At 33.2% G+C, this 72,089-nt stretch overlaps 1 protein-coding gene across 4 annotated transcripts; it reads right to left on the reverse strand.

Annotated features, from left to right (window-relative positions):
- Positions 1 to 29,874: 29,874 nt before the first annotated feature.
- LOC123203513 lies at positions 29,875 to 57,188 on the reverse strand. 4 transcript variants are annotated; one of them, XM_044619891.1, is made up of 14 exons: positions 56,783 to 57,188; positions 55,615 to 56,331; positions 54,657 to 54,863; positions 54,229 to 54,540; positions 51,746 to 51,870; positions 50,017 to 51,192; positions 49,406 to 49,547; positions 49,140 to 49,299; positions 48,835 to 48,998; positions 42,194 to 42,279; positions 36,445 to 36,544; positions 32,569 to 32,630; positions 30,973 to 31,132; positions 29,875 to 30,614 (listed from the first exon to the last, which is right to left on the reverse strand). In XM_044619891.1, the coding sequence occupies exons 1-14, from the start codon at positions 56,951 to 56,953 to the stop codon at positions 30,441 to 30,443; spliced, it is 3,756 nt and encodes a 1,251-aa protein (XP_044475826.1). In that variant the 5' UTR covers positions 56,954 to 57,188; the 3' UTR covers positions 29,875 to 30,440. The 4 variants fall into 4 exon arrangements, 2 of the variants coding, with proteins under 2 accessions (XP_044475826.1, XP_044475835.1); XM_044619900.1 differs by lacking the exon at positions 29,875 to 30,614 and adding an exon at positions 31,797 to 31,894 and having other exon boundaries at positions 31,012 to 31,132; XR_006499313.1 differs by lacking the exons at positions 29,875 to 30,614; positions 30,973 to 31,132 and having other exon boundaries at positions 32,589 to 32,630; positions 42,194 to 42,239.
- Positions 57,189 to 72,089: the final 14,901 nt, after the last annotated feature.

Raw genomic sequence — 72,089 nt, forward strand, 5'->3', positions numbered from 1 at the left:
TCACTCCGTTTAATTTAATATTTTACAGGTAAAGAGATGCAGCAAAGGTTCCCGGGGAGCACTAATGAGACATGAGGCTAAGGGAGGAAGACACCATATTTTTGTTGATATATATGTTTTGATGTATATGGAAATATATGCATATATATATATATATATATATATATATATATATATATATATATATATATATATATATATATATATATATATATATATATATATATATATAATATTATATATATATATATATATATATATATATATATATATATATATATATATATATATATATATATGGCTAGTTATGAAAATTGGTTATAAAGTTTCTGTGGGTGATAATCTTTATGATGGTTACTAATAAGTATTTATTTTATTTATTATGATTATGTGATAAAAATCCAGTCAATTGGTAAGAGTGGTTTGTGTGAATTGTTAATTGGGAGTGTTACAGGGCATAATTAAAAAGAGAAAATATTCCCCAGGCCCTCTAAAATAGGGGAACTCTTGCCGTTTTTCTATAAAACACCTAATGGTTAGGAGAGGTTACATTTTTGGTATCAAAGCGCGATTTTGGGCGCTTAAAGGAAGATATAATAGAATATGTGATAATATAATATAATATAATACAATATATCTATGTTTTTGCATTCTAATATTTCACAGGTGTCTCTCATGTCTCACAGATCAACTCCCGAGAATCGACTGCAGTAAGTTGTTTTCTTTACTTGTATTCAAATAATAGAATAATAAATTCCTTATGCAGTTTCTTAGATGAGGAGTACCACAAGACAAGGACGAGGACGGGGTCGTGGAAGGGGTATTCAGAGAGAGACGGGAGAACCATCTAACCCTGCCTCATCAGGTGGTTCAGGATTCGGGCTAGCAGAAATTAGAGATATAGTCCGTCAAGTGTTGACCGAGAGTCAAGATAGACCCACACTTGAAAATATAGCCAGAGATGTCATTCGAGATGAGATTAGAAGTGAGATTTGTGAGGAGGTTATAGAAGAAATCAGAAATGAAATGAGGAATGAAGGGAGAGGAGAAGTTGGAGCTTAAAGGTGACTTGAGCCCATTTATTCCTTACCTAGTCAACATACCCCTCCTGAATTTAAAGGTACTAAAGATCCTTTAGTGGCTGATGAGTGGATCAAACAGGTGGAAAATACCATGGATTTGTTTCCTATGACTAATAGAGAAAAAGTTCAGTATGCTAGTTTCTTGATGAGGGGAGAGGCCCGCGTATGGTGGGACCTAGTTAAAGAAACCAGAAATATGGATTTGATGACTTGACAAGACTTTAGAAGGGCATTTGAGGCCCAATACAGAACAGCTGATGTGGTAGCAGTCAAAGTTCAGGAGTTCATTTCTTTACAGTAGGGAGAAGGTTCAGTAAAGGATTATTCTACCCGTTTTGATGTCCTATCTAGTTTTGCTCCAAGTATGGTGAGTACACCTAATCTCCGACTGGACAGATTTTTTCAGGGCCTTAGACCGAAGATAGCCTTACATGTGCTAGCTAGACCACAACCTCCTCAAACTTATAAAGAGGCATTGGAGAGAGCATTGAGGTTGGAGGTATATGTTAATAAGCTACCCAAGAATGCACCTTCCATGTCAACACCTCCATCATTGACAGCACCTCAGATAGTGATGCTAAGTCGATCAGCTTTACCTACTTCATTGACTATTTCAGCACCTACTACAGCATCAGAGGGTAGTTCAATTGGCTCCAGTTTCATAAACAATAGGGGAAAAAGAAAATTTCAGTCAAAAGCAAGTAAAAAAGGAGAGAAAAGTGACAAGAAGCCTAGAAAAGAAAATATTCCCTAGTGTCAGATTTGTGGGAGACGTCATAGCGGGGAATGTTGGTACCAGTAGAAATAGGTGATTTGTTATAGATGCCGACAGCCAGGGCATATAGCAAAGGATTGCCAAAGTACCGAAGTGCCAGTCCAGATATAGCCACAGCAAAGCCTAATTCCGCCAGTGTAACCAAGGAGAGGTACTAATGTACGAGTCTATACAACTACCCATAGTCAAGTAGAGGCTAGCCCATCTGCAGTTACTGGTCAGCTCTTTTTCCACTTTGTTTCCTTATATGCATTGATTGATTCAGGAGCTACACACTCTTTTATTGCACCAGGGGTTATTGAAAGAGTAGGTTTAGTGTCTGTTAGATCTACCCATTCCATTAGAGTTGAGATGTCAGATGGTGGGAGTGTGATTACTGATAAGATGTTAAAAGACCAGAGGGTAGTGATACATGGGAAAGAGTTAAAGGTGGACTTGATTGTCTTTGATATGCCCAATTTTGATGTTATCCTAGGCATGGATTTCTTAGAAAGATATGGAGTCGAGATTGACTGTAGAAAGAAAAAGGCTCGATTCCAACTCTATAATGGAGATCACTTCAGTTTCAAAGAGGGCCATAAACCTAGTATGATGATCAGTAGTGTAAAAGCACAAAAATTATTGAAAAAGGGGTGTACGGGATATTTAGCTCATGTGGTATATGAATGTGATATTCAAAGATTAGGTGTTCAAGATGTCCCAATAGTATAAGATTTTCCAGATATTTTTTCTGATGAGCTACCAGGTTTACCTCCAGAGAGAGCGTTAGAGTTTAGTATAGAGTTAGAACCTAGCTCAGCCCCAATTTCAAAGGCCCCCTACCGGATGGCTCCAGCTGAATTACAAGAATTAAAGAAACAGCTGCAAGAACTTTTAGATAAGGGTTTTATTAGACCCAGTCACTCTCCTTGGGGAGCACCCATACTATTTGTCAAAAAGAAAGATGGGTCGCTTCGTATGTGTATAGATTACAGAGAGTTCAATAAATTGACAATGAAGAATAAATACCTGTTGCCTCGAATTGATGATTTATTTGATCAATTGAAAGGAGCTTCTGTGTTCTCCAAAATTGACTTGAGGTCGGGTTATCACCAAGTGAGGATTGCAAAGCAAGATATTCCAAAGACAGCTTTTCAGACCCGCTATGGGTACTACGAGTTTATGGTCATACCTTTTGGATTGACTAATGCTCCAGCAATCTTTATGGATTTAATGAATCGAGTATTTCATGATTGCCTTGACAAATTCTTGGTGGTATTTATTGATGATATCTTGATATACTCTAGATCAAAAGAAGAACATGTCGAACACTTGAGATTTGTGCTACAAAGATTGAGAGAAAAGAAATTGTATGCCAAATTCTCTAAGTGTGAATTCTGGTTAGATCGAGTAGTATTTTTGGGACATATGGTTACTAAGGAAGGTATAGTTGTAGACCCTAGTAAAGTGGAAACAATACTTAAATGGGCGAGGCCGAAGACTGTGAAAGAGATCAGAAGCTTTTTAGGGCTAGCCGACTATTACAGGAGATTTGTACAAGGTTTTGCCCGGTTGGCCAAACCACTTACAGCTGTTACTAGACAAGGAACTCTTTTTCTATGGATTGATGATTGTGAAAAGAGTTTCCAAAAGCTAAAAAGGCGGTTGACTACAATTCCTATTTTAGTATTACCAGAGGAGGGTGTAGACTATGATATTTATTGTGATGCCTCGCATAATGGCTTGGGAGTCGTGCTGATACAAAAAGGTAAGGTGATAGCGTATGCCTTTTGGCAGTTAAAAGATTAAGAAACACGTTACCCTACCCATGATTTAGAGTTAGCAGTAGTGGTTTTTGCTTTAAAAATTTGAAGGCATTATTTATATGGAGTTAAATGTAATATCTACTGTAACATCCGAATTCAGGTGTGTTTGTAAACTCCACTTCCAAAATTACCCTTAGAGTTGATTTTATAACTTGTTGTGTAAAGAAATTGCAAAAGAATTATAGAAAACTACTAAATGAGCAATACTTTTCAAAGGGGGTAAAATGGTCATTTTATAAAGATTCAAGGGACAAAGTGGGAAGTAAAATTGAATGGCACACTTGAAATTATATGGTGGTGCTAAGGGTTTTTGGTAATTGACTAAGGATAAAATAGTAATTTATGGAAATGGTTAAGGGCAAAATGGTCCAAAAGGCTTATAAAATATATATCCTATTCATTCTCTTCATCAATTGCCGAGAACTCCATTATTTTTTTAGCTAAAGCTTCCCTTAACCAAAATTCATCCAAAAACCTAGCTAAACCACCTAATTTCCAGTGCCTCCAGTTATAAAAAGTGTAGATCTATCAATTCTGATCAATTCTAAGGTAAGAAATTTAATTTTTAAGATATGTCAAGTTTAGGGTTTTGATGGATGATCATATTTTTGGTTGATTAAGGTTGCCAGAAAGAAGAAAAGAAGGTGAATAAGCTTAAATCATCTATTTAACAAATAAAAGGTAAGAATTTCATACTTTACATACTTGAAGTAAATTTAAGTTAGGTTATTTAAATAACCTTTACTTATATAAGTGTGTAAGGTATTAGAATTAAGGTGATTTATGCTTAAAAGGATAAAGAAATTCATTAGGATTAATGATGTAATTTTTGGCCATAAGGACAAAAAGGTAAATTTTAGCCAGAAGGGCAAAAATGTCATTTTATGTGATATAGGTTAATTTTGCTTAATTATGTGCATAATATGTGTAATAACCCTTATATTAAGCCTACATTGTATATTTTGAAATTAATTCAATGCATGAGATATATATAAATGCATGAGGAAATAATACAATATTTGATAAAGAGTGAAAAGAATAAGGGAAAATAATAAATGCGCATATTTCATATTATGGTTATATATGTATACATGAGGAATCATAGCATATGCATGATTTAGAAAAAATAAAGAAAGAGGAAAAATATTTTCTAAGTCATGCATGTTTTCAGAAAATGGAAAATAAGTATTTTTGGTTTATAATGACTCATATGATACAGGAAAGCAGAAAACATACTTAAAATCCTTACACGCGAGCTGTATTGTGTGGACAGTAAAGAAAATAATCGGTTGTACTGTGTGGACAACCAGCTGTACTGTGTGGACAGCAAAGAAAAATATTAGTTGTACTGTGTGGACAGCAAAAGAAAAATATCAGTTGTACTGTGTGGACAGCAAAAGAAAAATATCAGCTGTACTGTGTGGACAGCAAAAGAAAAATATCAGCTGTACTGTATGGACAGTAAAGAAAAATATTAGCTGTACTGTGTAGACAGCAAAGAAAAAAAATATGCGTGTAAGAGAGAGTTATACTTTGTATGGTGACTGCAAGTGCTATCATATGTAGTCTAGACCAGTCAATGAGAAAGAGAGAGAACCAAATTAGTAAATATTTTATGGAAGTCATTTGCATTAGAATTATGCATACAAGCCTGTGTGGCTGATAAAGAGTTGAGAAAGATGTACGATCAGAAAATAGAAATGTCATGGCATTCATACATGCATAAATCATAATGAGTGAATCATATCTATATAATAAGGAAAGGAATAAATGTGTGAAAGAAAAGAATGATGATACGTGTTAAATGCGTGTTCTGTGTCAATTATGTTGTTGTAAATAGTTCAGACACGCTGAGTATGGAAAAGATTAGTACTGGTATAAAATCCTTTGAGTATTGAGTATGATTTTCTTACTGAGCCATAGTCGCTCATTTCATTTAATTTAATATTTTACAGGTAAAGAAATGCAGCAAAGGTTCCCGGGGAGCACTAGTGAGACATGAGGCTAAGGGAGGAAGGCACCATAATTTTGTTGATTTAAATGTTATGATGTATATGGAATATATATATATATATATATATAATAACTAGTTTTGAAAATTGGTTATAAAGTTTCTGTGGGTGATAATTTTTTTTATGATAATTATTATTATGTACTTATTTTATTTATTATGATTAGTTGAAGAAAATCCAGTCGATTGTCAGGACTGGTTTGTGTGAATTACAAATTGGGAGTGTTACAGGGCATAATGAAAAAGAGAAAAATATTCTCCGGGCCCTCTAAAATAGAGGAACTCTTGCCATTTTTCTGTAACACACCTATTGGTTAGGAGAGGTTACATTTTTGGTATCAGAGCGCGATTTTGGGCGTTTAAAGGAAGATATAATATAATGTGTGGTAATATAATACAATATATCTATGGTTTTGCATTCTAATATTACATAGGTGCCCCTCATGTCTCACAGATCAGCTCCCGAGAATCGACTGCAGTAAGTTGTTTTCTTTACCTGTATTCAAATAATAGAATATTATGTAATTACACTTATGCAGTTATTAGATTAGGAGTACCACAAGATGAGGACGAGGACAGGGTCGTGGAAGGGGTATTCAGAGAGAGACGGGAGAACCGTCTAACCCTGCCCCATCAGTTGGTTCAGGATTTGGGCTAGCAGAAATAAGAGATATAGTTTCTCAGGTGTTGACTGAGAGTCAAGATAGACCCACACCTGAAAATATAGCCAGAGATGTCATCCGAGATGAGATTAGAAGTGAGATTCATGAGGAAGTCATAGAAGAAATCAGAAATGAAATAAGGAATGAAGGGAGAGGAGAAATTAGAGCTCAAAGGCGACTCGAGCCCATTTATTCCTTACCTAATCAGCATACCCCTCATGAATTTAAAGGTACTAAAGATCCTTTAATGGCTGATGACTGGATCAAGCAGGTGGAAAGTACTATGGATTTATTTCCTATGACTGATAAAGAAAAAGTTCGGTATGTCAATTTCTTGATGAGGGGAGAGGCCCGCATATGGTGGGACCTAGTTAAAGAAACCAGAAATGTGGATCTGATGACCTGGCAAGACTTTAGAAGGGCATTTGAGGCCCAATATAGAACAGCTGATGTGGTAGCAGTCAAAGTTCAAGAGTTCATTTCTTTGTAGCAGGGGGAAGGTTTAGTAAAGGATTATTCTACCCGTTTTGATGTCTTAGCCAGTTTTGCTCCAGGTATGGTAAGTACACCTAGTCTCCGGCTGGACAGATTTCTTCAGGGCCTTAGACCAGAGATAGCCTTGCATGTGCTAGCTGGACCTCAACCTCCTCAAACTTATGAAGAGGCATTGGAGAGAGCATTGAGGTTGGAGGTATATGTTAATAAGCTACCCAGGAATACACCTTCCATGTCAACACCTCTATCATTGACAATACCCCAAACAGTGATGCCAAGTCAATCAGCTTTACTTGTTTCATTGACTATTTCAGCGCCAGTTACAACATTAGGGGGTAGTTCAATTGGCTCCAGTTTTAGAAACAATAGGGGAAAAAGAAAATTCCAGTCAAAAGCAAGTAGAAAAGGCTGGAAGAGTGACAAGAAGCCTAGAAAATAAAATATTCCCCAATGTTAGATTTGTGGGAAATGTCATAGTGGGGAATGTTGGTACTAGCAGAAACAGGTGATTTGTTATAGATGCCGACAGCCAGGGCATATAGCAAAGGATTGCTAGAGTACCGAAGTGCCAGTTCAGATACAACCACCACAAAGCCTAATTCCGCCAGTGCAACCAGGGAGAGGTACTAATGCACGAGTCTATATAGCTACCCATAGTCAGGCAGAGGCTAGTCCATCTGCAGTTACTGGTCAGCTCTTTTTCCACTCTGTTTCTTTATATGCATTGATTGATTCAGGAGCTACACACTCCTTTATTACACCAGAGGTTATTGAAAGGGTAGGTTTAGTACCTATTATATCTACCCATTCCATTAGAATTGAGATGTCAGATGGTGGGAGTGTGATTACTGATAAGATGTTAAAAGACCAGAGGGTAGTGATACATGGGAGAGAGTTAAAGGTGGACTTGATTGTCTTTGATATGTCTGATTTTGATGTTATCTTGGGCATGGATTTCTTAGAAAGATATAGAGTTGAGATTGACTGTAGAAAGAAAAAGGCTCGATTTCAACTTGACAATGGGGATTACTTTAATTTCAGAGAGGGTCATCAGCCTAGTATAATGATCAGTAATGTAAAAGCACAAAAATTATTGAAAAAGGGGTGTACGGGATATTTAGCTCATGTGGTACATGAGCATGATGTTCAAAGATTAGGTGTTCAGGATGTCCCAATAGTACAAGATTTCCCAGATATTTTTCCTGATGAGCTACCAGGTTTACCTCCAGAGAGAGAATTGGAGTTTAGTATCGAGTTAGAACCTGGCTCAGCGCCAATTTCAAAAGCCCCTTACCGAATGGCTCTAGCTGAATTACAAGAATTAAAGAAACAGTTACAAGAACTTTTAGATAAGGGTTTTATTAGACCTAGCCACTCTCCTTGGGGAGCACCCATACTATTTGTCAAAAAGAAAGATGGGTCGCTCCGTATGTGCATAGATTACAGGGAGTTGAATAAACTGACGGTAAAGAATAAATACCCGTTGCCTCGAATTGATGATTTATTTGATCAATTGAAAGGAGCTTCTGTGTTCTCCAAAATTGACTTGAGGTCAGGTTATCACCAGGTGAGGATTGCAGAGCAAGATATTCCAAAGACAGCTTTTCGGACTCGCTACGGCACTACGAGTTTGTGGTAATGCCCTTTGGATTGACTAATGCTCCAGCAATCTTTATGGATTTAATGAATCGAGTATTTCATGATTGCCTTGACAAATTTCTGGTGGTATTTATTGATGATATCTTGATATACTCTAGATCAGAAGAAGAACATGTCGAACACTTGAGATTTGTGCTACAAAGATTGAGAGAAAAGAAATTGTATGTCAAATTCTCTAAGTGTGAATTCTGGTTGGATCGAGTAGTATTTTTGGGACACGTGGTTACTAAAGAAGGCATAGCTGTAGACCCCAGTAAAGTGAAAACAATACTTGAATGGGCGAGGCCAAAGACTGTGAAAGAGATCAGAAGCTTTTTAGCGCTAGCGGGCTATTACAGAAGATTTGTACAAGGTTTTGCTTGATTGGCCAAGCCACTTACAGCTCTTACCAGACAAAGAACTCCTTTTATATGGACTGATGCTTGTGAAAAAAGTTTCCAAAAGCTAAAAAAGCGGTTGACTACAGCTCCTATTTTAGTATTGCCAGAGGAAGGTGTAGATTATGATATTTATTGTGATGCCTCACATAATGGCTTGGGAGCCGTGCTGATGCAAAGGGGTAAGGTGATAGCGTATGCCTCTCGGCAGTTAAAAGATTATGAAACACGCTACCCTACCCATGATTTAGAGTTAGCAGCAGTGGTTTTTGCTTTAAAAATTTGGAGGCATTATTTATATGGAGTTAAATGTAATATCTACACCGACCATAAAAGTCTAAAATATTTCTTCACTCAGAAAGACTTGAATATGAGACAAAGAAGATGGTTAAAGCTAGTCAAAGATTATGAATGTGCTATTAAATATCAGCTAGGTAAAGCAAATGTGGTAGCCGATGCCTTGAGTAGAAAGATTGACGTAGCTCATCTCATCATTCAGATAGATTTATAGAAAGAGTTTCAGAGGGAACAGATTGAGGTGATAAGAAGTCAAGTGGCCAGATTGGAAATTCAACCTAATCTCTTCAATGAAATAAAAGAGAAGCAAGTAGAAGATTTGTGGTGCCAGAAAATAAGTCAACAGATATGTGAAGGGAAAGCAACTGAGTTCCAAATGATAAATGAAGTGCTCAAGTTCAAAAACAGGGTATGTATTCCCCAAGATCTGGAATTGAGAAAGAAAATCTTGAGTGAAGCACATGATACACTTTACACTGCCCACCCTAGGGGAGTAAAAATGTACTAGGATTTAAAGAAAACTTATTGGTGGATAGGTATGAAGAAAGATATTGGAGGCTATGTAGCTAAGTGTTTGGTATGTCAACAGGTCAAGGCCGAGCATCAGAGACCTTCAGGTTTGCTTCACCCATTTAGTATTCCTGAATGGAAATGGGAAGATATTTCAATGGATTTCATCATTGGCCTACCTCGAGTACAAAAAGGCTATAATGCATTATGGGTGATTGTAGATAGATTGACTAAATCGGCCCATTTTATTCTAGTGAAAGATAGTTTTACTTCAGATCAATTGGCCCAGATTTATGTACGGGAGATTGTGAGATTACATGGCGTACCCAAAACTATTGTGTCGGATAGAGACCCTAGATTTATTTCAGCTTTTTGGGGTAGTTTAAAGAGAGCATTGGGTACGAGGCTGACATTTAGCATAGCATATCATCCTCAAACAGATGGCCAGACAGAAAGGGTGAACCAAATACTAGAGGATATGTTGAGGGCCTGTTGTTTAGATTACAAAATGACTTGGCATGAAATGGTCCCATTGATGGAATTTGCATATAATAATAGTTACCAGTCCACCATTAAAATGGCACCATATGAGGCTCTTTATGGACGAAAGTGTAGATCTCCATTACATTGGGATGACATAGGAGAGCGAGATGATTTGAGTCAAGTTCTTGGGCCTGAGTTAACCCAAAGGATGGTGGAAGATATAAAGATTATCAAGACTAGATTGAAGCAAGCTCAGGACAAACAAAAAAGCTATGCGGATTTGAAAAGGAAAGAAGTAGAGTTCCAACCGGGTGACAAAGTTTTTGTGAAAGTAACCCCTTACAAGCACGTGATGAGATTTGGAAGAAAAGGGAAACTTGCTCCAAGATTTATTGGCCCATTTGAAATTTTAGAATGAGTGGGCAAGGTGGCTTATAGACTTGCACTTCCACCTAGTATGGATCGAGTTCATAATGTATTTCATATTTCTTTACTGAGAAAGTACATTAGCGATCCTTCACATGTCTTAAAATCAAATGATGTAGAATTAAAAGAAGATTTAGCTTATGAGGAGAAACTGGTGCATATACTAGGCAGAAAAATAAAAGAGCTCTGAAATAAGACAATTCCATTAGTGAAAGTATTATGAAAGAATCATAAGGTGGAAGAAGCCACATGGGAGGTTGAGCAACAAATGAGAGAGAGATTTCCCAACTTATTTGTTTAAATTTCGAGGACGAAATTCTTTTAAGGGGGAAGAAATGTAACATCCGAATTCAGGTGTGTTTGTAAACTCCACTTCCAAAATTACCCCTAAAGTTGATTTTATAACTTGTTGTGTAAAGAAATTGCAAAAGAATTATAGAAAACTACTAAATAAGTAATATTTTTCAAAGGGGGTAAAATGGTTATTTTATAAAGATTCAAGGGACAAAGTGTGAAGTAAAATTGAATGGCACACTTGAAATTATATGGTGGTGCTAAGGGTTTTTGGTAATTGGCTAAGGATAAAATAGTAATTTATGGAAATGGTTAAGGGCAAAATGGTCCAAAAGGCTTATAAAATATATATCCTATTCATTCTCTTCATCAATTGCCGAGAACTCCATTATTTTTTTAGCTAAAGTTTCCCTTAACCAAAATTCATCCAAAAACCTAGCTAAACCACCTAATTTCCAGTGCCTCCAGTTATAAAAAGTGTAGATCTGTCAATTCTGATCAGTTCTAAGGTAAGAAATTTAATTTTTAAGATATGTCAAGTTTAGGGTTTTGATGGATGATCATATTTTTGGTTGATTAAGGTTGCCAGAAAGAAGAAAAGAAGGTGAATAAGCTTAAATCATCTATTTAGCAAATAAAAGGTAAGAATTTCATACTTTACATACTTGAAGTAAATTTGAGTTAGGTTATTTAAATAACCTTTACTTATATAAGTGTGTAAGGTATTAGAATTAAGGTGATTTATGCTTAAAAGGATAAAGAAATTCATTAGGATTCATGATGTAATTTTTGGCCATAAGGGCAAAAAGGTAAATTTTAGCCAGAAGGGCAAAAATGTCATTTTATGTGATATAGGTTAATTTTGCTTAATTATGTGCATAATATGTGTAATAACCCTTATATTAAGCCTACATTGTATATTTTGAAATTAATTCAATGCATGAGATATATATAAATGCATGAGGAAATAATACAATATTTGATAAAGAGTGAAAAGAATAAGGGAAAATAATAAATGCGCATATTTCATATTATGGTTATATATGTATACATGAGGAATCATAGCATATGCATGATTTAGAAAAAATAAAGAAAGTGGAAAAATATTTTCTAAGTCATGCATGTTTTCAGAAAATGGAAAATAAGTATTTTTGGTTTATAATGACTCATATGATACAGGAAAGCAGAAAACATACTTAAAATCCTTACACGCGAGCTGTATTGTGTGGACAGCAAAGAAAATAATCGGTTGTACTGTGTGGACAACCAGCTGTACTGTGTGGACAGCAAAAGAAAAATATCAGTTGTACTGTGTGGACAGCAAAAGAAAAATATCAGCTGTACTGTGTGGACAGCAAAAGAAAAATATCAGCTGTACTGTATGGACAGTAAAGAAAAATATTAGCTGTACTGTGTAGACAACAAAGAAAAAAAATATGCGTGTAAGAGAGAGTTATACTTTGTATGGTGACTGCAAGTGCTATCATATGTAGTCTAGACCAGTCAATGAGAAAGAGAGAGAACCAAATTAGTAAATATTTTATGGAAGTCATTTGCATTAGAATTATGCATACAAGCCTGTGTGGCTGATAAAGAGTTGAGAAAGATGTACGATCAGAAAATAGAAATGTCATGGCATTCATACATGCATAAATCATAATGAGTGAATCATATCTATATAATAAGGAAAGGAATAAATGTGTGAAAGAAAAGAATGATGATACGTGTTAAATGCGTGTTCTGTGTCAATTATGTTGTTGTAAATAGTTCAGACACGCTGAGTATGGAAAAGATTAGTACTGGTATAAAATCCTTTGAGTATTGAGTATGATTTTCTTACTGAGCCATAGTCGCTCATTTCATTTAATTTAATATTTTACAGGTAAAGAAATGCAGCAAAGGTTCCCGGGGAGCACTAGTGAGACATGAGGCTAAGGGAGGAAGGCACCATAATTTTGTTGATTTAAATGTTATGATGTATATGGAATATATATATATATATATATAAAACTAGTTTTGAAAATTGGTTATAAAGTTTCTGTGGGTGATAATTTTTTTTATGATAATTATTATTATGTACTTATTTTATTTATTATGATTAGTTGAAGAAAATCTAGTCGATTGTCAGGACTGGTTTGTGTGAATTACAAATTGGGAGTGTTACAGGGCATAATGAAAAAGAGAAAAATATTCTCCGGGCCCTCTAAAATAGAGGAACTCTTGCCATTTTTCTGTAACACACCTATTGGTTAGGAGAGGTTACATTTTTGGTATCAGAGCGCGATTTTGGGCGTTTAAAGGAAGATATAATATAATGTGTGGTAATATAATACAATATATCTATGGTTTTGCATTCTAATATTACATAGGTGCCCCTCATGTCTCACAGATCAGCTCCCGAGAATCGACTGCAGTAAGTTGTTTTCTTTACCTGTATTCAAATAATAGAATATTATGTAATTACACTTATGCAGTTATTAGATTAGGAGTACCACAAGATGAGGACGAGGACAGGGTCGTGGAAGGGGTATTCAGAGAGAGACGGGAGAACCGTCTAACCCTGCCCCATCAGTTGGTTCAGGATTTGGGCTAGCAGAAATAAGAGATATAGTTTCTCAGGTGTTGACTGAGAGTCAAGATAGACCCACACCTGAAAATATAGCCAGAGATGTCATCCGAGATGAGATTAGAAGTGAGATTCATGAGGAAGTCATAGAAGAAATCAGAAATGAAATGAGGAATGAAGGGAGAGGAGAAATTAGAGCTCAAAGGCGACTCGAGCCCATTTATTCCTTACCTAATCAGCATACCCCTCATGAATTTAAAGGTACTAAAGATCCTTTAATGGCTGATGACTGGATCAAGCAGGTGGAAAGTACTATGGATTTATTTCCTATGACTGATAAAGAAAAAGTTCGGTATGCCAATTTCTTGATGAGGGGAGAGGCCCGCATATGGTGGGACCTAGTTAAAGAAACCAGAAATGTGGATCTGATGACCTGGCAAGACTTTAGAAGGGCATTTGAGGCCCAATATAGAACAGCTGATGTGGTAGCAGTCAAAGTTCAAGAGTTCATTTCTTTGTAGCAGGGGGAAGGTTTAGTAAAGGATTATTCTACCCGTTTTGATGTCTTAGCCAGTTTTGCTCCAAGTATGGTAAGTACACCTAGTCTCCGGCTGGACAGATTTCTTCAGGGCCTTAGACCAGAGATAGCCTTGCATGTGCTAGCTGGACCTCAACCTCCTCAAACTTATGAAGAGGCATTGGAGAGAGCATTGAGGTTGGAGGTATATGTTAATAAGCTACCCAGGAATACACCTTCCATGTCAACACCTCTATCATTGACAATACCCCAAACAGTGATGCCAAGTCAATCAGCTTTACTTGTTTCATTGACTATTTCAGCGCCAGTTACAACATTAGGGGGTAGTTCAATTGGCTCCAGTTTTAGAAACAATAGGGGAAAAAGAAAATTCCAGTCAAAAGCAAGTAGAAAAGGCTGGAAGAGTGACAAGAAGCCTAGAAAATAAAATATTCCCCAATGTTAGATTTGTGGGAAATGTCATAGTGGGGAATGTTGGTACTAGCAGAAACAGGTGATTTGTTATAGATGCCGACAGCCAGGGCATATAGCAAAGGATTGCTAGAGTACCGAAGTGCCAGTTCAGATACAACCACCACAAAGCCTAATTCCGCCAGTGCAACCAGGGAGAGGTACTAATGCACGAGTCTATATAGCTACCCATAGTCAGGCAGAGGCTAGTCCATCTGCAGTTACTGGTCAGCTCTTTTTCCACTCTGTTTCTTTATATGCATTGATTGATTCAGGAGCTACACACTCCTTTATTACACCAGAGGTTATTGAAAGGGTAGGTTTAGTACCTATTATATCTACCCATTCCATTAGAATTGAGATGTCAGATGGTGGGAGTGTGATTACTGATAAGATGTTAAAAGACCAGAGGGTAGTGATACATGGGAGAGAGTTAAAGGTGGACTTGATTGTCTTTGATATGTCTGATTTTGATGTTATCTTGGGCATGGATTTCTTAGAAAGATATAGAGTTGAGATTGACTGTAGAAAGAAAAAGGCTCGATTTCAACTTGACAATGGGGATTACTTTAATTTCAGAGAGGATCATCAGCCTAGTATAATGATCAGTAATGTAAAAGCACAAAAATTATTGAAAAATGGGTGTACGGGATATTTAGCTCATGTGGTACATGAGCATGATGTTCAAAGATTAGGTGTTCAGGATGTCCCAATAGTACAAGATTTCCCAGATATTTTTCCTGATGAGCTACCAGGTTTACCTCCAGAGAGAGAATTGGAGTTTAGTATCGAGTTAGAACCTGGCTCAGCGCCAATTTCAAAAGCCCCTTACCGAATGGCTCTAGCTGAATTACAAGAATTAAAGAAACAGTTGCAAGAACTTTTAGATAAGGGTTTTATTAGACCTAGCCACTCTCCTTGGGGAGCACCCATACTATTTGTCAAAAAGAAAGATGGGTCGCTCCGTATGTGCATAGATTACAGGGAGTTGAATAAACTGACGGTAAAGAATAAATACCCGTTGCCTCGAATTGATGATTTATTTGATCAATTGAAAGGAGCTTCTGTGTTCTCCAAAATTGACTTGAGGTCAGGTTATCACCAGGTGAGGATTGCAGAGCAAGATATTCCAAAGACAGCTTTTCGGACTCGCTACGGGCACTACGAGTTTGTGGTAATGCCCTTTGGATTGACTAATGCTCCAGCAATCTTTATGGATTTAATGAATCGAGTATTTCATGATTGCCTTGACAAATTTCTGGTGGTATTTATTGATGATATCTTGATATACTCTAGATCAGAAGAAGAACATGTCGAACACTTGAGATTTGTGCTACAAAGATTGAGAGAAAAGAAATTGTATGTCAAATTCTCTAAGTGTGAATTCTGGTTGGATCGAGTAGTATTTTTGGGACACGTGGTTACTAAAGAAGGCATAGCTGTAGACCCCAGTAAAGTGAAAACAATACTTGAATGGGCGAGGCCAAAGACTGTGAAAGAGATCAGAAGCTTTTTAGCGCTAGCGGGCTATTACAGAAGATTTGTACAAGGTTTTGCTTGATTGGCCAAGCCACTTACAGCTCTTACCAGACAAAGAACTCCTTTTATATGGACTGATGCTTGTGAAAAAAGTTTCCAAAAGCTAAAAAAGCGGTTGACTACAGCTCCTATTTTAGTATTGCCAGAGGAAGGTGTAGATTATGATATTTATTGTGATGCCTCACATAATGGCTTGGGAGCCGTGCTGATGCAAAGGGGTAAGGTGATAGCGTATGCCTCTCGGCAGTTAAAAGATTATGAAACACGCTACCCTACCCATGATTTAGAGTTAGCAGCAGTGGTTTTTGCTTTAAAAATTTGGAGGAATTATTTATATGGAGTTAAATGTAATATCTACACCGACCATAAAAGTCTAAAATATTTCTTCACTCAGAAAGACTTGAATATGAGACAAAGAAGATGGTTAAAGCTAGTCAAAGATTATGAATGTGCTATTAAATATCAGCTAGGTAAAGCAAATGTGGTAGCCGATGCCTTGAGTAGAAAGATTGACGTAGCTCATCTCATCATTCAGATAGATTTATAGAAAGAGTTTCAGAGGGAATAGATTGAGGTGATAAGAAGTCAAGTGGCCAGATTGGAAATTCAACCTAATCTCTTCAATGAAATAAAAGAGAAGCAAGTAGAAGATTTGTGGTGCCAGAAAATAAGTCAACAGATATGTGAAGGGAAAGCAACTGAGTTCCAAATGATAAATGAAGTGCTCAAGTTCAAAAACAGGGTATGTATTCCCCAAGATCTAGAATTGAGAAAGAAAATCTTGAGTGAAGCACATGATACACTTTACACTGCCCACCCTAGGGGAGTAAAAATGTACTAGGATTTAAAGAAAACTTATTGGTGGATAGGTATGAAGAAAGATATTGGAGGCTATGTAGCTAAGTGTTTGGTATGTCAACAGGTCAAGGCCGAGCATCAGAGACCTTCAGGTTTGCTTCACCCACTTAGTATTCCTGAATGGAAATGGGAAGATATTTCAATGGATTTCATCATTGGCCTACCTCGAGTACAAAAAGGCTATAATGCATTATGGGTGATTGTAGATAGATTGACTAAATCGGCCCATTTTATTCTAGTGAAAGATAGTTTTACTTCAAATCAATTGGCCCAGATTTATGTACGGGAGATTGTGAGATTACATGGCGTACCCAAAACTATTGTGTCGGATAGAGACCCTAGATTTATTTCAGCTTTTTGGGGTAGTTTAAAGAGAGCATTGGGTACGAGGCTGGCATTTAGCATAGCATATCATCCTCAAACAGATGGCCAGACAGAAAGGGTGAACCAAATACTAGAGGATATGTTGAGGGCCTGTTGTTTAGATTACAAAATGACTTGGCATGAAATGGTCCCATTGATAGAATTTGCATATAATAATAGTTACCAGTCCACCATTAAAATGGCACCATATGAGGCTCTTTATGGACGAAAGTGTAGATCTCCATTACATTGGGATGACATAGGAGAGCGAGATGATTTGAGTCAAGTTCTTGGGCCTGAGTTAACCCAAAGGATGGTGGAAGATATAAAGATTATCAAGACTAGATTGAAGCAAGCTCAGGACAAACAAAAAAGCTATGCGGATTTGAAAAGGAAAGAAGTAGAGTTCCAACCGGGTGACAAAGTTTTTGTGAAAGTAACCCCTTACAAGCACGTGATGAGATTTGGAAGAAAAGGGAAACTTGCTCCAAGATTTATTGGCCCATTTGAAATTTTAGAATGAGTGGGCAAGGTGGCTTATAGACTTGCACTTCCACCTAGTATGGATCGAGTTCATAATGTATTTCATATTTCTTTACTGAGAAAGTACATTAGCGATCCTTCACATGTCTTAAAATCAAATGATGTAGAATTAAAAGAAGATTTAGCTTATGAGGAGAAACTGGTGCATATACTAGGCAGAAAAATAAAAGAGCTCTGAAATAAGACAATTCCATTAGTGAAAGTATTATGAAAGAATCATAAGGTGGAAGAAGCCACATGGGAGGTTGAGCAACAAATGAGAGAGAGATTTCCCAACTTATTTGTTTAAATTTCGAGGACGAAATTCTTTTAAGGGGGGAAGAAATGTAACATCCGAATTCAGGTGTGTTTGTAAACTCCACTTCCAAAATTACCCCTAAAGTTGATTTTATAACTTGTTGTGTAAAGAAATTGCAAAAGAATTATAGAAAACTACTAAATAAGTAATATTTTTCAAAGGGGGTAAAATGGTTATTTTATAAAGATTCAAGGGACAAAGTGTGAAGTAAAATTGAATGGCACACTTGAAATTATATGGTGGTGCTAAGGGTTTTTGGTAATTGGCTAAGGATAAAATAGTAATTTATGGAAATGGTTAAGGGCAAAATGGTCCAAAAGGCTTATAAAATATATATCCTATTCATTCTCTTCATCAATTGCCGAGAACTCCATTATTTTTTTAGCTAAAGTTTCCCTTAACCAAAATTCATCCAAAAACCTAGCTAAACCACCTAATTTCCAGTGCCTCCAGTTATAAAAAGTGTAGATCTGTCAATTCTGATCAGTTCTAAGGTAAGAAATTTAATTTTTAAGATATGTCAAGTTTAGGGTTTTGATGGATGATCATATTTTTGGTTGATTAAGGTTGCCAGAAAGAAGAAAAGAAGGTGAATAAGCTTAAATCATCTATTTAGCAAATAAAAGGTAAGAATTTCATACTTTACATACTTGAAGTAAATTTGAGTTAGGTTATTTAAATAACTTTTACTTATATAAGTGTGTAAGGTATTAGAATTAAGGTGATTTATGCTTAAAAGGATAAAGAAATTCATTAGGATTCATGATGTAATTTTTGGCCATAAGGGCAAAAAGGTAAATTTTAGCCAGAAGGGCAAAAATGTCATTTTATGTGATATAGGTTAATTTTGCTTAATTATGTGCATAATATGTGTAATAACCCTTATATTAAGCTTACATTGTATATTTTGAAATTAATTCAATGCATGAGATATATATAAATGCATGAGGAAATAATACGATATTTGATAAAGAGTGAAAAGAATAAGGGAAAATAATAAATGCGCATATTTCATATTATGGTTATATATGTATACATGAGGAATCATAACATATGCATGATTTAGAAAAAATAAAGAAAGAGGAAAAATATTTTCTAAGTCATGCATGTTTTCAGAAAATGGAAAATAAGTATTTTTGGTTTATAATGACTCATATGATACAGGAAAGCAGAAAACATGCTTAAAACCCTTACATGCGAGCTGTACTGTGTGGACAGCAAAGAAAATAATCGGTTGTACTGTGTGGACAGCAAAGAAAAATATTAGCTGTACTGTGTGGATAGCAAAAGAAAAATATCAGCTGTACTGTGTGGACAGCAAAAGAAAAATATCAGCTGTACTGTGTGGACAGCAAAGAAAAATATTAGCTGTACTGTGTGGACAGCAAAGAAAAAAAAATATGCGTGTAAGAGAGAATTATACTTTGTATGGTGACTACAAGTACTGTCATATGTAGTCTAGACCAGTCAATGAGAAAGAGAGAGAAACAAATTAGTAAATATTTTATGGAAGTCATTTGCATTAGAATTATGCATACAAGCCTGTGTGGCTGATAAAGAGTTGAGAAAGATGTACGATCAAAAAATAAAAATGTCATGGCACTCATACATGCATAAATCATAATGAGTGAATCATATCTATATAATAAGGAAAGGAATAAATGTGTGAAAGAAAAGAATGATAATACGTGTTAAATGCGTGTTCTGTGTCAATTATATTGTTGTAAATAGTTCAGACACGCTGAGTATGGAAAAGATTAGTACTGGTATAAAATCCTTTGAGTATTGAGTATGATTTTTTTACTGAGCCATAGTCGCTCACTTCGTTTAATTTAATATTTTACAGGTAAAGAAATGTAGCAAAGGTTCCCGGGGAGCACTAGTGAGACATGAGGCTAAGGGAGGAAGGCACCATAATTTTGTTGATTTAAATGTTATGATGTATATGGAATATATATATATATATATATATATATATATATATATATATATATATATATATATATGACTAGTTTTGAAAATTGGTTATAAAGTTTCTATGGATGATAATTTTTTTTATGATAATTATTATTATGTACTTATTTTATTTATTATGATTAGTTGAAGAAAATCCAATCGATTGGTAGGACTGGTTTGTGTGAATTACAAATTGGGAGTGTTACAGGGCATAATGAAAAAGAGAAAAATATTCCTCGGGCCCTCTAAAATAGGGAAACTCTTGCCGTTTTTCTGTAACACACCTATTGGTTAGGAGAGGTTACATCTACATTGACCATAAAAGTCTAAAATATTTTTTCACTTAGAAAGATTTGAATATGCGACAAAGAGATGGTTGGAGCTAGTCAAAGATTATGAATGTGATATTAAATATCAACCGGGTAAAGCAAATATGGTAGTCGATGTCTTGAGTAAAAAGATTGTCATAGCTCATCTCACCACTCAGATAGAGTTACAGGAAGAGTTTCAAAGGGAACAGATTGAGGTGATAGGGAGTCTGGTGGCCAGATTGGAAATTCAACCTAATCTCCTTAATGAAATAAAAGAGAAGCAAGTAGAAGATTTATGGTGCCAGAAAATAAGTCAACAAATATGTGAGGGGAAAGCAACTGAGTTTCAAATGATAGATGGAGTGCTCAAGTTCAGAAACAGGGTATGTATTCCCCAAGATCTAGAATTGAGAAAGAAAATCTTGAGTGAAGCACATGATACACTTTACACTGCCCACCTTAGGGGAGTAAAGATGTATCAGGATTTAAAGAAAACTTATTGGTGGATAGGTATAAAAAAAGATATTGGTGACTATGTAGCTAAGTGTTTAGTATGTCAACAAGTCAAGGCCGAGCATCAGAGACCTTCAGGTTTACTTCACCCACTTAGTATTCCTGAATGGAAGTGGGAAGATATTTCAATGGATTTCATCATTGGCCTACCTCGAGTACAAAAAGGCTATAATGCACTATAGGTGATTATGGATAGATTGACTAAATCGGCCCATTTTATTCCAGTGAAAGATAGTTTTGCTTCAGATCAACTGACACAGATTTATATACGGGAGATTGTGAGATTACATGGCATACCCAAAACTATTGTGTCGGATAGAGACCTCAGATTTGTTTCAGCTTTTTGGGTAGCTTACAAAGAGCATTGGGTATGAGGCTAGCATTTAGCACAGCATATCATCCTCAAATAGATGGCCAGACAGAAAGGGTGAATCAAATATTACAGGATATGTTGAGGGCCTGTTGTTTAGATTATAAAATGACCTGGCATGAAATGGTCCCATTGATAAAATTTGCATCTAATAATAGTTACTAGTCCACCATTAAAATGACACCATATGAGGCTCTTTATGAAAGAAAGCGTAGATCTCCATTACATTGGGATGACATAAGAGAGCGAGATTATTTGAGTCAAGTTCTTAGGCCTGAGTTAACCCAGAGGATAGTGGAAGATATAAAGACTATCAAGACTAGATTGAAGCAAGCTCAGGACAGACAAAAGAGCTATGTAGATTTGAAAAGGAAAGAAGTAGAGTTTCAACCGGGTGACAAAGTTTTTGGGAAAGTAGCCCCTTACAAGCATGTGATGAGATTTGGAAGAAAAAGGAAACTTGCTCCAAGATTTATTGGCCCATTTGAATTTTTAGAAAGAGTGGCCAAGGTGGCTTATAGACTTGCACTTCCACCTAGTATGGATCGAGTTCATAATGTATTTCATATTTTTTTATTGAGAAAGTACATTAGCGATCCTTCACATATATTGAAATCAGATGATGTGAAATTAAAAGACGATTTAGCTTATGAGGAGCAACCGGTGCAGATACTAGACAAAAAAAATAAAAGAGCTTCGAAATAAGACAATTCCATTAGTGAAAGTATTATGGAAGAATCATAAGGTGGAAGAAGCCACATGGGAGGTTGGACAACAAATGAGAGAGAAGTTTCCTAAACTATTTGTTTAAATTTCGAGGACGAAACTCTTTTAAGGGGGGAAGAAATGTAACCATCCGAATTCAGGTGTGTCAGTAAACTCCACTTCCAAAATTACCCTTAGAGTTGATTTTATAACTTGTTGTTTAAAGAAATTGCAAAAGAATTATAGAAAACTACTAAATGAGCAATAATTTTCAAATGGGGTAAAATGGTCATTTTAGAAGGATTTAAGGGACAAAGTGGGAATTAAAATTGAATGGCACACTTGAAATTATATGGTGGTGCTAAGGGTTTTTGGTAATTAGCTAAGGATAAAATAGTCATTTATGGAAAAGATTAAGGGCAAATTGGTCCAAAAGGCTTATAAAACTCATAACCTATTCATTTTCTTCTTCATTTAGCCGAGAGCCTCCATGAATTGAGCTAAAGCTTTCCTTCAAACAAAAATTCACCAAAAAAGACCTAGTTAAACCACCTAATTTCCAGAGCCTTCAGTTATAAAAAGTGTAGATCTGTCAATTCTGATCAGTTCTAAGGTAAAAAATTTAATTTTTAAGATATGTCAAATTTAGAGTTTTGATGGATGATTATATTTTTGGTTTATTAAGGTTGCTAAGAAGAAGAAAAGAAAGAGGATAAGCTTAAATCACCTAATTATCAAGGAAAATGTAAGAATTTCATACTTTACATACTTGAAGTAACTTGAGTTAGGTTATTTAAATAACATTTACTTATATAAATGTGTAAGGTATTAGAATTAAGGTGATTTATGCTTAAAAGGATAAAGAAATTCATTAGGATTCATAATGCAATTTTTGGCCATAAGGGCAAAAATATCATTTTATTTGATATAGGTTAACTTTGCTTAATTATGTGCATGATATGTGTAATAACCCTTATATTAAGCCTACATTGTATATTTTGAAATTAATTCAATGCATGAGATATAAATAAATGCTTGAGAAAATAATATGATGTTTGATAAGGAGTGAAAAGAATAAGGGAAAATAATGAATGTGCATATTTCATATTATGGTTATACATGCATACATGAGAAATCATAGCATATGCATGATTTCAAAAAAAAATAAAGAAAGTGGAAAACCATTTTCTAAGTTATGCATGTTTTCAGAAAATGGAAAACAAATTTTTTTGGTTAATAATGACTCATATGATACAGGAAAGCAGAAAGCATGTTTAAAATCCTTATACACGAGTTGTACTGTGTGGACAACAAAGAAAATTATCGGTTATACTGTGTGGACAACTAGTTGTACTGTGTGGACAGTAAAGAAAAATATTAGTTATACTGTGTGGACAACAAAGAAAAATATCGATTATACTGTGTGGACAACCAGCTGTACTGTGTGGACAGCAAAGAAAAATATCGATTGTATTGTGTGGACAACCAGCTATACTGTGTGGACAACAAAGAAAAATATTAGTTGTATTGTGTGGACAACAAAGAAAAAAAATAGTAAAATATGCATGTAAGAGAGAATTATACCTTGTATAGTGACTGCAAGTACTGTCATATGTAGTCCAGACCAGTCAATGAAAATATTTGAAAAAAAAAAAAGAGAAAGAATTAACAAATATTTTATGAAAGTCATTTGCATTAGAATCATACATGCAAGCCTATGTGGCTGATAAAAAGTTAAGAAAGATGTATGATCAGAAAATAGAAAAGTCATGACACTCATACATGCATAAATCATAACAAGTGAATCATACTTGTACAGCAAGGAAATGAATAAATTGGTGAAAGAAGAGAATTATGATATGTGTTTAATGCGTGTTCCGTGTTAATTATTTTATATATGAATAGCCCAGACACGCTGAGTATGGAAGAGATTAATACTAGTATGAAATGCTTTAAGTGTTAAGTATGATCTTTTTACTGAGTTATGGTCGCTCACTCTGTTTAATTTAATATTTTATAGGTAAAGAGATGTAGCAAAGGTTCCCGGGGAGCACTAATGAGACATGAGACTAAGGGAGGAAGACACCATATTTTTGTTGATATATATGTTTTGATGTATATGGAAATATATGCATATATATATATATATATATATATATATATATATATATATATATATATATATATATCGATATAGATATTGGTGGACATGTATATATTTTGCTTCCTATATGTATATATGTGATTGTGTATAGTTATATCTATATATGTATATATATATGGCTAGTTATGAAAATTGGTTGTAAAGTTTTTGTGGGTGATAATCTTTATGATGGTTACTAATAAGTATTTATTTTATTTATTATGATTATGTGATGAAAATCCAATCAATTGGTAAGACTGGTTTGTGTGAATTGTTAATTGGGAGTGTTACAGGATATAATTAAAAAGAGAAAATATTCCCCGGACCCTCTAAAATATGAGAACTCTTGCCGTTTTTCTGTAACACACCTAATGGTTAGGAGAGGTTACAATTACATTTGGATCTTAGGCACACAAACCCAAAAATTAATTATTACAAACCCTTTTTAATAAAAGAATATTATATTCTAATTATTTTAGCTTTGTAAAATCACAAACTATACCTATGATATCTCTAATAAGCAACTGTTCATTAACTGAATTAATATCTACTAACTATCATGAACTCAATCCTAATATAAACAAATATAAACATGTAATTGATCTCATCAATAAAAAATTCAATATAAACTATATTAATTCAAGAACTTAAAAATAAATAGCATTATGCATATAGTGCAAATATTCATCCTTAGGCAACAACTACCCATATTTAGTCCATGATTGAATAAGTGTACATACAACATTTTACATCTCTATTTCATATTATATCAATATAATAACTTTTTGTCAACTTTAAATCAATCTTTACATTTAATCAACATTAAATGCAAGTTGACATATATACATAATTTATCATTTAATCACCATTAAATTAAATTATGCATTATTTTTCATGGCACATATGCATCTCATACCATTCATTATATGACCTAAAGTCCATTTCTCCATGCATTCATATTCCATGCAAATGCAATTACATTAGTTGCATATATTTTGTTCTTTACCCAAAATCACTTTAATCAACATTAAAGCCTACACATTTAGCATGCTTAACCAAAATTTTAAACCAAACTTTTTAATTTCAACATTTCAAAAGTTATATGCATGTTATCAAAGATATACAAACATACTTGAAATTATCCATACATATACCTTACATGCATGTCTCAAATACACATGTTTCATGTAGTTTACATTAAAACATCACCAAATAACAGCATATATCATCATATACATCATGGCTGAGATGTGCATGGTTGTTTTTCATGTTGAATTTCAATTTCCAAGCCAAACAAGAACATGTATCTGGCATTCAAGTATATACTTATCTAATGAACTATTCATTATATACGTGTCTTTAAAACATCAACACATGCTTTAAATGATGTGTTCTTCAACTCAGTATTATTAGAACAGAAAAATAAACAATAAACTCCAGCCATACAAGCTTGACCAATAGGTACACATGCTTGAACAAGCTTAGAAAACATGATTTTAAGGCAAACTAAGCACATGCATGTATACCCATGTTAGCTACACATATTATTATGCATAAACAGAAACAACTTTGGCTCAAAATAAAACATGCAAGGAACCTAAAATGGTTGTGATACCATTTTAAATAAGATGTGAAGATGATGATGAAAATGGGCATGCATGTATGATAAAAGCAAGAATCAATGCCATTCCACAAACATGAAGAAAGTTAAGATTTATACCTTATCCAAGCTAGTTTATAGATATATGACGTAGATGATGGAGTAGAGCTTCCCAAATACAAAGCCTCCAAAAAGTTGTGTCAAACCAAGCTAAATTGCTTTTGGTCAAAACTTAGAAAGAAAAGGGAGGTGAGAGAATTGGTTTTAGAAATAAGTTCATATATCAAAAGATAACTAACTTTGCATTTTTATATTGGTGTACTTAATTAGCAAATTCTTAATTGTTACATAGCACCTTGCAAAGTTGTCTATTTACATAATAGGCATGCATGTATATCTTAGAAATACATTAATCACTCAAATTTTATTTCATGAACTTCTTAACTTTTAAAATGTTACTTTCACATCCATATAACATTTTATATGATGTTAGATTTATTACCCTTTGAAAGGTGTCAGCCAATCCCGAATATTCAATTCCTACTCTCTAAAATATTTGGTTTATTAGTGTGACCATTTAGATTCACCGTGACATAGTCGTAAGCCTTTTTTTCTAATCAACTATGATAAAGATCTGCAATGTGCTATAGTCCCTATATCATGATGAAAACACACTCCATTGAACTTATTTTCTAATCGTATATTCTATGTAGGTAATATCCTTCCATTATCAAATCCTAATCGAGTACGTGTTCATGGTTCATCAAAACCCTAGTCTCGATACTTCTCTGAATCGTCGATCGATATATTCAAAATATGTCATCACGAACATCCTTCATATGACTTATATTATACTTTTATTAGATATTTTTGTTTCCAATAGTTATCGATGATCATGTAAAAACTTAAAATAGGATAATTCGTAAGTTAGCATACACTCCGAGTCAATAAATCCCCTCTTAATCATCAATGGTCTTTGTATACAAATAACATATGACCAACTTGGCTTTATCATACAGAACATGACTGGCTTCATATTTATACACTATATGAACCATACGCATCCGTATTAGATTCGACCATGATATCTCAAGTCAAAGATTACTTTGTACACAAGTACAATCATACGATAGGTCATTGACTACATTGAAATGACCATTGACTTATTGTAATTAGTTATGTTCGAAAAACAGTTTACTAACTATTATCCAAGTAGCCATGAAAGTAAGAGCTCACTTGATATATGCACGTTTAATCAACCTTGTAAGAGGAACTAAGGTAACTTAAGATATCTAACAATTAACACATCACGATTACTATAACAGTTGTATACAATCTACAGTCTTATACATGATTGTCTGTGAAATCTTATGCCCGAGAAGTTTTTAATATTCGAAGTTCAATAAAAATAAACAGTTGTTTTGTTTAACCACATTCATCAATCGTAATAATTGTAGTTTAGTTATTAACCTTTGGAATAATTATTTTCTCATTACAATCTTTAACTACTCGATCTCCTTAGCTAATATAGACCTCAAAACGAATTAGTACAAGTGAAACAAAACAACCTAACATAGTCTACTATTGTGCTCATCAAAAAAATAAAAATATTTACAAAGGGTTGGGTTAGGAGTAGTAGTAGGGACAATAACTATTAGGGCCAACGGCTACTATAAAATTTATTTTATTTTTCTCTTATTATTATTATTTTTTTAAATGTCTATATATACCCCAACCCAAATTTACAAAATCACATAACATCACACTCTCACTTTTCTTCAACTTTTCCGTCTTAATCTCAATCTCAGTATTTTATTTCAATTCTCAAGTGTTAACCTCTCTTAATTAATTTTCAATTTTGTTGTACTAATTTGTTTCCATTTCTTTCTAGAATTTTGTCAATTATTATTTTTATCTAATTCATACAAAATGGATATTATATCAAATGATTTCAATCCTTTTAATTACTTTGCTAATGAAAAAACACATTATGTCGATGAAGAACCTCACACACAGGTGCATACAGGTGCACCACCACTACAAAAAAAAAAAAACAAAAAAAAATTGTGTGGGTGCACTTCGATCAATTACAAGAAACCATCTATTGTAAATTGGTTTGACAAGCAGTGTGCAAACACTGTAATGCATGTTTAACTTGTGCAAGTTTTGGGAACTGGTCATTTTGTCAACATATAAATGAATATTGCAAAGAAATACCACAACACTTGAGAAGACAACAACTAATTACTTTCACAAGATCACAATCAGTTTGACATATCTTTATCAAGTTATTATACAGTCAACAAAAAATGTGCAACTACATAGACAAGTACGTTGTCGCTTCTAATCAAACATCTTTTTATGCCAAGGATATCATATTAAAATTGATGATATAAAATAATGTCTAACCTGCATTGAGAGCAGACATAATTAGAAATTATGAATTAATGAAACTATAAATTATGATAGAACTAACTAATTTTAAGGGTGTTATATATGTGACTTTGTATTTATGTACATCTAGCAATCAAGAGTTTGGATATAATTATGCAACTGTTTATTATATTAATTTTGTTTGATAGTTATGCAAAAAAGTTATTGTATTTAGGACATTAGAGTATCATCATTCTAGTGTCACCATTTATCAAGCATTCACCAACATTTTCTATGAATAAAAAAATTAATAAATCTATTTTTTTAATTACATTTGATAATACAAAATGTAAATATAAATAGTTGACTTAAACACATTCAAATTTGTTGTTTAACTGAGGATTATTTTATATTAGATGTGCATGCACATAATGAATTTAATCACACAAGATGATGAGTTTAGCAAAAAATCAAAAGAGACACTATTAGATATGTTATTACTTATATTTAATCATCTCTAACACCTATATAAGCATACCATAATATATATAAACAAATAAGACTAAAAATAAAATAAAAAACTGATGTTCAAATTAAATAAAATTCAACATATTTAATATTAAAATCATGTGAAAGATACGAAGCTGCGATAACATAATTTTTAGTACTCAACGAAAAGATTATGAGAATTTAATTTTTTTAATTGAATATAATTAGGACATAGCTAGTGCTCTCGTGAATATGTTATAATCTCTTAAAATGGTTACTAATAAATGTTTGGGTATATAATATCCGACAACTTGTCTAATTTTATACTTAATAAAGGAAATTAGTTTTATTTTAAAGATTATCGGTTTCATAATGTTAAGAAGAAAAATAAAAGATATATTTTTTAAATATTGGAAAGGAATACTTTTATTATTTGTTATAAATCGTTCCTAAGAAAAAATTATTAAGAGTTTAAAATTTATTAGAAGTTATAAATGAAAATTTGTTAGTAACCTTTAACTTTTAGAATTGATGATGCGTAAGAATTTTTTTTTTAAATGTATAACATTTATAAACCTGAATATAGAATCGATGCACATACTAAAAAGCCATAAGTAAATTCAAGTGGAGTTTCAATTATGGTTAATTTTATAATTTATTAATATTAATCATTTTCATGAAATTATGAATTTTGGTGAAACTTTCTATGTTTTGTAATGGTGGAAAACACATTAAAAAAATTATCTTTTACTTTCTATCATGAAACATGATCGACTAACATCTACGATGCCTATTGTAGCACCAAAATCAATATTGAATGCAAGTGGACATATCCTCAAAGACAAACAATCAAACTTACACTTAAACATAATTAAAACAATTATATGCATGAAAGATTAGATAACTACAAAATTCAAGTTGTGAAATCATGTAACAAGCAATAATTTTAAAATTTTCAAGAATTTAGATATTAAAAATGAATAAAAATATACCAACATATATTGGTACTTAACAAAAGTTACAATATAATTTATTTTTTCATGTACAATTATTTTAATTGTTCTATTGTATAGTTATAATATTCCTTCACCATAAGTGAGATATTTTCAATAAGATTTTAGAAGTATTGTCATTATTTCAGTTAATTTTAAAATGAATAAAAACATATTTAAATTATAAATATTTTTAAATAAACAAAAATAACATTAGAATGAACGCTAACCCCTAAGGCACAATATAAGGGGTCTTGAGTCAATTCGTAGGCCTTCATCTACTAGCACGCCAACAAATTGAGCCTAGACATAACCTAACCCCCTAACACAATGGGCGATACAACCTGCTGTTATGTCTAATTTAAACAAAATTAAAAATTAACCTCTAAAATTGAATTGTCATCCTTTTTAAAGGTTCAGATTTTAATTTCAGAAAATAATATCCTGAACTCAAAATATCAAACTTAGAATCTGCTTTCTCCAATATATCCCAACCAAAACAGATACCACTAACACCTTTACTTTACACCGAGTAAATAAAAATAAAAATAAAAAATGCATGGCTGCAACGATTCAACTTATAAAGCTAACGTAATTTTAGCCGTACACATTGTCAAATGAAACCCTCATTTTACTGGCCTTTGACCATACCCCTATTATCCACCGCTACTAAGCAAAGCTCACGTCAAATAAAAGGACACCTTAAAACACCCCTCAAAAGAATCCTCTCATTTCCCACCAGCTCAACCATTTGCCAATGGATTCCACCTCATATCTTATTATAATTAGCAGCGGATTCAGTCTCGTTTGAAATGTGCTTAAAGAGAGATGTCCTTAAGGTGTGGCAGAAAAGAATGACGATTTGAAGGATTTTGTTCTTTCACAGTTAATCTTTCTCACACAAATTCTTACCAATAGCATTTCTAATTGTCATGGCAATTAGCATCAAACAGAGACTTAGACCGAGGAGGCATAGCTGCCAATTTCATTGCCAACATCTCTATAATACTCATTGTTGTTGAGATATCCCCAAAAACGGGATAGGCCAAACTCCACATGTTTAGGAGATTTGAGATAACATAGATGCAATTCTTTCAGGTTTTTATTGAACTTTTGGCTTATGGCATGAACCTGTGAAAACAAAAACGAAATGATGTTAAACAGGCTAAATATAACCTGGTATAAAACACTTGTCCGGTAATAAACTAGATACTAAACAATATAATAGAAAGCAACTCTACCATTTCCTTATACTAAGTAATGGATAATGCCTCTACATGATGAGCACTGATAACTATATTTGTAACTTTTCAATACACAAAGACAACCAAACACCAGACTGTCTTTCCCCCTCCCGTATTTAAACCAACAAAAGCACAGTCCTCATATCCATATCTATGAACTATAAGCCCTCTCTTGATCTTAGTGCCCACTCATGTTGGAATGCAAAGTTATTTAAGCAAAATGGATAAAATGATGCAAGAATCACCTGGGATATATTAATTCTAGATATACTTCCCAGTAAATCGCCTTGATCTTGGGTGATGTCCCACACTCCTCTGGTAAGACAAGACCGAAAGTCTAGTGCACACTGTAAAATGTCTTCTATGATATTGGCAATAAACTGTGCTTCATCAGAGAGAAAACATCTGCAAAATTTACATTTCCTTGCAAGAATCAAGATGGAATAATGATAGGCTGAAATTGGGCTATCTAAGCAAAGTAATAAAAGAAAAAACCAAGATGTAGTTACAGAAACATGAAACACAACAGGAAGGGTTGTCAGGAATTCATGTCCTAAACAATACATTAAGTATCCCAACTCTTACCCATTTCACCTGAAATTTTATGTAGTTACGTAGTCATCCTTACACCAGAAATACAAATTTGTATCTAAAACATATCTTAAAATACTAAAAATGAGACCTACAAAAGGATATATCTCTGCAACTGTCTTTTTTGTCTTTCTTCTTTTTACCTTACCGTGGGCATATGCAAATACTGAAATACAGAAGCTTTGCAGTTCAAGATTTCTAATATAATCTTTTACAGTGACATTGATGTTCAACACCAAATTCCTGTTGAGGCAGGATAAGATAACTCTTAATGAATATTTCCAGCAAAATACAATGATTCTTGTGGAAGTACAAAAGTGCGGACTTATTGTATTTGTTATCACTTATTTATGTTCCTCTTCATTAATAAATTACCATCACATTGATTACAAGCCTTGAATTGAGTAATTGTAATCTGAATACTATAAAAAGTGATCAATTGCTGATTAGACAAAAAACGGCAACTAGTAAATCATACCACCAATCCGTTTATCAGGTTAGAGAAGGTTCCATGTTTGATGAACTTAGATGAACTTTGTCGTGGTCATCATCTTACACTCAAATGGTACCAGTCTCCTAATTGTTGTATGAAAAGGTTAATGTTTATATCAAAGATTGAAAAATAGAGAGCTGATTCCACATGTATGCCACAAGATTGGTTCTTTCTATAACATCAAATTAAAGGCAACCAAGAAAATAAAAGCATGGAATGCAGTTTATTAACAGAAATCCAAGAGACAAAAAAATTCTTTGGAGGATAGGAGGTTGGCTAATGTGTGGGGAAAGCCTTGTTGCATCTTCAAGGATCATTGAAAGTGAAGGATTAAAATGTGGGGCAGGAGGAGAGGTGTTTTTGCTAATTTGTTTTTGTAAAATTAGAAAAATAAAATAAAATAAAAGAGCAAGAGCCACGACATTCAATATTCTCAACCTCAATAGGATCTTATCATGATGATTGATATGGTCTCATTATGAAGAAGGTAGATATAGTCAATAGAGATAATCATATAGCACTGACTACATAGCATATAAGAGGTATTTTAACATGATATGGATAATTAAACAACAAGCATTCAAAAGCTGAAAAAAAATCAAACAGATAACCTGAAAACTAAAAACTTCAGGGTGAGGTTTGTAAAGATCCAAGACAGGAATCTTTAGGTCTCAACACAAGTATATCCTGAATTTGTAATATATACATATATATAAGATGTATCAAACTTTGAACAAAAAACATCACATAAACTTACATGTCTAACGACTCAGATAGATATGCCATATGCACTGACTGAAGATCCATCATGTCTTTGACCTAAAATAACAACAGGCAAGTTCAAGATCAACAAAACTGAATAGTTTTCTCTTTCAAAAGATCATTAATCAATGATAGAAAAGAGAAAAGAAAAAGATCAAAGACAAATCAATCATGATGCATTGAATGACAAGATAAAATAAGAAATTCGTTTACCAGTGGCATGTCATCCTTCTGTAGATGTTCATCCCAATCAGCATAAACAAAATTATAACATTTTCAACAATCAAAATTTTCATCATGTCAAATGGCAAAGCAATTCAGATGTTTAATAACTAATTCTCCCAATGAACGCAACCATGCTATGATATGACAATACAACCACAAAGAAGTATGTGAAAGAATTGAAAAGAAAAATAAAGACAGGCTACTTCTCAAAATTACATGCAAAACCCATAAATCAAAACTGTGGAAATCTTCTGCTATAATTTCCTAATTTCTAGCAGATTTACAATCAATGAAAATATTCAATTTTAATTTTTCTGATTTATAGGAGATTCACAGCAAATAAATTTGTTTGTCCGCCATCTCATTTCTGTAGATTAAGGAAATTCTTGATCTGGATTTGTCAGTTTCCTAACTTGGGGTTGAGGTGTGTAAAGATTCCAGACATAAATCTTAATTTGGCTGCCAAAAAGCTTAGCTCTCCCCCTCCCTCTCCTTAACCAATCATATCTTAGCATCCCTAAGCAATGTGGGATGCCCACACATATCCAATATCTCTCTCATGTTTTATTGATGTGGAATTTGTCTAAGGGTGTCATATTTACCCCCTAACGGGACTCAGCGTCCTCATTGAGGTTTGCCCTATCATCACTTAATAGAACATGTGGAGTAGCCTGACACCATTTGTAACATCTTTAATCTAATAGTCCAGTCCACTATTAAAATATTGTCTGCTTTGGATATAATATATCATGGTTTTGCTTATAGGATTTGCAAAATGAAACACGTCTTGACAGCATTAGGAGTTCATAGGTTATTTAACCACTCATATCTTAGCATCCCCAAGAGATCTCTCGTGTTTTGCTAATGTGAGATTTGTCTAAGGATATTATAGCTATCGGTCATCAATTTATTCTAGTTAATTTTCCTAACGTAAACTTATTTGGACAAGAACAAAAGCATAGCATCATAGCCCTTTATATCTTTATATTTTGGTTTCAGTTCCAATTCCTTAAGGATGGAACCTAAACCAAAACCAAAAATAGCCAATTCTTAAAATTAGAATCGAAACGTACCCAGGATAAGCGAATTCCTAGTAAGAACCAGAAGCGAAGGCCAAGTGCCAGACAATTCCAGTTCCAATACAGTTTCTTTGCTCAACCCTAATTAGAAATTACCAACACTATGTGGAGAAGATCCAATAGGGTGGATTTTTTTAGTAGAACAGTATTTTACTGTGAGTGGAATTGGTGAAATTGGTTGGATGGGTTAGCTTTAACATGGCTTTAATGGGTAGAAGCAAGGAATTCGATCATTGTTTGAGGACATTTTAAAGAGGCTTTAACGAAGCGTTTTCGACCGCCACAGGAGGGGACGACAAACAAAGAGTTATTCTTGCTATGGCAATTAGGGACAGTAACTGAATATCAAAGATAGTTTGAGAAATTATCGACTTTGCTATACGTTTTATCTAATGAACTATTGAAAAAGGCTTTTATAAATGGGTTGAAGGACAAAATTCGGGCCAAAATCAGGATATTAAGGCCTACCACATTAGCCCAAGTTATGGGCATGGCCAAAAAAAAAGATGGAAACTTGGTGTTGGATCAAATGAGTGAGGCAAGAGGATAACCCACCAAGAGTTATACTAATTTCTGCAACAACCCATCAGAATACCAAACCAAGTACGTTTTCTCTAACTACAATATAAGCCCACAAAACATCTTATCACAAACCCACATTAACACCCCCACTCCAAACCAACCCACGCTTTCACTCAAGCTTGCTCAACTACCATTCAAACAATAATAATCCAACCAACACAAACCGAGATATCACATCTGATGATAATCAAACCAAAATTAAATATCACATCCGGTGCTCTCGAAAATTCTATCAAATCAAATTTTATAGAATTGTCTCAACTAGTTGTTCTTTGTCTTTTATAATATCTTCATGTGAGATAGAGATTACCAATGATTCCTAGCTTCATCAAAATATCACGATACACACATATGCAGATACAGTTTTGAGTTGGAGGGGAGATGGTTTTTGGATTTTCTAGATTTGAAGGCAACGAAATGGTTCACGATGGAAAAGTACAAGCTTTTGGTTTGGAAGCTGAACAAACAGAGAACAATGATGTGGGTTATGTTGTTGATTTTGGAAAGACTTGGAAAGATTTTGTGAAACTTGAAATAGGTTGTCCTGGTGTTCAATAATGTGATAAGTTCAATGAAGAAAGGGATCTGAGTTAAAGTTGTGATAAGTTTTGTTGCAGAAGGTGACAATGATGATGGAAAAGAAAAGAAATTTGAGGCTTTGTTAAAGCCAAGAAAAAGGAGTAGTTGGCTAAACTTGAAATTTTTGGTTTGGCAAGTCAAGAAGTGCACAAACTAGTGCAAAATAATGGTGCAAAGATTGATGGTGCAAAAGTAAGATATGAGTGTTATGCCTTCTCTTAAGGTTGAAGTAATAATACAACATTGATTGAAACAATTAAGGTAGATAAAATCATAGAGAGGAGCAAGAAGAAAAGTGAGAAGGAACAAGTGGATAGAAATAAGGCAACAAAATTGAGGACTTCCAATTTTAAATTCAGTTCAAAATTGAATATATGACAATTTGGTTCAATTATTTGGTTTATTCAATTTGGTTCAAAATTGGGCTAGCCCCAAACTAATTTGGTCTCAATTCGGCATATTAGCTTAGCTGAATCTCTAGTTCGATTAAAAAAAAATATGAAACCGATTCAAATAATCAATTTTGAACACTCTTAATTCTTCGAGAAGGCATCAAGAAGATACACTGAGATCTTCAATAATGTTGATTGGGCTGGATTAGTATATGACCGATGATCAACCTTTGGGTATTGTACCTATATGTGGGGAAATCTAGTCACATGGCAAAGTAAGAAACAAAAAGAAATTGTCAAAGTTGAACTCAAAGTCATGGCACAAGACATTCATGAAGGAATATGGTCAAGAAGAATACTGAGGGAACTAAGAATCTCTATTAAAAAACCTATGAAAAAGTTTTGACAATCAATCGGATATTAGCATTGCAAAGAACCTCGTGAATCATAATAGAACAATTTTTTAAGTCACTTCATAAAACTTTCAGGGAGAAAGACTAGGTTCAAGACTGCCACGTTTGTAAAACATTGATATTAATTATTTACAAAAAAAAAGAGAGATAATCAAACTACAGTACATGCCAAATTGCAACCGGCTGATATTCTTACTAAAGCCCTACAAAGACGTAATTTTGAAAATATGAATTCCAAGCTAAATCTTATCAATATTTACAGCCTAGCTTGAGGGGAAAAGAGAAAATATTTTTTTTAATTTTCCTCTTTTTTAGGAGATTTACCATCAGTGAAAACATACCGTTTTAATTTTCCTAATTTCTAGGGGATTCACAGCAAATAAATCATATGATTTTTTTGCTATTTTATTTTCATAGAATAAGCAAATTTTTTATCCTGATTTATTAGTTTCCTAAATAGTGGAACCCTCTCTATTATTTAAAAAATGTAAATTTATTTATTGAAGTAGCAGAATAAAATTTCTCTCCCTTAATTTTCCACAAAAATAGATACATAATTTATATAATAAAAATAAAAAAAGTACAATAAAGTAATTCAAACCTGATGATTAAGGGAATAAAGAAACTTGCACCATGAAACATGTGATAACTGCGAGTGCACATATTGTTGTAATGTAGATACAAAATGATTGATCTGGTGCCTAGCCAAAAGCAAAGAAATAAGAAATGTTGAAATTGTGATTGGAAACAAAAACTATATAAATCATATAAGTTGATCTCAAATGAAACCCTAGGTAAAGTAGGAATTCTTAAAATAATGATAAACAATTTCCTTTCATTGTTATTATATTCTATAAATGCATCAGGTAAAGTAGGACCTAAGAACACTACCAAGAACCAAATGCAGATAGCAATCCAAAAGCTTTACAAAATCTAGTTGCTAATAATATTATTAATAATATATTTTATGAATAAAATTAGTTGTACGTTAGTTGTATATTACTAGTATAATTAGTTGTCTATTAGATGTATATTAGTTAGCTTGTTACTTCAGGAGTCCTGCACATATTTATATATCAACACATATAATGAAAATACATCAGATTCTATTTTTCTAAATAACATGGTATCATAGTAGGTTCAGTTGCTCTATCTCATCTTTGCCTAGTTTGTTTATTGTGAGGGTAGATCAATTCCCTTTTATGTGATTGATCACTTGTGTCTTTAGGTTTGAGATTGTGTGCCTTTGTTTTATTTTCATTTCCATTAGGTGATTAAAAATGGTGGATAACATGTCTACTTATGATCTTTGTGCCTTTATTGGCACAACTATGAAGTTTAACGAAAGAAATTATGTACTTTCGTTCCAAGCTTTCAGTACTTTTTTGGGTTCCCAAGGTCGTGAACATCATCTCTTTGATAATATGCTCGATTCTAAGAATTCCAAATATGCAATATGATGTCAGTCTGATTGTGTAGTCAAAACATGGATGTTGAATGTCTGAGAGCCTGAGATCACTACCTCTATTGGTTTTGCATCAATAGCTAAGGAGATGTGGGATTCTATCAAAGAGATGTTTTCTAATGATGGTAACAACTCTCCTATCTTCTCTTTGTTCCAACAACTTTTTGATAACAAGCAAGGGGAGAAGACTTTGCTAGAGTTTTTTATTGCATATAGGGGGATCATCAATGAATTTCGTTAACTTTAACCTCCCTCTACAGATTTAGAGACTTAAGCAATCGGAAACCATATTTGTATGTGTTAGAGACTTAAGCAATCGGAAACCATATTTGTATGTGGTCTTTTTATGAATCTGAATGAATAGTACAATACTACTAAGAGTCAATTGCTTTGGGAAAGTGTCATGCCTACACTTCAGTCTACATTCTCTTGTCTATAGTTTGCTTCTTTAACCTTGTCCTCTCCCAGTGTGGATCATGAGCATTCCGCCATAGTTGCACATGATAGTGGGTGTGGCAATGGCAAAGGTAAAAGGAGTGATCAGTTATGTGATTTTTATGGTAAAGAAAGGCATACTGTAGATCAATGTTGGGATAAGGATGGCAAGCCTAAATGGGCTATCAAAGGTAACAAGTCATCTAATATCCCTAAGGCAACGGCTATTACTATTTCTTCTAATGAACCTAATTCTAAGACCTTTGGGCTTGGTCCTAAGGATGTTATTCAAATCTCTAAGGAAGAGTACGAAAGGCTACTTCACTCTCAATAGAAAATTGTTGCCTCTCCTGTCTTTCAGTAAAGTATTAGGGCACCTGTTACTTTCTCTAATAATTCCTAGTTAACTGATTCAGATGCGTCAATTCATATGACAGGTAACCTAAATCAATTCAAAAGTTTTACATCTTGCCAGTTTATATCTCTTGTTACTATTGTCGATGGTTCTGTTTTTAGAATATCTGGTTTTGGAACCATTAATGCCTCCTCTTTTGTTCTTGATCGAGTCTTACATGTTTCTAAATTATCATTCAACCTCTTTTCTATTAATCAACTTGTCAAATCTTTGAATTGCTCTATGACTTTCTTCCCAACTTATTGTGTTTTACAAGATCTTCAGACAAATAGGATGATTAGACATGGCTCTAATCATGGAGAGTTTATTACCTTAATCCTATTAGGAGTGTGTCACTGTCATTTGGGTCATCCCTCTCTTTCTAATTTAAGAAATGTTGTATCCTTTTGTGGGTTTGTTTGTGAAATAAACTGTGATGCATGTCAATCAGGAAAACATCACAAAGCATATATTCCTTCTAGAGAAAGTCAAAGTTTGTGTCCTTTTAATTTAATACATTCAGATGTATGGGGTTTTTGTCGTTATTTTACTGTCAAGTTATCGATATTTCATTACCTTTGTGGATGATTATTTTAGGATAACTTGAATTTATTTATTACGAGATAGATCATTTGTCTTTGATGTATTTCAAACCTTTTATGGTGAAATAAAGACTCAATTTTTTTCTAACATTCGTATATTCAGGTCAAACAATGCCTTAGAATATATGAAGTTTGATTTCTCTAATTTTTAGTCTTCTAATGGAATTATTCATTAGACATCTTGTGCTTATATTCCACAGTAGAATGGTGTGGCTAAAAGAAAAAGCCGACACCTTCTTGAGGTTGCCCACATCATTATGCTTCAAATGAATGCACCTAAATATTTTTGGGGCAATGCTATACTTACTGTAGGGTTTCTTATCAATAGAATGTCTTCTTCTGCTCTTGCAGGTGAAATTCCTTTTAAATGTCTTTTCCCTAACTCTCCTTTGTTCCCAGTTACTCCTTGTACTTTTGGATGTGTATGTTTGTTCATTTATTTGACACTAGTATGGATAAACTTTCTCCTAGATCTATTCGTTGAATTTTCTTAGGGTATTCTCTAACTCAAATGAGGTACAAATGTTATGATCCAGTGACTAAAAAAAGGCTTGTTTCTGCGGACGTGAATTTTTTAGACTGAGTCATTTTTTAAAGTTGCCAGTGATAACCATCCTATTCCTTTTCCTATAACAATTTCTACATCCATTTCACCTTCCAAACCCTTGCAAGTTTACACTCGACAGGAACCTTTGCAAACTCCTAGTGCTCCAAAGTAATCTCCTACTCCATTGTATTCAACTATTGATTCTTCGGATTTACCCATCACTCTTTGCAAAGGTAAACATTCTTGTACTCAACATCCCATTGCAAACGTTGTCTCCTTTGATCACCTTGGTCGTTCTATTCATTTGTTTTCATTGTCTCTATCATCTATATCTATTCCTAGGAATTTTCGAGAAGCTATGCAAAGTCCAGATTGGCAGAAGGCAATGGAGGAGATGTAAACACTTCTTACTCAAAATAACTGGGACTTGGTACCATTACCTGAGGGAATTCATCCAATTGCATGCAAGTGGGTTTTTACTATAAAGCATCACCCTGGTGATTCCATCGAAAGGTATAAAGTACAGTTAGTTGCTAAAGAATATACTCAGACCCTAGGTATTGACTTCTTTGAAACATTCTCTCTTGTTGCTCAACTTAGCTTTATCCGTGTGCTTGTATCTGTAGCAATCAATAAAGATTGGCTCATGCATCAATTTGATGTCAAAAATGCATTTCATTGTGGGGATCTAACTAAAAAGGTTTGCATGGAGCAACCACCTACATTTGTTACTCAAGGGGAGACTTATCTTTTATGTAAACTGAAAAAAGTCATTAATGGTTTAAAATAGAGTTCGAGAGCTTGGTTTGACAAATTCAGTCAAGTAGTCTTTATTGCAAGATTTAAACAAAGTCAAACTGATCATTCAGTCTTTGTACAACATAGCTTGTCTGGTATTGTAGTATTGATTGTATATGTGGATGATATACTATTATTAAGTAGTGATATAACTAGTATTGAGGAAACCAAACGATACCTACAGCAACAATTTGTTACAAAAGACCTTGGAAATTTAAGATACTTTCTCAATATTGAAGTTGCCCATAGCAAACAGGGTGCAATACTATCTCTAAAAAAGCGTGCCACATATCTTCTACAATAAACAAGTTTCTTAGGGGTAATACCAACAAATGTCCCTATAGAACCTAATCTAGACTTATGGAAAGATGATGAAGACTTTAAAGACGGTACTTAATTCAGAAGACTTGTTGAAAAGCTTATTTATCTTACAGTGACCAGGGCAAACATTGTACATGTTGTAGGACAAGCTAGTCAATTTATGGAAAAACCTAAGAAGTGTCATTAGGAAGCTGCTTGTAATATTTTGAGATATGGTTCAAAAAGAATAACCATCTTGATTTAGTTGATTTTTCATATGTCAATTATGCTGGTGAGAAGGCTAACAAAAAATCCACCTCAAGTTATTATACTTTTGTGGGAGGTAATCCAACAACTTGGAGGAGTAAAAAGCAGACAATGTTGTCTAAATCTAGTGCTAAAGTTGAGTAACATGCCTTGGCTCAAACCACATGTGAACTAATATGGTTGAAGGTGCTTTTAGAAGACTTTGGTATTATATGTATGGATCCTATTCCTATGCATTGTGATAATCAAGCAATAATTCACATTGCAAGTAATCATGTTTTTCATGTACGAACAAAGCAAATTGAAGTTGATTGTCACTTTGTGAGGAATATTGTCACTAGTAAGAAGATTTGTACTCCATTTACACCTTCAAAGGACCAAATTGCTAATTTGTTCACCAAGGCTCTTAAAAAGGATGGCTTCACCCGATTGAGTAACAAGCTTTACATGATAGACATCTATGCTCTAGTTTGAGGAGTGTTAATAATATTATTAATAATATATTTTATGAATATAATTAGTTTTACATTTCTAATATAATTAGCAGTCTATTAGTTGTATGTTAGTTGTGTATTTATAACCAGTATTATTAATTTCCTACTTTAGGAGTCCTGTACATGTAAATATATCAACACATATAATGAAAAATACATCAAATTTTATTTTAAGATGTCAACAATTCCAGTTCCCAAAAGCCAATGGCCTCTAAGACTTGCCTCTGGCCATAAAACTCAGTGAAGAGAGAGACTATAAAAATGCAAACTAAAGTAAAAGTAATATATCAACCACCAGACCATGCTGAAAGCAGTTTATAGAGGGTTATCCATCATGTAGAATGCGCAAACATTAATCCATAATTCACTATATATACAAGCCCCTTCCCAATCAAAATGAAAACTATAAATTCAAAATTACCCAAATTCCTGATTAGGATAAATATTGAAAGAAGAATTGTGAGCATTCATTTAAACAAAAGCCAATAAATGACAATACAACTAAATCTTATCCCACAAACTGCCACTACTTTCCCTTGTTTCCCCTCCAGCAATATGGTTTTCATTATTGCCATATTACCCAAAGAGAGCTAATGTTGCACACTTCAATTAAATCTAGATTTCCATTGCAAAAGTAAAAGTATGTTCAACTAAAACTGCAACACACGTGCATGGGCTGACCCAAGCTGTTTTGGCTTCTTTGCACAACCTAGCCATCAGATGGAAAGATGTTGAAAAAAAGAGATGATTGAACACACCACACACCATAAGGGCCAGACACATCTTTTCATACTTTCTTTTGTTACTTCTCAATAATTTTTTCCTCAATTCAGAGTGCAAATAGAGAGATTTTAGGGAACACTTTAGCATATCTTGTTGAAAGACTATAAAAATGAGAAGCACTTAATGCCAGGAGAGAAAAAAATGTAGGCTTTCACTTCTATTCTTGGCATTTATATTTATATTTTAATAAATTTTTAGTATCTTATAAAAATAAAAAATATATACAGTGAAACATGCAAATAAGAGGAAAAATTGCTCCATTTACCTCAACTTAATCAAATTATTAAAATGGACCACTTCCCTTTCATGCCCTGCGGAGGAACAATTCTGATTAATTAAATCCATTAAATCCTGCACAAAACATTGAACACTTAGAATAGTCCAACTTACATTTTCCTTAATTTGAACAAGAAAAGGTTCAAACATAATTTTAATAGCCAACAATCAAGCAACAGAAGCTAAAAAATCTAGTGTAAAAGGCAACCAAAAATATGGGGAAAATATCCTGATGAGTTTTCTATGGAGATTCATGGATGTACAATGACAAGTTTTTGATATGGTTAGACCATATAGATGTGTAAGTGTGGAATTTCATCATTATTTAGTAATAAATCAGCTATAGGATACTTTCTAAAATTAGATTATCTGTTCCTTCTAGAAAAGATTCTAGTAGCCTCTTTTACCCGATCATAATCTACTGTATTTACTCACTGATGATGGAGATTTGTTCTCCAAAAATCAAAGATTTGTTTTCCTTTTCTAGGGTTTCCAACAGCCTATTTTCCTCCTTCTAAACCATTGTAAAATTAGAAGGTATTATCTTCCTTCTCGTTCAACATGGTATCAAAGCCTTCAAATTAAGTTAAATATTGGAAAATCAAAGCCCAACATGGCTGGTGAGAAAGAAAACTCAACATTGGAGGTCACCTCTAATCCAACTGTTGTCACCAGCAATCCCAAAGTGAAAGAAGTGACCGTTCTCCAAATAACTCCCCACAAGCTCAATAGGTTGAACTTCATTCAATGGTCTCAATCAGTCATGATGTTCATCAGTAGGAAAGGTAGGGAGAACAATCTCCCTAAAGAAGTAGTCACTAAAAATCAGACTTTTGCAGAGTCCAACCCATTTAGCAAGGAATAGCTGAAAGTCCAACAAAAGATATTGCAGCAGTCAATAGAAGACTTATCCACCTCTCCTGGTCCATTTTCTACCACTACCTTAGGACAAAAAGGTATCCTAAGTAATCTTAGTGTAACACAAAAAAAAAAAAAAAAAAACACAAAAATCGTGGATTGTGGACTCACGGCTTCAAATCACATGAATGAGGATGCTTTTATATTTCATAAATATTAACTATTTCGTAAAAAAAAAAATTGTTCGGATTATTAATGGTTCTCTCTCTAAGTTGGTTGGTTCAGGTTTTATTATAATTTTTAATAATCTTGTTCTTGAATCCATCCTCCTGGACACTAACCCGGATTGAAACTTGCATTCTATTAGTAAACTCAATGAGGAAAGAAAAAGTGCTGCTAGATTATGAACTAATCAATGTGTTTTTCAAGAACAGAGTTAGGGCAGAAGATTGACAATGTTGAAATGTACACAGGGCTTTACATTCCTGGAGAAAATGATTCTCTTGGAAGGAAACCTCAATGATAGTTATGGGAAAAAAGTCACTTTCAGGTTTCTAGTCCCAAAAAATCTAAAATAAAAAATCTAAGAAGAACTAGATGGTTTGGGTCGTTTGCAGATAATCACTGTAGAATCTCTTGAATTTTCCTCATGGAAGAAAAATTAGAAGTGAGCCAAATCTTTAAAAGTTTCATACCCAATTACAAATCAAATTTCAAATTCCAAGTACAAATAATAAAAGAGATTACTTCAACTCTTCTCTTTAAGGGATTTTTCAAAAAGAGGAAATAATTCACCAATGCTCATGTTTTGACACCTGTCAACAGGATGGAATGGTTTAACAGAAAAACAAACACTTAATTAAAAGTGGCAAGGGCCTTCATTTTCTCCACCAATGTTCCAAAATTCTTCTAGGGACAAGTTCTCACGACAACTTACCTTATCAATCGAATGTCCTCTCATATCTTGAACCTCCGAACACCAAGCCAAGTTTTCCTCAATTTCTATCCCAATACTCGGCTCATCTCCTGTATTCCACCCAAAGTATGCAATTGTTTAGTATTTTTCCATATATCCCAATAGCATTGAATAAGCTTTGATCTCAAGGCCATCAAGTGCATCTTCTTGGGGTATTCTACAAACCAAAAGGGCCATAAATGCTACGCTCTTGTAATAAAAAATTTTTTACAATTCAACGGATGTGACGTTTTTTGAAGATCAATCATATTACCCTGAAACTAAAATTCAGGGATAGAATCTCATTGCCAAATATCAAGTGTGGGTTCCATTAGGTCAGTTGTTCTAATCCCAAACACAATCTGAACCTCACACAAGTCTATAACTTCAATTTTGGGACACATAAAATCGATTGCTTGGACCTTACGCTCAAACTGAGCCTCAAACAAATCCAAGACCCCAAACGCATTTGGAGCCTTGACCTATTCTAAAACTTTTAATAATACTCCAAACTATATCTTCGTCTCCAAATCCTTTGCCCAACAATGTCAAACTGAGTAACCCTTCGTCTCAGAATGTCAACAATGAGTTCATTGTCTATACAAAAACAAACAAGAAAACTCAAGAGGCTAAAATGCACAAATCACATTCAAAACTTGCTCAACAACCCAACCCAAGCTAAACTCCAATAGAAACACTCTTTGGAAACACAATTTCTTAGAGGAAAAATTTTTTTCACCCAAGGTTTAGGGAAACCACAAGTTCCCATCCACTAAATGGAAAATTATCAAACTTTCACCTAATTCCTCACTTTATTGACAAAAATTTGGCTCTAACATGGTATAAAAATTGCAATTACCGCATTACCCCACCTTAATAGCCTCTTTTCTCACCTTATCTTGTTTCCTCTCCCCTGTCGATGCCATCATCATCGCTACCACCACTAGCTCAACCAAAGCCTCCCTTTCCCCTCCTAAAGTCATCTCTTTCCTCTCTCACCCCTCAAACATCCCCTCCCCTACCTATTCTCCAAGCCTCTACCTTTTTCATCTCCACCAAAACAACCAAGGCCCCACACATCTCTACCATCATTTCTCTCAATAAAAAGCTTCACGACAGCATTATCTTTTACTTTAACCCAATTAACAAACTTCGAATCACCACCACTTCCTCATTTTCGTAGTCCCCAATGCCTTCATACCCAATTGCACCTAGCAACAAAGCTCCCCTACCATCCCTCAACCCATATCCATTCTTCATTTCCTATGAACACTACACCTCCTATTTTATTAGCCAATCACCTAGTCAATTAAAGTTGTAAGGGTGGTGAAAATTGTTGTTTGTAAAAGGGAGTGGAAGTGGTTTTGATGAAATGGAAAGGGAAATGGTGTGAGAGAGTTGTAGATCTAAGACAGAAGAGAAAGGAAAGTTTGGTAGCAATGGTTGTGAAGATGTTGGTTAGGTTGCTAATTTGGGTTAATTTATCCACAATTTGGTGGCTAACCAAAAGCGAACAGACCTTAAAATCACAATCTTATGGCAACTTGATCACTGCTAAGCCATTAGAGCATCATTTGATGGTTGAATGATTGTGGCAACCCCTGCCATGGGCTTGTCTATTGTCGACCATGGGTTGTGATGTTTCTCATTAGTGAATGCGTGGTGGTTGGTGAAGAACTCTAATGGTATGAGAGATAAGGATTGTGGATGTTGCATAGATAATGGGTTGCGAAGAATAGTAATAGTATTTGGTGGAGAAGAACTGTGGTAGTGCATAGGTTGAGGATGGTGGTTGCGATAGGCCCTTTTGCTTTTCTATCATCAAATTTCTATTACAACATTTGGAATTAGCGGGAGTTTAATAGTTTTCCATTCAGTGGGTGGTAACTTGTAATTTCACTAAACCTTGGGTGAAAAAATGTATTTTACTCCAGATCCTAATCCCAATGAGTTTGGTAATCTTGATTTGATAATAGCTTTGTAGAAAAGAGTTCGCTCATGCGCAAACTAGCCCATTCAAAACTTTATCTCATATTAGAATTTTTACCCACGATACCAAGCATTAGCTTCAAGCCTCACTAATGTTGAAATTTCTAATAATATTCATTAAGCTTTGCAGATCCCCGATTAGAGGAAAGCCATTTAAGATGAAATCCATGCCCTTGAAAAGAATGCGAAATGGGAACTCACTAATCTACGAAATGGAAAAAACCTATCAAGTGCATAGTTGTCAAAAGCGAAAAGTCCCGAAAGACAATGAGGGTTCCTATTGCCTAAGTGAAAAAGGCGAAGCGAAGGCATAGCTTTTTTACCAAAGGCAATTAACAATTCCGTTAATTTTTTTTATTTCCATTAAATTTAAAATGATTTGTTACTACATCACCAATAAAAAATTAAACAACTGCATCAATAGTCTCAAATCTGGCAACAATTAGTTATTATGTCTAGACTTCTCTAACAACTATTTATAAGGGATCAATGAACCTATCCAACAACTTTAAATTTTTCCAACAACATCTTTGGTAGCCCATAGAACTTGCTTAGAACTCATCGTTAACCTCTCAACAACCTTAGAATTTGTTAGTGATCTCTTCGACAACCTTGAACCTCACTGGAGACCTTAGAAATTGTCAATAAACCTTATATTAGGCCCAAAATTACCCAAAACATGCCTAAAAGCCTGAAACTGTGCCAAAAACTGTCCAGAATTTGTTGATAACCCTATAATCTAGTTGTAGATAACCTAGGTGATAATAAAACGAGCTTTTTTGGTGCCCAAAGTTTCTCATAAGGCACCGAAAAAGCACTAAAGGCAATCACCTTTGAACCACTAATCGCTTTGACCATACCCAAGGCGATATGGCCATCATCTTGAGTAAAGTGTCGCTTAAGCGTGCCTGAGGCAGGCACCTTTGACAACTATGATCAAGTGTAAATGGATTTTCATTATCAAGTACAAAGCTAATAGAGACATTGATAGATTCAAAGCTTGACTACTAGCTAAAGGATTTACTTAATCCTACAAAATCAACAATCAGAAAACTTTTTCCTTTATTGTTACATAAAAAAACAATTTGTGTCCTTTTGTTACTGGTAATTTAATAAGAATGGCAACTACACCAATTAGACGTTAATAACACTCTCCAAAATGGCAATTTGGAAGAAGTATACATGGAGATTCCTTCAAGTTTGAGAACAAAATGAACATCAACATGTTCTACCAAATGAAAAAATCCTTATATGATCTTAAGTTGTCTCCTAGAGCATGGTTTGACCGGTTTACCAAGTCTATTAAAAAATATGGCTACTCCCAACGGAAAGCCACATTCAATTGAAGGCAAAACTATATCATCATCATCGTGCATGTAAATGAGATCATTCTAACTGGGAACATTAAGGATGATATAAGCATACTAAAGAGTTAACTTGCTCATGAGTTTGAGATCAAGGACTTAGGAAATCGTAAATACTTCCTCAGGATAAAAGTAACTTGGTAATAGAACTTGTAGTTTCTCAATGAAAGTATGTGTTTGGTTTAATAAAAGAATAGGAATGATTGGTTCTACCCAACAAACACGCTTATCTATAGCAAACACAAACAAAAGATATCTACAAAAAGTACTCCAATAGTGACTAAAGGAAGTTATCCACAACTTGTGTGAAAACTTATTATCTCTCTCACACAAGACTAGACATCAACTTCTCGATTAATGTAGTAAGTCAGTTAATGAACAATCCAATTGAAAAACATATGAAGGAAGTCTATTGTATTCTCAAGTACCTTAAGATGACTCCAAGAAAGAGCTTTATTTCACAAGAACATAGAACAAAGGCATTGAGGTTTATTCGGATGCAGATTAGGTTGGCTCCATAACTGATTGAAAATCAACCTCAGGCTATCGCACCTATGTATGAGAGAATTTGGTTACTTGGTGAAGTAAGAAACAATTAGTTGTTGCTAAAAGCAACGCAGAAGTTGAATTTAAAGCTATGGCACACGAAATATGTGAAGAAATGTGGCCAAAAAAGTCCTTGGCGAACTAGACATTCTAATAGAAAGGACTATGAAGATGTATTGTGGCAATCAAGCTACAAAAAGTATTGCCAAACATCCAATCCATCATGATAGGGCGAAACAAGTGGAGATAGATAGACACTTCATAAAAGATAAAATAGAGGAAGGAATAATCTCATTAGTCTACACACCTAATGCCCTGCAAACAACAAACATCTTCACCACTTGCCAAGGACTAACTTCGAAGACCAAAGATCCAAGTTGGAAATTATCAGCATCTTCAACCCAGCTTGACAGGAGTGTGGAATTTCATCATTATATAATAACAAATCAGCTATAGGATACTTTCTAAAAATGATTTATTTGTTTCTTCAAGGTAGGATTCCAATAGCCTTTTTTAGCAATCACAATCTACTACATTTATTCTTTCATTTGATAGATATTTCTTCTCCTAAAATTAAAGATTTGTTTTCCTTTTCTAGGGTTGCCATAAGCCTATTCTTTCTCCTTATTCTAAATCATTGTAAAATACAAATTGAAATATCTTCCATCTCATTCAACAATAAGCAGTCCTTAAGAAATGTACATATAAATATAGAAACCCTATCTGACAAATACATTATAACAATCAGAAGAGTAGTTAACAGCAATTTGAACATAAAAATAAAAATTAAACATCCATCTTGAAATTCCATCTGGTAAGAACCTGCAGAATTGGTGTTGATCTTTTGTTCTTAAGTAAGAAATATTGAAATCAGGTGCCAAGCTAAATATAAAGAATGCAAGTATCAGCAGATCTTACCTTCAATGAGGCCCATACATCATTCAATGAGAAGACAGCAAGCTTTAACTTTATAAGAAAACTAAATATAGCAGCATATATTTTAAGTGCACAAGGAGTCAAAATGATAGTGGCTGGCCAATCTACCCGATAACCCAAACCAAAAAAATCGAAGGAATGGACATCTGCAATGATTTAACAAACACAAAGTTGGAAAAAAAGGATATAAACCAGAAAGAAAAAGAGACGAGAATGTCAAATTCTAGCTGAACAAAAATGAAGAGGAAGACAGATGAGTGCCAAACAATTAAAAATAACAAATGTACCAGTTGCAGATTTCGAAAGAGGCAGGGCTCCATCTCCTCTAATGTATACAAATAACCTGTTCTTATTATGGTCTCGTTCACAAGAAGATCTCTGAACTGACAATTCAAGGAACCCTTGAATTTCTGATACTCTATGATCAGGCTCTCCCACAGACCACTTCTGTATTTCAAGTAAACATAACCAAAGGAATCAGAAGGAACTACAGTCAGATAAATTAGATAATTTAAAAATCATAACATTTTAAGTAACTGCTAGATATAAATACATGATGCCAAAGGGACATGACAAACAGATCAGCCCAGTCTGCTAGTTCCATGAAATGGTACCGGCGCAATGCCATAAAATGGTCATGCAAATTGAACCCTTCCTCCAGCAATTTGATTGTCAACTTGCTAATATAATTATATCTGACAACTTATTAAGGAGAAGTAAAAATGGTACATTGATCAATCTTCAATAAAGTCTTTGAGACCAGGTATGATACTTGCAACCACTATTCATACAATAAAAAAGAACTTCTCAAAGAAAAACTGGCTCACAATGCAATATTAAAAATCCACAATTTTTTTCCTTCTCTTTTTTGTTTGGGAAGGAGTGGAGTAAACCAAAACTATAATTGAATTTATGAAAGATTATACAAAGTACTAATATATATAAACCTCAAAGCATTCAATAGCTAATGTCCAAATAGGTATTTAGTTTAAATTTCTGATGACATATCGCAGAAATAAAAATTTGTTGGGAAAAAGAATATATCTAAGCAAGACTCTGAACAAACCTCATATCTCATTGAGCCATTAATATTAAAAACTAAACTAAGAAGTGAAAAAAAAAAAGAAAACAGTCAGAATTGTCTTTGCATAGATAAAAGGATACTGAAGCTCGATTTCCTGCAGTAGGCATTTGTCAATAATAAAGTCAAGTGGTATCTCAAAGATGGCCAAGAAACTCTGCCAGTGATCACTAACGGTATTATTGTCAATCTTGCTAGAATTGAAGAGCAAAGTCTCCCAACTATTTTTACCAGAAACATTTGTTGCAGTAGCATCTTTGCTTTGACCCTCCGAGTCCAAATATGGATGAGCACAACACCTTTTGTTCTTATCAGTAAGCATTTTATGTACAGCACACCGTTGCTGACTATGGTGATCTCTCTGAACATTAACTGCAGACGCACTCGAATTCTCAAATATTTTAGGTGAGGAACCAGCAGTCAACTTTCCCAAACATAAGTTACAAGGATCTTCAACAGAAGAAAAGTCAAAGAAAGGTAATGACAGTCTACGGTCTGTGGTAAATCTCTCTGCGGTCTTGCTTGTAAAGTTAATGAACGCACTTCTGGTAAGCATAGGATTGATACTGAAAATATTGCAATTGTAATTAAGCTTCCATTCCTGCACAGCGACAGCTGAAGTTGCACAACCTTTTCCAAATTGATCTTCAGCTAAGGTCTCTTCTATTGAAACATTGTCAATGCCAATAGTTTTGCTACAATATGAAAGACCTTCCTTAGGAACATCCATATTTGCATTATAAACCTTTAGGCCAGAGTCCAATTGGTGCAACTCAGGGTGTCTATACCGTCCATCAACACAAAAAGGACTTTTCATAAGGCTACCAAATGGCCAACGATTATTAGGTTGACCATCAGTATAATGAACATCTCTACCTGACAAGTTTAGATTCTCAGACTCCAGAAGCTCAGATGTGCCACTCAAAATCATTCTCTTATTCTGAGAGAGCACAAGATAACCAACGGCATCACATTTTTTAGAAATTTCATTAGGACCACTTTTCATATTGCAGAATATTTCACTCTGAAGAGGCTTTTGCAATGAATAACCCATTGGGGCACTCATGGAGAAGCTTAAAGCAGAAAAATATTTCTGTTCAAACCCAAATAAACTATTAGGATGATCATTTAGCTGCCCTGACTCAAACTGCTCTCCATAATCACTTAAAGATGAAAATTCAGATGTCTCAGACGAATATCCAGCATAAGAGAACTCGTCTTCCATACCACTGTCATGAATATCTTTATCAACAAGAGTCCTGAAACGTAAGAAATCAAACAAAGTCAACAAACATAAAGAAAAATATCCACACAAATGGGCAAAAAAAAAAGAGGACATGATGTAAAATATTTATTGACAAAATAACATCCTAAAATTTTCTATGCCCTTATTAATGTTAAATGAACAAGATAATAAAAAACTTTCTCATGATTAAATGTCGTTTGAATAAATGTGTGATGCATGCAAGCACACAATTCTCAATCACTCAGGCACCCATGAAGAGAAAGAGAGAGAATGATTACACATTTATTCAACAAGAGTCCAGAGATGTAAGAAATCAAACAAAGTAAAGAAACATAAAGAAAAATATCCACACAAATGAAAAAAAAAAAAAAACAGAGGACATGATGTAAAACGTATATTGAAAAAAGTGTCCTAAATTCTCCTATGCCCTTATCAATGTTAAATGAAACAAGGTAATAAAAAACTTTCTCATGGTTAAACGTTGTTTGAATACATGTGTGATGCATGCTAGCACACAATTCTCAATCACTCAGGCACCCATTTAGAGAAAGAGAGAGAGTGATTACTCCTTTGAGCCACTTTCATCAGCTACAAAAGGGGCACTCATCCTGTCATTCATCTCAAATGAAACAGAAGTTTCTAGGCTCCTCCCATTACAAACAAAAATAGGTGTATTGCTGCATGGGACAACCTGAAAAATGAAATCTTTGTGTAAAAGAAGGAAAATAATAATATGAAACAGAACTGTAAATCTTTGTCAGGTTACTTGTTGACGGTGTCATGAATATATTTATTCAAACCAATCTTTCTTGAACCCTTATTACAGAGAATAAACCACAAAAAGTAAGCTCTTCATAACCATGATACCTTTCAAGAGGTTTGACAATCAAAATTCTGATGATAAAATGCAAAAGCAACTATTACCCTCCAATTCTCAATATACTCCATATGCAACTTAATTCTACATGTAAACGACACTTGAAAAATGATATCTAATGTTAAGAAACCAAGGGAATCACTATGACAAATAAGGATTATCTATGTAGCCATAAGAAACAAGGAAAGGAGTAACTAGCACTCAATCAGTGGCTTGTTTTCCCTCACATAAGTCTGTGGATGGATTCAAGGGCGTACTTATGCTCTAACTTAAGCAAAAGAAAATATGATAACAAACTCATAGGCAAAAGGTATTTTCAAATATTAGTTACTTTTACTGAAAATTAAAATTCTAGTATTTGGTACACAAGTCATGAACAAATGACTTACAGGCTGCTGCAGGTAAGCACTATATCATTTTAGTGTTGTCAAGATGTGAAAGTGAAAACAGAAAGCTTTGGAAAAATGGTTAATAAATTGGCAAGCTATAGAATTCCCATTAGAGTTTCTTCGATGTTTTGAGTAGTCAAACAATGTCGTGGACATTGATTAACAACTTTTATCTCAATTCATAAGGAATAAACAGCTTGTTGACTTATTCCTACTCAGCTATTTGATATTTATAAGTGTTATAATACCCTAAACAGCATCATATTCAACAGCAAACTTGACTGAGGGAAAAATAATCTCATATTCATGCTGAAGATCACACACATCATTTTAAAAGAAGTTATAATGGCGGACCAGGTATCCACTGCAAGAGGGCTCATTCTTCACAAAAAAAAAAAAAAAGAAAGAAAGAAAAAGAAAAAACAAACCTCTAAAACCAGTGTAATTATATGAATTTCCAGAAGAGAGAAATACAACACCAGCCCATAAAGCCTCAAAAGGCAGAACACATCAACTCAAAAACCCTAATTAGTTATACTGAATGAAGAAAAATGAGGTACTGTGCAAAATTTTGCAGTAGACTCCAGATGAGTAGCCAAAAAACCTGGTTTTCTACAGAAAAAGACTGCCTCCTTCTCCTTTACCCTATTCAAAGATTTTGTTTTCCTCTTTTGCACCAAATCATCCACAAAAGAGCAGGAGCTCCAGATTTTTAAAGAGCCTTTCTCTTCTGTACTTTACCATAAGCCGAAACATCCTCCATAAAGAAAAGAGAGGCAATCTATCAGAGTAACCCAATTTCAATGCAAAGTTTAACCCATAAAAAAAATGCCTCTTAAGTAATGGAGCTTCTTCATTTTTCCAACACATAACACTCCAAGAAAAGTAGAGATTCATTTTAGTATATTTAACTCAAAGAATATCTACTGTGTTCAGTTCCCCATGAACCAAGGTTCAAGCAAAAACTTGAACTTTCAACATAACTTTTGCCATCCATATCATTTTAAATTTTTTGAAACCCTCATCTGGACTCTCTTCACATAATCTAACAAAACAGGATAAACATGTGTTACAACCTGATGAATCAAGCTTGCAAACTTGTTTATTGTCCCTCAACTCATGATCACATTTCAAGTACACCAACAAGCTTGAAAAATCTTGAATTTCCCTATCATTCAAATTTGTTTTGAAATCAACATTCCAGTTTCGTGTGCCATTGGATAGTGAGTAACAAGTTTACTTGTTCAGATGGTCAAAAAGAGGATTACAACATCATCAAAACTAGAACTCGAATAAAAGACAATAATCACCAATTTTTTATGGTTACATTGCATGCGACGGCTGAAAATTGAGAAACTTGACAGCAGTAGATTTTGTTTGCCCCCTATGTAGTAAGAAAAGATTGCAACCCTATATGAAGAGTTGTTTGCCCCTGTCTCTAAAGTTGTATATGCCTCTCTGTTTAGCCTATACAACAAAAGCAGTAAAAGAAGAAAACTTGAAAAGTCAACAAGTTAGCACCGCCGAGAAATTGCCACATCTCATTTGAAAGGGATGTTTGCAATTTTCACTGGATCACACTCTTGACCTTTAATCAATCTATGAGCATGAGTGGGAAGGTAGCTAGAGGGCAAGAGAAAGGAGCAAGGGTACCAAATATCAGCTGATCGCTGATGCCAAATCGCAAACATTATAAGACAAATTAATCAATCAATATATATATATATATATATGCACACTACCTTATTTAAAAATGAAAAAAATTAATACAACAATGTGTTACCTGTTGATAGCTGAATTCCAATCTTGTCCAAAGATTTTCAACCTTCTTTAGCATCTTTTTGTAGTAATCATTTCTTGCAATTACCATGGTTTCTATATGTCCTTTGTTGAAAGTTATTGAAGAGGCATAAAATAGATGATCATTGGAGAAACCACTCCAACAGGGAAGAAAATCCATATAAGTATGGTCCCCAGGAAAAACGCTATTACAAAATTCAAGCAATTTCATTAATACTTGAAGCTGCTGGCCGGCCCTGACAAGTGGAATGAGACATTGTTTCAAGAAACAAGGAACAGAAACCCCATTGTGCTCCTGAAGTGAACAGACACCGACAATAAGAATCAATATTAAAAAAGAATATTCTATGTATGAAATCATTTAGATCAATCTCTGAATATATTGTCTAAAGAAACCACAAAATGCATTACCCTAATAGTTGCCAAGCGGAAGTCAATTTTAGAGTCTGCTTTAACATGTGTATCAAGTGGTAAACTGTCAGCATATTCTACAATGAACTCCTTAAAAGGATCATTGATCTCAGCTTTGAATATCCACGATCTTATAAACCCAAAATACGGTTCAAATGACCGAAGCAAGAGAAACTTCAGTAGGGAACTATGTGCTGGATCAGCAACCTGCAAGAGGATTGAAAGTAATTTCATTGCAGAACCGCAAGAGATTTCATGCAATTAATAATAGTACATCTGAATTACAAGCAATCAAGAGAATTGTCAAATAACTTGACATGTTTAACAAGCCCACCATTATTGTTATGGCTTTTGATGGTCCAAACATGAGACAATGCACCAATTGTATATCACATGGTAATCTCATATTCATTATATTACCATGTGATATAGATTACCATGCCAAGGGATAACCAAAATAAAGGAGAAACGTTAAAAACACTCTATTTCTCACTCTCTCCCTCTCCATTTGACAGGTTTACAAAAATAAAAAAAATATAAAAAGGAAAGTAATCATTTATCTCTCATTTTTTGTCTTTTATAGACGTCATATAGAGAATGAGGAGAGAGAAAGAGAGTGTTTCTAGCACTGCACTAAAACAAGGTCAGTGAGTATAAAAGGAGAATTATATTGTAATGCATGGTGGAGCATTAGAACTTACAAGATGAAAGTCTAGATTCGAGTCTCTATCACGCTTGTGAAACCTCAACTTACTTAGTACAGTAGTTGTAGGTCTGGTCACTGTATTCTAAATTTACCCATTCCACAAATATGGGCAGGGTCTCCGGTTACCCCAAAAAAAATATATTGTAATGAAATCTAAGCTCATATCACTAAGTTTTACGTTTGAATATAAAGGATTAGAAGATGAAAACGTAGAAAGAAAAACAAGGAACAATTATATATTATTAAGCTGACCTGAAGCTGTGTATACAAATAAGTAAGCAAATCTCCACCCTTGCAAAAACTATGAAATTCCAAGATTGCTTTAGCAATTAGATCCTCAAAAGAAGATTCAGAGAAGCACATGGCTATCTCATGTAGGTTGCATATATTTCCAAGAGCTTCCATTTGAGTCCTTATTTCTTTTGTGTGCAAGTATACCTCCAATAGCGTGATTTTCGAATGCATAACACTTGTAAGGCATCCATCTTGAGACAATGTATGCATAAGCAAATCAACACCCTTTGATGCGTGCCTTAAACCAACAGATGCATGCAAAGTATCCAGTGCACATATGTACCCTTCCAAGACCTTTTCCACCGCAACAGCAAATGCCTGATTGACAAGACTGTAGCGAGGCTGCTCTTTCTCTTGCACTTCCTTGCCACTATCATTTTTCTTGTCATAAAATTCAGGTTTTTCTGGCTTCTTTCTTATCAAACTTCCATCCACATTTCTGAAATAATCTACAAACTCACGGAGAAGATAAACCAAGAAACCTGTGCAACCAATGGACTTGAGAATTTTACCTAGAGCATGAGTACTGATAGACCAATTCCATAAATTTGGAACCCGATGGAAGGTCCTATCTGCGGGATCAGAACAGAATGCAGCAGTGAGCTTCTCAATGCTAACAAGTGAAGACTGTACACCTTGAAGTGCATTGAGAGCTAACCTCACTAAATTTGCCTCCTGAAGCATAAAGTCCATGTTTATGATTATAATACAGAAAAGAAATACAGATACAAGACAACAAGACAGTAGTAATTCATGTCCCACAGGAATTTGAACTCTCTACAAATCATTCCCATCAAATGCATATACAGTCTTAATAATTATAACAGAGAAAAAATGGTAAATTTTCAACCAAAAAAAATCTAATTAAAACACCATCTAAAATAATCATAAATTTTCTCTAAGACTTACAGGCCTGGTAATTATAAAAGAGAAAACGGTAAATTTCAAGAATCTCTAATTGAAATACCATCTCGAAATCATCATAACTATTCTGTAAAATTTGTCAGAAACTTCTTCTAAAGTTGATATAATAGGTAATTAAACCACTGAATCTGCACCTAATTCAACCAATTCTTAAAACAAGTCTGTTAAATGAAAATGCAGAAAAGTAGAAAGTACTACTCACGGAGACAGTGGAAGTATCGGCAAGAAGCTGACGGTTCTGAGAAGAAGAAGAAGGAGAGAGAAAGGTACCACTTTGGGAAGGAATTGATTCCCAAGTTCTAGGAGGAAGCCATGGATCCTCCCCTTTAACTTTCTCTAATAAAAGACCTTTGAAATTCGTATCTACAGCCATTCTGTTCTTGATTTTGAATAGTTTTAGTCACCCATGCGAGGAATGGATTTCAACCGACTTCGTACAAATAGATAATGGAACCCCAGGCGTAGCAACAGTGGCCGCGCCAGACTTTTATTGAGGGGATCTTCACAGCTCACTGGAGACGTCAGTAGGCTGGACAGAGAAGCTCCAGCAAGGCTCACTCGCCAGGCCAGGTCTAACGATCGTACAATAACAGGGTTAACGGAGTAGGCTAACTCACCAAGGATATAAGGTTCACGGTCCGCCCTTGTACATATAAAGTCAGGTGTTAAATGGGCCGAGTCGACTAGGGCTGAACTCGAACCGAGTCCGTTCGAACTCGAGCTTAAGCTCGGTTTAAACGAACCCGAAACGAGCTAGCCCTAGCCGAACTCGAGCTATTTGTCAGATTTTTCAATTAAAAATTTTGATACAAAATAATGTCGTTTTAACTCATATGTATTAAAACAACATCGTTTTAATAACGAAAAACAAGTCAAATTGAATATAAGCCAAATTCGAGCTTAACCTTTACGAGCTTGAGTTCAGCTATATGTGAACTAAGCTGAGCTCGAGCTTGATTCGGTTCGAATCCAATCTTAGGGCCAACCCTACCTTGTATATATAAAGTCAAGTGTTAAACCGGCCGACCTGTTTACATTAATTAATAATAAAAAAATTTTAAATAAATATTTAAATTAACTAATAAAAATTTAATATATTAATTAAAACAGACAAAGAAAATTCTACATAAATGTTTTTAGAAAAACTTTTGATGCAGATACTTTTATAAGAATTTCATCGTTTATTTTAATAATACTTTTTCCTTTAGTATATATTCTCTTCAGTCTTGTTCTTTCTTGACCCAGTCAACAGTGGTAAACTCCAACAATACATCATCACATTGTATATAAAATAGTTGATAACTTATATTATAATAGATCAAAATTTTCATTGAAAACTTATTATAGAAACTTCCACAGATAAAAGTTCAGAACTTGGAGTACGAATTTCTAAGAGAGACTTGATTTTGTTTATTGTTTAGTTACCTATTACATTAGTTATGTAGACAATAAATATTTGTTATATTAGTTAAAGTATAACAAGTTTTAATGTCAAATCAAAACGGAAAGTAGAAACACAATTTTGTAAAAATCAAGTGTGAAATGCAAGTACAAATACAAATGTGAGTACGAGTACGAGTACAAGTGCGAGTATGAGTGAGAGTGAGAGTGATGCGATCCTCACAAATGAACTATAAGACCTTACACACAAGCAAGGAAGCTAGGAACCCTAAAAGCTAAATCAGAGTTCAAATTAAAGAGAACTTTGGCTCAATGCATATAATTGACACGAATCAAAAGTATAAAAACTTTATCCAATGATTATGGATAACCACAAATCAAATGTCTAAAAACATTGATCTGATGTCTATCATTAATATAAATCAAAGGTATAAGTTGACATCATACTTTAAAATAGAAAAGAAGGAGAGTGTAAGTCATATTTGAACACCATAAGAAAATATCTTTAATAAATTCATGAGTTCTCAAAAAAACCAAGACAAAATATCTCACAATTTTGTTATGCCAAATGTATATCGTCTATCTCAAGGCTTACACACTTATTGATAGTCATACTCTAAATAGATAATAGCAAATCTAATCTCTAGGATAACAATAATACTAATTTGAATAATAATCCTAATTTAAATAATAAAATAATAATTCTAATGTAATTATAATTTCTAAAGAAAATAAAACTAAAACTCTTAAAATAAATAAAACTCTTAAAACAAATAAAACTCTTAAACAAATAAAAAACTAGAAATACTAGGAAGTTGAACTTCAACTGAATTCTCTCAAGCTTTCATTTCATATTTTGAAAAGTTAAAAACGTCATCAAGCTTTTATCATATCATCTCTCATGTATTTGATGGTTTTTACGTCATTTGTCATGTTATCCTTGAGTGTCACGTCATAATTCTTACTTTTAGCTTATGTCCTCAACGTTTTTAATGCTATTTAGCATACCACACTCTTTTTATAGTCTTTCATTATCGAATCACACATTCTTAGTTTTTCATGAATCACATAATTCCTCCTCTCTTTAAAAGGATTTTTCTTCAAATCATCACTTTCAGCAAAACTTTTATTTTGGTTTGATGACATGATTGTTACCTGCAAAATACGTTAAAAAAGACCTCACATTCTCCCTGACGTGTTTCACATATCTTTAAAAAAAAAAATCACTCAATCACTTATATTTGCACACTTTAAATTGTTTTTTTTTAATTTCGTTTTTTCTTTTTTTTTCTAATTTCTTTTTTCTCTTTTTTTATTTTTTTCTTTTTTTTTTTTCTAATTTAGAACCAAGTTTTCATACCAACTGACACAAACCTTAGCGATACTATGCAAAGACCCCATGTTTGAAATAGAAAATAATCCGAGATTGAATTAAGATTCACACAAGAATTACACAACGTGGATTTTGCATACACAAGATCCTTCCAAGAATTCAAGAAATCAAAGAAAACCCAACCAAGAACTTATTCCCTAAATTCGACAATCACAACATTCCAAAGGTTTGATTGATTTGATCAAGATTCAAACAAACCCTAAATACAAACACCCACACACAATTCGGCCTTAATGTACTTTTCAACAAAGTAAATTTTTTTTTTTAACTTTTCAATATCAATTAAGAAATTAAAACACCCCAAACCAACCTTTTGAATTCGACTATGACTAGAACAAGAAATTCAACAAAAAATTTAAGATAAACAAGAAACAAGACAACAAGATAATTGACTAACACAAGAACAAAGGGAATTAATGATTAAGATTCACAAAAGATTGAAGAGAAAACAATAATTGAAACCCTAATTTTTGGCTTGGATAAATTTCATCAAGGTTGATGAAATTTTGATCAAACAACAACCCTAGGCTTTCGAAATCGATGAGAAACAAGGAGAAACACAAAAAAAAACACATGAAAACAGAAAAATAATCCAAGAAAAATAGTTAGGAATTTTGGCTATACCAAGAACACAAAGAACCAAACAAATTTTACGAAAAAAAAAAGATAAATTGAACTTGATTCGATATGGCTCTGATACCAAACTGATATGAACCTCATAGATAAACTATGAGACCTTACACGTAAGCAAGGAAGTTAGGAACCCCGAAAAGCTAAATCATATTCCAAATTAAAGAAAACTTTGACCAAATACCTATAATTGACACAAACCAAAAGTATAAAAACTTTGACCCAATGGTTATGGATAATCATGAACTAAATATATAAAAACATTGACCCGATGCCTATAATTGACATAAACCAAAGGTATAAACTGATATCATATTCTAAAATATAAAAAGAAGGAGAGTGATAAGTCATATTTGAACACCACAAGAAAATATTTTTGATAAGTTCATGAGTTCTTAGAAGAACCAAGACAAAAGATCTCACAATTTCATTATGCCAAATATGTATCCTTTGTCTCAAGGCTTGCACGTTTTTCTATAGTCATAGTCTAAATAGGATGATAACAAATTTAATCTCTAGGGTAACAACAATCATAATTTGCATAATAATCATGATCTAAATTATATAATAATAATTCTAATGTAATTATAATTCCTAAAGAAAATAAAACTAAGACTCTTAAAACAAATAAAACTCTTAAACAGCTAGAAAACTAGAAATAGTAGGAAGTTGAACTTCAATTGAATTCTCTCAGGCTTCCACTTAATATTTTGACAAGTAAAAAACGTCATCAAGCTTTTGGCATATCATCTCCCATGAGTTTGATGGTTTTTATGTCATTTGTCATGTCATCCTTGAGTATCATGTCATGATTCTTACTTTTTGCTTGTGTCTTCAACGTTTTCAATATTATATAGCCTACCACACTCTTTTCATAGTCTTTCATTATTTGATCACACGTTCTTGGTCTTCCATGGATCACATCATTGAGTACAAATATAAGTGTGAGTGCAAGTGCGAGCATAAACATGCAAGAATGCAAGAAATGTGTGCATTTTCGCACTCATGTCTTATATTTTTATTTTTATAAAAATATTTATATAAGACACTCATGTCTTATAAAAATATTTATATAAGACATGAGGGTGAGAAGTGCAAATTCTAGCATTCGTGTATATAAATATTTTTATATACATATTTTTTATATAAATATTTTTATATAAAGTGAAAGAAATGTACGCATTCTCGCATGCATGTACTTGCACGTCGTATTCTCAGACTTGCACTTGCACTTCACACTCAGTTTCCAAAAAATCGTGTTTATGCTTTCTGTTCTAATATGACATAAGAACTTTTTCTATTTTTACTAATACAATAGATATTCATAGTTTACGTAATTAATATAATCGATAATTAAACAAATAAACAAAATCAAACCTCTATTAGAAATCAGTATTCAAAATTTTAAATTTTTATTTGTGGAAGTGTAGTTTGTTTAAATCAATTAACTTTTTGAAACAAACAAGTGTAAAAGTGTGGTTTCTTTATAAATCAAGGGGTCAGGCCAAAATGCAGTAAATATTTTCAATTGCTTCCAAATCTACCCCATCCAAACATTAATTACAAGCAACTGTTTCCATTCAATTTTTTAATTCATAATTTAGATAATTTTTGAAAATACTAAAATCTCGCACTTTCTCTAGCACTCGCACTCGCATTCACATCTGTTCTGTTTTTCGTTTTGATATGAACATATCAACAATTAAATCAAAAATCGACTTGTTTTCAAACAAATTTATGAATGTTTTAATTCAAAAGTTACTAAACTTACAATCAATGTGATGATGCTGGCGTATGTTGTTGAAGAAAAAACACGACTACAGAAAGGTAATTACCAGAGAGGGGTATTATTGGAATAAATATTCATTAAAAGTTTGTCTAAAAAAGTTTAGGCACAAAATTTTCTGTCCATTTTAATTAATATCCCTAAAAATTTCTCTTCAAATTAATACAACCAAAGATCGTAAATTGCAAGTTAATCTCTCAAATCACATTTTGTATATATTTTCAAATGATGTTAAATCATTTTGTATTACTAATTGTCCTAACAAATTAAATAAAACTTTTTATTTTTTCGGTGAAGTTGTAATAAATTTGTTTTTTTTAACTACGTCTTATTAACTTATCAGACATTTGAGTTGGGACAACTATTTTTCATACACTCAACCACAAAGACAAACTAAACAACATGCGTGTGTGGTCATCCAACAGTGTCTTTGACATTTTTTCTACACCTGCTACTACCACATTCTGTTAACAACTTAGTTTCTATTTTGTTTTTATAATTTTGTTCATTTTTATTTTTCTTTAAAATATTTTGATAATTAAAATACTTAATATGTTTTAAATAAAAAAAGTATTCAAACAATTAGGACGACTTCATTTTTGTAAAATCAATTGATCAGGAATGGATACTATATAACATAAACCTTACACAATCTCTGTTACAATATTTACCCTACACCCATTTTTGATCAATTAAGTCGACAAAAGTTAATTAAGTTATTTCAATCACTTGCATACTTTTTTCCATTTAGAATAGATTAAGTTTTTTTAATTATGATAAGATTTTAAAGAAAATCTATGATTAACAAAATAAAAAATAAAAAAAGAAACTAGGTTGTTAATAAATATTAAAAGAATGGTAACAATAACAAATATAGCAAAAATGGCAAATGACATTGTCTGAAGACCACTTATGCCAGTTATTCGGTTCATCTTAGTGGTTAAGTGTATAAAAAATAGTTATCTCAACTCAAGTGTCCAATAAGTTAAGAAAATGTGGTTAAAGAAAGTAAGTATATCACGACGCCGCCAACAAAATAAAAAGTTTTGTTTAATTAGATATGATAATTAGTAATACAAAATAACTTAATGTCATTTGAAAATATAAACAAAATGTGATTTGGAGGATTGACTTACAATTTATGATCTTCATTTGTATTAATTTGGAAAGAAATTTTTATTATTTAATTTAAATATTTATTTATAAAAATATTTTTGAAGCAAAGACAAAAAAAATTAATACAAAAATTGAATGAATAGAATGTAGAGAGAAATTGAAATATTATAATTAAATAAAGAAAATGTTGAATGTAAAAGGATTGAAAGAAGAGAATGTAGAGAAAGTTGACGAGAGAAAATGAGATTGAAAATAATGGAAGATTGAGCGAGTGAGAATGTGAGTGTGGAAATGTGGAAAAGATATAAGGGAGGTTTGGGTTTATAAAGAAAAATTTGAAAAAAAAAAAAAGGCAAAAGTAGTTGTTGAAAGGGTACTTGTTGTGCATTAAAAAGGGCAAAAGCTAGACGACTTCTACCTTTTAAATAAAAAAAATTATTTTAATTATAAAGGAACAGTACCAGGTGAGTCGGGCTTACCCACAAGTCTTATGTCTTAGCCCACGGTCCAACTTGGAAGGCCTATGGATCGGGTTTTTCTATCATGCTTTAAGTCGATCTGACCAAATTGATGCCTCAATGGCTCACCATTATATGTCAATTTGATAATAAAAGCTTATAATAAAATGCCTCTTATTAAACAAGAGAAATAATATTAAAAAAATTACCTATTATTAAATAAATAAAATTCCACACGTATCAGTATACACTAATCAAATTACAATTAAGTTATAACTTCAAATTTAATTGTTAAAATCAAAACTATTTAGTCTAGGTTCACCCATAACAGATCGACCCAATCTGATTTATTTAATTATCAAAGGGCAATTGGAGAGGTGGTTGAAAGACAGTTAGACCTTTATATATATGTCTAAAATATTGTTTCCCTTCCCTTGGTTAACGCATTTTTACATATGAAGATCTTCTTCTCCTAGAAACCAAAATACATATAAAGAGTTTCCCAAGGTTATGCAATCTATAATGACAGTACGTGGAAGGAAATGGTGTCGTGGAAATGACTCACACCCTATCCTCATGTTGATACAGATCATCTAACAAACGAATCAAAACTGGGTACACATTTATGTTCTGAAATTACAAAATTGAATTTGGCATGATTAAAAATGTCCGATATTGGTATCAAAGCGTAGATTTTGTATATATCATCTATTCCATTAAATTAAATTTTGGATTACATATACTTTTTGTGTTGATTTTTTATCAAATTCAGATTTTTGGGCACAAATTAAATTTGGTCAAATTGCGTGAAATAAAAGTATGTAAACATGTTAGAATGGTTGTTGGATACATATTACATGCATTAGATTGAAAAGCGCATTAAAATCAGAGGTCTAAACCAAAAGCAAAAACTGTGACTATGAAGCTGTTGTATCACTAAACTTTGATGACATTAGTGTTAGTTGTTGGTCCAAGTAGAACAACCATCATGACAGTTGCAAAAACCCTAAACTCTCGTCATCGATTGAAATCAGTAAATTGAATGGAACCCATTTTAAGGTTCTTTGACATATTCGTAGGTTACAATTGAATTGAAAAAACCCGATTGCCTAACCCATTTGATCAATGGGTTGCCCAAACCCACTAGTCAATAGGTCAATCCATTGAGTCAACTGATGACCTAAATCGATCAACACATCTAAATTGATTGACTAGTTAACATCGATTAACGGTCAATGGTTGACTAATCATCAGTTAACGACAACCTTTCTTGATGCATGAGAGTGCTTGGAGGTGCATGAATGACTTCTCCAAGCGCGTGTGGTTTATCTTTGATGCATGAAAGCACATAAGATGTCATTTTTGTGCGTGAAGGTGGGTAGGATCATGTTTTGGCATGTGATAGCATGTTTTGGCGTGTGATAGGTCGTTTTGGCATGTGACAGCTTTGTGATGCTTAGATTGGTGCATGGAATATATTATATGGGTCTTATGGTGCATAAAGACATATAATACCTTATTTTAGCTCATGAAAACACGTATCAGTGTTTCAAACACATATTTCTAAATCATGTAAGTATATAATTTGACCACATGATGATCTAATGATGTATGATGAGACTATATATAATAAAAGATTTAGACTTAATGATGAGTTGTATTCTCTTAATTAGAAAAGATATGAGAAATAGTCTAATCATATACATGCATGATCATTAGACTCTCGTAATAAACAATCTTGTTCAAGACAAGAATATACAAATTTTGGGATTATGTGAATACATTATAGCTTGCTAAAGAACAATGCATAGTAATGAATGTAAGAAAATTCACCTCTTATTGTTATTTCCAAATTAACGAAATGCGAGGATTTGACTTATCACAAATTACATAGAGACTTTATAATGGATAAAGTGACTTGTAGAATTATACTGAATGATAAAATGTTTCTAATCATAATAAGTGATGCATTTGTTGTATCACATATTATATGTTAAATATGAGAATTCTAAGATTGGTAAGATGACGCGAACCTTGATGATATAACGCAAAACCTAATGTTCAAGAAGATATATTTCCCAAGATTGAATCGGTTTTGTCACTTAGATGACCTTTAACCCGAATCGATATAGAATCGAATGAACTTTGGTATCATTAATGGTGAACACCACAAGATGAATTTTGATAAGTTCAAAAGGTTGGTAATTCAACAGTAGGCAAGCTATGCATAAAGTTGGCCAAAAATTCTTCATTCATGATAAAAATTAAGTTTATATAGTGCCAACTTAATCCTAAAACAACCTATGACCCAATGGACTTCTAAACTTCCTAAGCCCATTACCTAATTAACTAGCCAAAACTTTAATTAAAATATAATATGACAATTAGACTCATTAAAGTCTAGCCTGGTCACAAAAAAGACCAAAATTCATAAAACCCAAAAATTCTAAATTTGGTTAAACAAAACTGTAAAATACACACTGAAATGGCCTTTATTTGGGCCAAAACATTGGGTGCAACTAGCAAAGTGGTTGTTGATATAGAGCTTGGAACAAGCTTCATGTTGATAAGTTATAGGACTCGTAACTCCTCCCAAATCAAAAGTTATGGTTGTTCAAAGTCTATCTGCATGTTTTGGATTAGATTTCTCCATAGGCTTGGGCTTAAATCAGGTTGACTTCTCTGTTGGCTCCTTCAAGCATCCAATCATCCTTGAGTGAGTTGGTTTTAGTCTCTAAATCTGCCACGAGCCTTACTAAGGCCTATTGCACCTTTTTAGCTCTGCTTTTAATAATTAGCCCAACTGGAATGTGTAGCAGATCTCTTTGATGGCTCAATGCTCCCACGATGCCTCCATCATAAGATTTAATGAAATTTTCATTTAGAATTAATATTAACATAATTAGATTGAATTTTAAAATGTTAAACATTTGAGTCATGAAAGATGATTGAGAATATAGTGAACTTTCGATTTTGTGTTTTATGTAAAATATCTTAAATTTTAATGTGCAATTATGACAATTGATATATGTTAGACTATATTAATTGGTTATGTCTTATATGTCTTTGTGATCTAATTAATCATGACATCTTAGTGTATTATGACTGATTTAAATGAAGATAAAATTAAATAGGGATAATTAGAAGGTATCGAATTTAAAGATACATTATATCCTAGATGAGAAAAAGACTTTAGAGGCCATAAATCAAGCCATGATAAAGTCATAACTGACTGAGGGATAAAAACCCATATAGTATTTTACACAAACGTGATGTGGACACATATCATGCATGTAAAAAGCAAGACTCACTTCAATTGATATTTTGACTAGTTCCATGAATGATTATCTGGTATATGAGTGCCAATCATCCTTAATTACATATGCCACAAGTATGACTTTGATAAAAAAGTTTGGTGGAACTATAGTCCCCACATAAAGGCTATTGACCATTAAATTTGACATATGTAAGTAGGTCCTTAACAAGTTGATGAAATAACATCCGAAAGACATGACAAATATGATTATGGAATTTAAGTCAGCCAGACATAACTTGACAAAAAAATAATAAGTTCACATAGCAAAATGATCTTTTCTCGAAAGTAAGAGCATATAAATGTGCATATGACCCACAATGAGGATATAAAGACTTTTGTTGATAATTCTCACCACACTAAGCTAGAGGTCAAGTGCCCTTGAGGCAACTAGCCAAGTACTCATACATACGTTGCAAAATCAAGCTTCAAAAGTTATTTATGGCTTCAAATGAAAATGGCTTAAATCTAAGAAAGGGAAAGAGATCGTACAAGGCTAAAAAACATATTAAAAGAAAAGACAAAACCAAAATGATCTATTGCAACTATAACAAGGATTATTTCGCCTATGAATACATAGAACTGAAAATGATATTGTCTCATTCTACATAAAGTGATGAAGTTTTAGTTTTTAGAGCTATGCTATTAATTGAGTCTTATCCTATGTGGATTATGGATTTAGGAGCCATTGACCAAGTAGCTCATGGTAAAGAAGTTTTTGTGTAATTGTGTCGAACCCTTAAAAGGATGAGTTGGATTTATGTAAGCAACAACACAAGGGTTAAAGTAAAAGGGATATACATCTGCAAATTAGTTTTTACAATGTGGTCAAATCCTATATCTACGTGAAGTTCAGTACATTCTAAATATTCAACAAATTTTTGTCATAATGTTTATTCTTCTTAAAATAAGATATAATTTAAATTTCTCTAGACACTCTGTCAAAATAAAATAAAAGTGATTTCTATGGATTTGATTTGTTTTTGAATGGTTATATGGTGTTAGTCACCTTTCATTATGATAATGTTAGTTTTTTTATTATTTGTTTCTCCTAAAAATATAGATGTGGATGCAAATATATGACATACTAGATTAAGGCAAGTTGGCCAAGATGGAATGAATAAATTGGCTCATGAAAAACTTTTACATAACTTGAAGTGTCTCAATAATAGTATTGCGTAGCTAGAAAAACTATTAGAAAACCATTTGACAAAGTTGTTAGAGCTTAACTTCTTTTGCAATTTATATACTCAGATATATATGCTCCTATGAATGTAAAGTTAGGTATGGTGTCTCATATTTCATTACTTTTATAGAAGACTATACTCAATTCGATCTTGTCTACATGATCTCCTATAATCAGAGCAATAGACTATTTTAGACAATATACAAATGAAGCTGAGAATCAATTAGACAAAATAGATAAAAGTTTTAAAAACTGATTGAAGTATTGAGAATTTGTTTGAAAAGTTTAAGGAACTATGTAATGAAAAAGGAATAGTAAGACAATTAATAATTCCAAGAACTCCGCAACAAATTAGTTTATAAAGAAATATAAATAAGGGAATTGGCCAAGAACTAACCGAATGAGGCAATTCAAGTTATGGAATTGACCAAGATAGATTGAATAAATTGACTTACAAAAGTTTATAAAGAACTTTCACATAACTTGAACTATATCAATGAAAGTATTGCTTAGTTGAAAAAATTACTAGAAACCCATTTGACAAAGCTGTCAGAGTTTAATTTCCTTTGTAATTTATATACTTAAGTATATGTCCTCCTATGAATGTAAATTTAGGTATGGTGCCTTATATTTCATTACTTTTATAGAATACTATACTCGATTTGGTTTTGTCTACATGATCTCCCATAGTCAAAAGCAATAGACTACTTTAAACAATATACAAATAGGGTTAAGAATCAATTAGACAAAGTGAATAAAAGTTTTAAGAACTGATCGAAGTTTTGAGTATTTGTCTGAAAAGTTTAAAAAACTATGTAATGAGAAAGGAATAGTAAGACAACTAATTATTCCAAGAACTCCATAATAAATTGACATAACAAAGAAGACAAATTAAACTCTATATTGGAAATGATTAGGTTAATGATGACATAAGCAAATCTTCAACATCACTTTGTGATGATGTAACGTTAACTGTTGTTTATATACTTAACGAAGTGTTTACTAAAATAGTTACTTCCATGAGTTATAAATAAATAGAAAACTTGAGTTAATTGATTATGATCTTAGTGGTTGATAGTTTTTATCCATAACTTTTCCCGTGAGTTTAAAAAAATTGGGACCGAGAACAAATAAATGTATCTTTATATGATACACTAAACAATTCAAAAGGCATGTGTTCATTTAGAGAGAATTTCGTTGGAAGATTAACTAATATCAAGATATACTACATTCATAGAGGATGTTTTTTCTAACAAAGAATGATACTGATATAGGTCTTCATGAGATGGGAAAAGAATAGACATAGGTACATCTTAACAATAATTAGTTGAGTCTTAAGAGATAATACCTATACTTTTTTTAAATAGTGGAGCAATTGAGATTAAGCTCCAACCTATTTTGGATAGTAGGAGAAATGATCCTCTATTGCATAGGAGTAGACATCTAAAATACCCTAGTAACATTTTAAAATTGAAAATAAGGTTTTCATTACCACTTCCCAAGATAATAAAAGAATTTAAAAGTGTAAAAAAAGTTGTCTCATCCCCTTGATAAGGAAAAATGGTAAGATGCATTGGAAGAAAAAATGAAATACATAAAGACAAACTAAGTCTAGAGTTTAGTTGACTTACCACCGAATCGAAAACCCATTAGGAATAAATGGATTCTTGGAATCAATAGTAAGGTAGATGACTCAATAGATAAAATTAATTTTGCATTATGATGAAAAACTATACTTAACCAAAAAGTATAGGTTACTAAGAAACGATTTCACCAGTTGAAAAATTTATTTCAACTTATCTGGTTCTAGCTATAGTAACACATTTCGATTTAGAATTACATTAGATAAATGTCAAGACAACTTCTCTTAGTACATATTAACAAAGAAATCCATGTGAAACAATGTATAGATTGTAGTTGAGAAGCTTAAAGTATGCAAGCTTCTAGATCAACGTATGACCTAAAATAGTCATCCGGACACTAGTGCTTGATTTTTCATAAGACTACAATGTCTTATAACTTTAAAATGATTAAACAAGATCGTTGTGTCTATGTGATAAAGTCTGATAATAAATTTGCAATTTTATCTCTGTAGGTGATGATATGTTGATAATTGAAAATAATTTGGAGTAAGTGATGACCGTTAAAGGATAGTTGTCTGTGCTTTTAATCTGAAACATGTAGGTGAGACAAATTATGTATTGGCAATTAAAATATAGAGGGATTGTTCAAAGAAACTTTTGACTCTGTCACAAGAGCATAATATTCAAAAGATTATATAATGATTCAATATTGTAAACTGGAAACCTGTTGATACTCTTGTGCCAAATGACAAATTATTGAGCCAAGAGATATGTCCCAAAACTCAAGATAAAAGTAAAGAAATTTCAATAGTTACCTATTCAAATGTCATTGGATGTTTTACATATGTTATGGTGTGTATATGCACAAACATTTATTTTTGTTATCGAGCTGGTTTGTCAATATTAGTCAAATACTATAAAAGAGTATTGAAAAACTGTCAAGAAGATAATGATATATCTAAAAGGCACTGTGGATTATTGTTTATGTTGTTAATAATTAAATTTGTGTTTGATTGACTATTTAGATACTAGTTGGGGAGGTGATTTGGACCAACACAAGTTAATTTCTAGTTATGTTTTTTTTTACTCCAAAAGGCTCATATCTTGAAGCAATAAGAAATAGACATGCATAACCTTATCCACAATGGAGGTCAAATAGATAGTCTATTCGGTGATTGTGCAAGAAACTGTTTAGTTAAGAAGATTTTTTTATGAATCTGGGTGAATATAATAATATTGTTGGAGCAATAGTTGTATGTTAACATAATCAAAATAGGATAATTTTCATAAAAGATTTCAAGTTTTATAGTATAATCAAACATATCGACACGGACATAATATTTAAAAGATATCATTTCCAATAGGGGAGTAAAAGTACAATATATTTCTATGTATCGTATAGTCATTGATCGTTTGATCGAACTAACTTCAAGAAATGTATGCCTTACAAGTGCTAAATTTTTCTTGATTGTGTAGATTGTGATTAGTAAGTTGTTGAACTTATATATTGTATTAGTGACACAATGTCGAAAACAATGAATTCAAGTTCATCTTATTTTGAACTTGTATCCCAAAATTCTTAGGTTTTCACCAGATACACATTGTTCTTTAGCTCAATAAGATTACAATGTCACACAAGTTTGAGATTGACTCCCTCACATGAACAATCGCCTTTGGTGCTAAAAGAACGAACAAAAATGAGACATTATTTTTTAGAAGAGTGGTGCTAAAAGGGTGTGCCATTGGGAGACAAATTTCTCAAGAAAAGAATTGTCATAGTCAAAATGTTGCCTTGATGGTCAATCAAGATAAGGTCATAGATAGATATATTCGATAATGATTGATTTGGATTCCTCACATCTAAATAACTTGTGAATGTTAGATATGAGTTCTTAATGACAATAAATACTTGCTAGTATGAAGATAATTAAGAATTCAAATTAGGTGTTGGGTGTAATGACTGAATTAAGATCTGCATAGTGTTAATGTACTGATAGTTGTGAAGAATACACACTATAGCATATAATTTATACCATGTGTATATAGGTAAGATGTCTAGTTGAAGTAATGAGAAGATGAATCTCTACTCCCTCATTGTGTGAGACTTTATAAGGTTTACCTCATTGTGTGAGACTTTATAAGGTTTACCTCATGTTGGTATCCTTAGACTCTTTATTGTTATTCGATGCTTACTTTTAGTGTTGTTATATTAGTTATGAGTGTCATGACTTTTCTATTTTCTGATCATACATCTTTCTCAACTCTTTATCAGTCACATAGGCTTGCATGCATGATTCTAATGCAAATGACTTTCATAAAATATTTGCTAATTCTTTTTTTTTTTGTCAAATATTTTCATTGATCGGTCTAGACTACATAGGACAGTACTCGCATATTTCTCTATTATTTTTGTTTTCTTTGTTGTCCATACAGTATAACTGACATTTTTCTTTGTTGTCCACATAATACAGTTAATATCTTTCTTTGTTGTCCACACAATACAACTAATATCTTTCTTTGCTGTCCACACAGTACAACTTGCGTGTAAGAATTTTAAGCATGTTTTCTGCTTTTCTGTACCATACGAGTCATTATAAAACCAAAAACACTTGTTTTCCATTTTCCGAAAACATGCATAACTTA

Source organism: Mangifera indica, chromosome 2 (assembly GCF_011075055.1).
Source record: "Mangifera indica cultivar Alphonso chromosome 2, CATAS_Mindica_2.1, whole genome shotgun sequence".
In the NCBI taxonomy this organism is placed as follows: domain Eukaryota; kingdom Viridiplantae; phylum Streptophyta; class Magnoliopsida; order Sapindales; family Anacardiaceae; genus Mangifera; species Mangifera indica.

Coding starts and splice junctions, on each gene's coding strand:
- LOC123203513 (XM_044619891.1), bottom strand. CDS start 56,953: ATGGCTGTAGATACGAATTTCAAAGGTCTTTTATTAGAGAAAGTTAAA. Junction 54,541..54,656: donor TCCGCTTGGCAACTATTAGG/GTAATGCATTTT, acceptor TGTTCACTTCAG/GAGCACAATGGGGTTTCTGT. Junction 51,871..54,228: donor TGGAATTCAGCTATCAACAG/GTAACACATTGT, acceptor TTCATTTTTCAG/GTTGTCCCATGCAGCAATAC.